The 71,809-nt window shown below is 48.0% G+C and overlaps 1 protein-coding gene across 2 annotated transcripts; it reads right to left on the reverse strand.

The window, feature by feature from the left end:
• Positions 1 to 23,798: 23,798 nt before the first annotated feature.
• Positions 23,799 to 26,528, reverse strand: LOC306816206 (uncharacterized protein). 2 transcript variants are annotated; one of them, XM_079332679.1, is made up of 2 exons: positions 26,206 to 26,528; positions 23,799 to 25,395 (listed from the first exon to the last, which is right to left on the reverse strand). In XM_079332679.1, exons 1-2 carry the CDS (start codon positions 26,395 to 26,397, stop codon positions 24,298 to 24,300), a joined length of 1,290 nt encoding a protein of 429 aa, XP_079188805.1. In that variant the 5' UTR covers positions 26,398 to 26,528; the 3' UTR covers positions 23,799 to 24,297. The 2 variants fall into 2 exon arrangements, with proteins under 2 accessions (XP_079188805.1, XP_079188806.1); XM_079332680.1 differs by having other exon boundaries at positions 23,799 to 25,406.
• Positions 26,529 to 71,809: the final 45,281 nt, after the last annotated feature.

Genomic DNA, 71,809 nt, shown 5'->3' on the forward strand with positions numbered 1-71,809 from the left:
CTACTGGTTGGGGGTCCGCAGTACCTGTTCTGTCTGCAAGTGGACAGCACTACTTGGCGGGGAGGGCTCCAGTACCGGCTTTGTTCACAAGGGGGCAGCACTACTGGAAGTGGGGGGGGCTGCAGTACCGGTTTTATCCACAAGGGGGCAGCATTGATGTGTGTGGGGCTTCAGTACAGGGATTTTTGCACAAGGGGGCAGCAGTATTGAGGAGGGGGAGGCTGCAGTACTGGTTTTGACCACATGAGTACAGCACTACTGGAGGGGGAGCTGCCGTACCTGTTTTGTCCACAAGGATACAGCACTACTGGTGGGCGGGCTGCAATGCCGGTTTTGTCCACAAGTGGGCAGCACTTCTGGGGGGGTGGGCTCCAGTACCTGTTTTGTCCACAACGGGGGAGCACTACAAAGGGGGGCAGGGGGCTACAGTACCTGTTTTGTCCACAAGGGGGAAGACCTTCTGAAAGGGGGGCGTTGCAGTACCCATTTTGTCCACAAAATGTCAGCACTACTGGAAGCAGTCGGCAGTACACGTTTTGTCCACAAAATATCAGCACTGCAGAAGGAAGGGGGTCAGGAGTTCCACTTTTGTCCATAAGGGGGCAGCAGTACTGGGTGGCAGGGGCTGCAGTACCTGTTTTGTCCACAATGGGGCAGCGCTAGTGAAAATTAGGGGGCTACAGTACCGGTTTTGTCGACAAGGGGGCAGCATTACTGTGGGTGGGGCCTGCAGTACCAGTTTTTATCCACAAGCAGACAGCACTACTGGAAGGGAAGGGCTGTAGCACCGGTTTCATCCACAAGGGGGCATCACTACCTGGGGTGGGGCCGGCAATACCAGTTTTGTCCACAAGGGGTCAGCAGTACTGCAGGGGGGTCTGCAGTACCGGGTTTGTCCACAAGGAAGGCAGCACTACTGGTGAGGGCCTGCAGTGCCGTTTTTTTCCACCAGGGGGCAGCACTTCTGAGGCGTGGGCTGCAGTATAGGTTTTGTCCACAAGGGGGCAGCACTACTGAAATGAAGGGTCTGCAATACCGGTTTTGTCCACAGGGGGGCAGAACCACTGGGCTGGGGGCGGCAGTATTGGTTTTGTCCACAACGGGTCAGTACAACTGGAATGGGGGGCTGCAGTACTGGTTTTGTCCACAAAGGATCAGCACTGCTGGGGGTGGGGGCATGCCGTACCACTTTTGTCCACAAGGGGGCAGCACTATTTAAGGGGGAGGGCTTCAGTACATGCTTTGTCCACAAGGGGGAAGACCTACTGAATGGGGAGGGCTGCGGTACCCGTTATGTCCATAGGGAAGCAGCATTACTGGAAGGGGTCAGCAGTGCTGGTTTTGTCCACAAAAGGTCAGCACTACTGAAGGGGGGGGGGGGTGCGGTGGTACCAGTTTTGTACACAAGGATTCAGCACTTCTGGGGGTGGGGCTGCAGTACCTGTTTTACCCACAAGGAGGCGCCCTAGCGAGGAAAGAGGGGCTGCAGTACCAGTTTTGTCCACAAGGGGGCAGCACTACTGAGCAGGGGGCGGGTTGCAGTACCTGTTCTGTCCAAAATGGGGCAGCACTACTGGTGGAGGGGGCTGCAGTATCGGTTTTATCCACAAGGGGGCAGCACTACTGAGTAGGGAGTGGGCTGCAATAATGCTTTTCTCTACAAGGGGGCAGCACTACTGAGGGAGGCAGGGCTGCAGTACTGGTTTTGTCCACAAGGGGTCAGCACTAGTGAGGAGGGGGGCTGCAGTACCGGTTTTGTCCACATAGGGACAGCACTACTGGGGGGAGCTGCAGTGCTGGTTTTGTCCACAAGGGGGCAGCACTACTGAGCAGGGGGCGGGTTGCAGTACCTGTTCTGTCCAAAAGGGGGCAGCACTACTGAAGAGGGGACTGCAGTGCCGGTTTTGTCCACAAGGGGGCAGCACTGCTGAAGAGAGGAGGCTGCAATACCTGTTTTGTCCACAAGGATACAGAACTTGGTCCAAAAGAGGGCAGTACTAATGAAGGGGGGGCTGGCAGTACCAGTTTTGTACAGAGAAAGACAGCACTACTGGCAGGTGGTGGTCAGTACTGGTTTTGTCCACAAGGGGAAACAGCAATACTGAAGAAGGGAGGGCTGTAGGGCCTGTTTTGTCCACGAGGTGGCAGCACTACTGGTGTGGGGGCAGCAGTACCGGTTTTGTCGACAAGGGGACAGCACTACTGAGGGTGGGGGGCACGGCAGTACTGGTTTTCTCCACAAGGGGGCAGTAGTACTTGGGGGTGGGGCTGCAGTACCTATTTTGTCCACAAGGAAGCAGCACTGTTAAGGGGGGGGTGGGGCTGAAGTACCTCTTTTGTCCACAACTGGATGGACATACTGAGTGGGGGGGGGAGGTGCTGTACCGCTTCTGTCCACAAGGAATCTGCACTACTTGGGGGGGGGGAACGCAGTACCAGTTTTGTCCACAAGGGGACAGCACTGCTGAGGGGGCGTGCTGCGGCATCGGTTTTGTCTAAAAGAGGGCAGCACTACTGAAGGGTGGGGAGCGGTGGTAGCAGTTTTGTCCACAAGGGGACAAGACTAGTAGGGGGGTTGGTGCAGTAACAGTTTTGTCCAAAATGAAGCAGCACTACTGGGGTTGGGGCAGCACTGCTGAAGGGGGTGGAACTGCAGTAGTCATTTTGTCCTCAAGAGGACAGCACTAATGATGAGGGGGGGCCAGCAGTACTGGTTTTGTCCACAAGGGGGCAGCACTACTGAGTGGGGTCGGGCTGCAGTACTGTTTTTTTCCACAAAGGAGCAGCACTACTGGTGTAGAGGGGCTGCAGTACTGGTTTTGACCACAAGGGGGCAGCCTTACTGGCGGGGGGACGACGACGCAGTACCTGGTCTGTCCACGAGAAAGCAGCACTATTGGTGGGGGGCCACAGTACCTGTTCTGTCCACAAGGGGACAGCACTGCTGAAGGGGGTGGAGCTGCAGTAGCCATTTTGTCCTCAAGGGGACAGCACAAGTTATGAGGGGGGGGCAGCAGTACTGGTTTTATCCACAAGGGAGCCGCTATAATGGGGGGAGCTAGGGTGCTGGTTTTGTCCACAAGGGGCCAGTATGAGTGAGGAGCGGGGGGCTGCAGTACCTGTTTTGTCCACGAGGATACAGCACTACTGGGGGGAGGACCTGCAGTACCTGTTTTGTCCACAAGGGGACTGCACTACTGGGGTGAGGGGGGGGGCTGCCATACTGCTTTTTTCCAAAAGAGGGGAGCACTACTGAAGGAGGGGGGGCAGCAGTAATGGCTTTTTCCACAAGGAGGCAGCACTACTGAAAACGGGGCTTGCAGTACCAGTTTTCTCCACAAGGGCAGAGCACTGCTGGGGGCGGGGGGAGGGCTGCAGTACCGGTTTTGTCCACAAGGGGACCGCTATAATGGGGGGGAGCTAGGGTGCCGGTTTTGTGCACAAGGGGGCAGCCCCAGTAAGGTGGAAGGGGATGCAGTGCCAGTTTTGTCCACACGTTGACAGCACTACTCGGGGGGGGGGAAGCTGCAGTACTTGTTTTGTCCACAAGGAAGCTGTGCTACTGAGGGGGGAGCTGCAGTGCCGGTTTGTCCACAAGGGGACAGCACTACTGCGGGGGTGAGGTGCCGCAGTACCTGTTCGGTCCACAGGGGGGCAGCCCTGCTGAAGGAGGGGGAACTGCTGTACCCATTTTGCCCACAAGGAGACAGCATTCGTGATGGGGCGGGGGGGCAGCAGTACTGGTTTTGTCCACACCTGGACAGCACTACTGGGTGGGTGAGCTGCAGTGCCTGTTTTTTTCACTACTGAGGGGGGGAGACGCAGTGCCAGGTTTTGCCTACAAGGAGGCAGCACTAGTGAGGAGGGGGTGCTGCAGTACCGGTTTTGTCCACAACGGAACAACAGTACTGGAGGGGGGGGGGCTGCAGTATTTGTTTTGTCCACAAGGGGGCAGCAGTACGGGGGAAGGGGGCTGCAGTAAAGGTTTTGTCCACACAGGGACAGCATTAGTGCGGGGGGGGAGTGATGCAGTGCCTGTTTTGTCCACAAGGAAGCAGCATTACTATGGAGGGGGGGAGGTGCTGCAGTACATGTTTTGTCCACAAGGGGACAGAATTACTGAAGGGGGGAGGCTCCAGTACCGATTCTGTTCACAAGGAATCAGCACTACATGGGGGGGGAGGGGCGCAGTACTGGTTTTGTCCACAAGGGGACAGCACTGCTGAGGGGGGGTGCTGCGGTATCAGTTTTGCCTAAAAGAGGGCAGTACTACTGAAGGGTGGGGGGCGGCGGTACCAGTTTTGTTCAAAAGGGGACAGGACTAGTAGGGGGGTTGGTGCAGTAACGGTTTTGTCCAAAATGAAGCAGCACTACTGGGGTTGGGGCTGCAGTACCTGTTTTGTCCACAAGGGGGCAGCACTAGTGAGGAAGCAGGGGCTGCTGTGCCTGTTTTTTTACACAAAAGAGCAGCACTACTGGTGTGCGGGGGCTGCAGTACCGGTTTTGTCCGCAAGGGGTAGCACTACTGGGGGGGAGGTTACAGTATTGGTTTTGTCCATGAGAACGCAGCACTACTGGTTCGGGCCGCAGTACCTGTTCTGTCCACAAGGAGGCAGCACTACTGGGGGGGGAACGGGACAGTATCTGTTCTGTTCACAAGGGGGCAGCACTGCTGAAGGGGGTGGAACTGCAGTAGCCATTTTGTCCTCAAGAGGACAGCACTAGTGATGAGGGGAGGCCAGCAGTACTGGTTTTGTCCACAAGGGGCAGCTATACTGGGGGGGAAGCTGCAGTACCTTTTTGGTCCACAATGGGGAAGCACCATTGAGGAGGAGGGGACTGTGGCACTGGTTTTGTCCACACGGGGACAGCACTACTGGGGGGGAAAGCTGCAGTACCTGTTTTGTCCACAATGGGACAGCACCATTGAGGAGGGGACTGTGGTACCGGTTTTGTCCACACAGGGACAGAACTACAGGGGCGGAGAGCTGCAGTACCTGTTTTGTCCTCAAGGAAGCCGCATTACTAGGGGGGGAGCTGCAGTGCCGGTTTTGTCCACAAGGGGACAGAACTTCTGGAGGGTATGGGCTGCAGTACCTGTTTTGTCTACAAGGGGACAGCACTACACGGTGGGGGGAGGCTGTAGTACTGGTGGACATGACAGGAAATGGGAGAAGGAGGCTGCGCAATGGACAAAACCTATAGGACAAACAATTGTGGGGATAAGTGAATTTGCAGGAGTAAATTGGTTAAATAATACTCGAGCAAAATTGGGGTCATCTGAGGGAAGTTATATTTGTGTAAATATATGTGGTTGGTATGCAAACTATGGAAAAAGGGAAGTAGTAGGGACAAAAGAGGTAAAAAATAGTAGGGACAACCCATTTAGGACTGGGAGTGAGACCAACACATGGACTATACCAAGCAGAATTAGGAGTTCCGGTAATTTTGGAATGTAAGGTGAGGGCTGGAATTGAATTCACAGAATTCGGATGGTGGTTCAGGAAGGGTAATCTTCCCCAAAGTAGCAAACATCACGCTGAAAGGAGAAAGTTAGGACATTCCCTTACTTTAGTCATACAAGACGTACAAGAAAGTGATGAAGGAATTTATTGGTGCTGGGTAGCAAAAGAGGCTTGGTGGGCTCACTCAAGGACCATGGTGATAATAACACAGGGACGGATTCGGTCACGGAAAATCAGAGAGGCACCCAATAATACAGAAATTGAACTCCCGGAGTTCAAACGAGGTAATGAACAGGAAAATCTAATTGTAGGATTGATTAGAGATTTTGGGATGGTTCAAAATATGTCCAGGATTACAGCATGTTTGCCGCTGCCACAAGCAGCAGGGGAGCCCATTCCATGGGGAATAATCCCCATCACAGATATGCCAAGGACATATAAAAATACTACTCAAATTTGTAAGAACGAGTTGAAAAGGAAGGAAATGGTAGAGTACCATATTAATGTTATGCGACAGAAATGGTCTACTCCCGGAAACAGGAAGGAATGCGATAAACTCCCGAATCCAGTATTTACAAAAATCGGAAGATTTAAGGATGTGGGATGGTGTGAATATGATGTTATACGAAATGTCAGCTCTTTAAAAGTAATACTTCAGAATGAAATAGTGTGTGAGGATCACACACGGGTTACTACCTTGGAAGAATGGGGAACAATTTGGGGACCAAGCTTGTTAGAAACCTATAGTTACATTGATACAGTTAAATGGTGCATCCAGTGGACGGGGAAAGTTAATCAGACACACAAAGGTTTAACTATGCTACATTCTACGCAGAGACAATTCAGACAGCAAAATGAAAATTGGAATTGTACAAAAATATACACTTGTGACACTCCGGAATTAGAAATTGGACTGATGTCTGTAAGGATGCTGTTAAAATCAGGATGTGATTGTAGAGGATATAATCATTTTATGACAGGAACTGCCAGCCAGAAGGACATAAATGGCAAGACTACCACGATAAGGAGTCCAGGGAATTTGGTATGGGTATTAGGACATGGTTTGTGGACAACTCATATGCCAGTAGATGGGCCAGTTACCCAAATCACATTAGGAATCCCAACATTATGTCCCTTCTGGAAACAATCTAAATTAAAACTACAAATGACAAGGCACAAGAGGGAAGCAGAAAATGAGGAAGATCAATGGCATGAACCTGACAGTGGAGTAAAGATTGGTTGGGCGTTAGAATCCTTGTTTGCTCAAATTGCCTTTTACAGGAGTAGAGAAATGATCTATCGATTGATGGGACAAACAGAAAGATTAGCAGCCGCCACCAAGAAGGGTTTTAGGGATTTAAATCTCCAGCTGCAAGCTACAACTCATATGACTATACAGAATAGGATGGCTTTAGATTTGTTGTTGTTAAAGGAACATGGGGTGTGTGGATATTTAAGCAATAAAATAAACCATTGTTGTATCCATATTCCAAATGTGACAGTTGACGTAGAGAAAGATATTTCTCAATTGGAAAGTGTGGAAGGAAAAATTAAAGATTTGGAAAAAGAGGCAGAGCACAATTGGGTTGGTGCTCTGTTTCAGTCATTAGGGCTCCAACTTTCTGGATGGATCTCATCAGTGATACAATATGTAATTATGATTGTAATTGTGGTACATATTGTAGCTCGAGTGTTTAAGTGCATTACAGGTGTAATCACCAAGGAGCGATTGCATACTAGAAGACTGCTCAGCGCTGTCACCCATGCTCCAGTGACACCACCTCCATCATATAAGGACACGGTGCAATTTGTCCGATCTCCAGATGAAGATCGAGTGAATATTTGAGCATCCCTGCAAAGGAGATTGAGTGATGCTCAAAAGGGGGCAGTTGTTGCAGTATGTTTCAGTAAAATAGAAATATAAAATTAGTAGTAGTTATTCTAAGGACTGATCAAGTAGCTTAGGCCCTGAGTTGGCAAGAGTGAGGGGTATTCAGTTAAATAAATTTATGTGTGTACCGAAGTAGAACTTGCTGAAACAGTAGAAATGTTACTCTCTTGATTAGTGCATTGTTTATCTACATGATGTATGTGACTTGTCTAGCCGAGTGTAACAATTTATTACTTAGAGGAATGTAGACAGATTAGGAGAACCTTGAGAAAATCACTTAGGGGGTAGTGAAGTAAGAAAATCAAGGATAAAGAAATTCTCCAAGAAGTGTATTTAAGCTCTGAGAAATTGTAATCTGGCGGGCTCTGACTTTGGACGCTAGTCCTCAGACCCCAGGGCCCTCAATAAAGCACCGCACTAAACAACCTAGTTGTTTCGTGTCTCTCTGTCCTGTCTCTGAGGGTCTCTTCAGGCTTGAGACCTCCCCAGCGAGGGCATGGAGGTGGTAAAAAGTCTGGTTCTCTCGGAGGCGCCGACAAGAAAGCAACTCGAGACGACCTTGAGTTGTTTTGGGGCTGTTTATTTGTCTTATCTTAAAAAAGTTTCTGCCAGCCTGGCACAGGTCCGCTCTGCAGGTCGACCATAGCAAAAAGGTCTCCTGAGAGGGCTGAGCCAAGGTCTTGATACCCTAAACTACATATACAATATTTACAAATTTTCCCCAATGCCATGTAACCTCTTTGCAATGTCCAGTTCTCTCCCATCCAATCTGTGGTTCCCAGGGTGCAACTTCAACATGGATGACATGAAGAAGAAGGAGGAAGAAGCCCACCACACCCAGGATCCTCCATCTTGGCCACATGGTCCTTAATATAAACAATCTAAAAAACTACTTATACTACATTTTAACAATGTAATTTACACTCTACTCATCATTCTTTTCTGTGTCTCTTCTCTCAGCGTGGGCAGATTTTCCCAAGGAGCCAAATCCAGCCCCTGCAGCTCCTGGGCAGCACTCGGGGGTCTCTGAGGGGTCTGCCAGGGGGGTTTTTGCACCCCCAAAGGAGCCAGGGAAAAACCCTGGACTCCCACATCTCTCTGTCGGGCAACACTGTTACATCTAATTCAACTGCAAGTACCATTTTTACCCAAATAATTTTCACCCCTTACACCCTTTCAGTTGTGACGTTTTATTAACTTCTTGGTTTTGTTTATTTGTTTCCCTGCAGCCACAGGTAACAAATGTTAGTTCATGTGAAATATAAACCAGACAGAAACAGTACATCATCTGTGGGGATTCTGGGTTTCTTTTCCTTTTCTGGATAGTTATCAAAGTTAACAGAAATTTCCTTACTTCTCACACATGAAAACCAACACAAGCCTCCCAAAATGCAGTTTTGGAAAAGGCATGCATGTTGGACCATAATTACATGTAGATCAGTGGAATAGCTTCAGTAAAGGGGAAAATTAAAGGAGACTACCTGACCAATAGGTTAGCAAAAGGTGAGCATTAATGGATCAATAGATCAATTTAAGTGCCAAGTGTCCAGAGTAGCTTTCAAGGGTGATAATGGATTTTAGCATCACAGATTTTAATTGTGCACTATAACAGTGCTGTTTGAGCCATTATATGACTGAATTATTATGATTTCTGTATCAGCTTGGATGTAAAAATTGACTCTGGACTGAATTGTGTCACTTAAGCGAATTCAGAAGGAAATTATTTTATACATTCAACGAAATTAAATGTATTCTGCATTCCTGGTGTCACCATCTGCCAACCTAAAACAAATTGTGCACCAAGCTTGCTGTAAAAAACCCATGCACTGGTATAACCCGTGCTGGTGTCTTCCAGAGAAGGAGAATCAGGGAGGTCTAGATCCATGTGCTCAGTAAGAGAGAGCAGAGAACAAATGAATCAAGGAAATAAATAAAGAGAGAGAGAGGCAGGCTGAAATAAACACTTTTGCATTGCTGGAGTTATGCCTCCACAAATCCATATGCAGACATAGTAATTCTATGAACAAATCCCAACTTCTCCCTGCCCCTCCCAAGTGAATGACTAGATCTAAAGTTTAGAACAGTAAGACAAAAATCTCCCAAGGCTTAGTGGCTTCATCTGTCATATGGTGACTATATCCCTGATGCACAAAGTTCCTTAATCAATACTTACTTCTCATATTTATTTTTAAAATTAAAATGCAAGCACCATATCCATAATGCAATATTTTGGAAGCCTAAGACCTAAGACTCTCATCCCAATTAAAATGCAGCAAGCAGACTGGTTTTAACACTCAGTGGCATTCTTTTTCTGGACTCATTCCTTCACAGACCACACAGTTATCAATAATCCATGCACAGAGCAATTAGGCCTTTTTCTTGTTTTATGGGTTACAGACTATGTCTGTGCAAGTGTCATAAAATATTCTAAAGCACTACAATGCAACAGAACACATTTAAATCCCTACATTAAGAGGAATTGAATAATTTTGATATTTAATTGCTCTTCTTCTGTCATATGGTTACAGTCTTTTGAGTGAATCACACAATTTCTGAGTCCAGAACAAAGAATGACTGCTATCCAAAGTCATTTTAGGAAGGGGCATTTTTAGCACCTGCAAATGATTAAATGTGATGATGAAATAGGACATGGACAAATTTGAGGACCTGCAATTTTCACACAACAAATCAGAACTGAAACAACAGAAAGTGACCTCCACACTTTTTATGGTAGAGAAGCAATGGTTTTGACATATTTTGAAAGACTGATTTCATGTGCTTACAGGATCCTGTGAATGACAAGGGACAGTTGGGCAACTGAAACCAGAGAGAAAACTCTGCTTCAGTGGCCTCACACCAAGAATCACATGGTTCTATTCTGTGCAGAACTTGGAATAAAACTGAGGCAGAGGGAAAGTTACAGAACAGAGATGCACACTTGGCTTTGTTTTTATTATTTAAAGCTAAAATTTCTACAGTGCTTTCTCAGCTCTTGCAGAAATGCTCTTTATAACCTTTAAACATGAACCAGGTCACAAGGAATTATGCAGTAGCTGTAGAAATGCTTTAGGAGACTTTGCAGCAACAACTGAAACTGCCCTCCTCTATGCAGAAAAGATTCAATATAGCCTGGGGAATTATATCCAAGGACAGAAATAGAGTGAGAAAATCTTTCTTAATCATTTTCCAAAATAAATTCAGACTGTGAAAGACTAGGAAGAATATTAATCTGTTTGATTCATACACACTCTTTTTTAAGACAAATTAATTATGCAGCAGAAGCATTTAGCATAAAAATACAAGCTTTGAAATGTGAGTGTTAAGTGTAGTACAGGGAAATAAAAAAAAGAAGGAGACTGAAGGAGGCTAATTAGAAAATGTGTGAAAGAGCATAACCATTTGACAACATAAAACATTATGGAGCATGCATTGTTTTTATCACCAAGAATTCCCCAAATAAAAGGCATGGAGAAAACCATCATTCAGAAGTGGGAAAACAGAGGGACTGTAAAAGTGAAATGGAGTTCTGACAAATGATACTGTATAGAATATGGATTCACAGACCAACAAAACAAAACACCCCAGCAGCAGCAAACTAGAATACTGTATATTCCAGCTGAACCACAGGTGTTTCTGCATATTCATCTTGCAAACTGGCACACTTACTTGCCAAGGCTGCTGAACTACTTCTTTTACATCTCAAACCATAAAACCCCCCAGTCTTTCACAGGAATCACTTAATCAAATGAAGACAGACCAAAAAACATTATTTTCATGGTTCACAATACTATCAAGTTACATGCCTAAGACACCATTTTAAATCATAAATAATGAGCTAGAAAGTGTATAAAACTGGTACTTGAAGAAATGATAAAAAGACAGGAAAATAATAAAAATGCAGATAGTCCAGAACATACCTAATTTCCCCACTTTTAGAATAGAATAAGCTTGTATTATTAAAGCAAAAATGATTTCTATCAAAAACTATGTTTCCCAGAATTGAATACCACTTGTGGTGGCTGCTTGTGATCTCTGTATATGTTTTAGGAGTACAGTTGGCATTAGCCTGTTTTTCTAAATACAAGCAGGGAAGAACTACAGTTCCTAATGATATACAGTTCTGTAATTTAATTAGAAACCTTTCGTCTTTCAATATTTTAAATAAAAGCTAGGAATGAAACTCTGTTTTGACACCAGCTCTCCTTAGTAGCAGCATTTCTCAGCACACAATCTGAAAAGGTCAACCTGCCAGACAACAATACAGAAAGTAAAAATTAAAGCGAGGGCAAGGAAAATCATCTTCAGATGAAACTGCTCTTGTGCAAAAAGAAAGTGATATTAAGATTCAGCCTGTGAACACTTACCTCAGTTATGAGAGAAAACATAATTCTTAAAATTCTGTTCAGTACATTAGGGAGAGAAAATCAACTACAAATTAGATGCTAGCTTGGTTAGTACTCAGATACCATATTATTACCGCAATATTAGGATAACAATCCAATAAACACATTCCAGAAAAGCATTTTAATTCATTTACTAGTGTCAGCCATGCTATGCTTTGATTTTATCAATGTATCCTTCTGCAAAAAGGTTAAATTATGTTTTAAACATCATGTAAAATCAGCTCTGACTCACAGCTCACCACAGATTCTAAACAGGAGGCAAAGACCCAGTTTTCCTTTCAGAACTTCTCACATATCTATGACCTTTCTGTGGGCAGCTTCAGAAAATGGGGGAAAAGCCATTCCAAAGAACAGTACCAAGGAAATCACACAGCACTATGGACTTTTTCGAGGCATGAGATTTTTAATAGATTATGAGAAATAACACAGAAGCAACTTCTGTCAACAGAACAGATTTAATAGGTCTTTGTTTGAAGAACAATAAGAGGATGCTTAAAATTTCTCATGCTGAAAGCTACATTAGGTTCTCAACTTTGAGTAATCAATATCCCCACAATCTAAACTGTGGAATGACTATTTCCCCAAAGACAAAATGTGTAGGATTTGCAATTCTTCTCAAAACCTCAGGAAAACAAAATCAGCAGAATTTCCCTAATTCTATGGAACACAATTCCATTCTGTTCTATTACCCTTCAAATATTCATTGAAACAGACTTGTTTCCACTAGAACAGCTGTGACTGAAAATCTGGGGTAAAACCTCTAAGAAATGGCAATATACATGAATGTTCCTTTCCACAGCAGCCACAAGCAAACAACGAGTGGCACTCATTGGCACAGCCTCTTGTCCACATACAGGAGAGTGGCCAAGGCAGTGCCAGCCGTCTCAGAGATGGGCAAGGACAAGAAAGGGTTTGAAGCTGTGCCAAGAGAGGTGTACACTGGACATTAGGAAGAACTGCTGCCCAGAAAGGGGCATGAGATATGGGAATGGTGTGCCCCAGGGGGCACTGGTGCAGTCACCGTTGCAGTAGGTGTTCAAGGTAAGCCTGGCCATAGCACTCCAGGCTCAGATCTGCTTGCCGTGGTAACCATGGATCACAGGCTGGAGTTGATCTCTCAGAACTCTTCCAAGCCAGTGCTTGGATTCTGTGACATCACAGCCTCTGGGGCAGCATGGTGCCTGGCAACTGTCCCCAGCCACCACTGTGCCCCACAGCCTGGGCACACCTTGGCAAGGACAGACGTCCGAGCGGGTGTGCTGGTGGCAGCTTCCCCAGAGCACCATGGCCGACCCTGGCTCGTGAACTTGTATCTGCTGCTGCTCCTGGGCCATCGTCCCGACCCAACCATCCATCCTGGGTCGGGCACGGTCCTGTATGTGCAGGAGCAGAAGCAGCAGAACAGGGACCCTGAGCCAACCACCCTGTGCATGGATATGTCGTGGCAGTCCTGGACGTGCCTGCTGGTGCAGCTGCTGGCCACAGGCACTGTCCTGGCATGGCGCCGCTACCGAGGGCGCTGGAGATGCTGGAGAAGGGTGAGGGATGGGGGGTCAGGCAGGAAGGATGGGCTTGGAGCTCTTGGGCAGCCCTTTGGCCAAGGCCCCATGGCAGAGTGGAGCTGAGCCTCTGGCTGGGAATCAGGCCAGGGCTGAGCTCAGGGACAGCCCCAGGCAGAGGCAGCCAGAGCTCTGCTTGCTGCAGCCTGGCCAGGCCTGGTTCTCTTGCTCAGAGGCCAAAGGCAGCCCAGAGAGGGGCCCTGCTCTGCCCCTCTGCCCCTTCCATCGGGATCCCTGTGCTTTGCCTTGCAGAATCGGCGCCAGAGGCCCCGCAGCAGCAGCCCAGGACAAGGCTGTCCCACAGAGCTGATCCGGCTGCTGAGGAACAACCACACCCTGCTGCAGCAGTGCCTGGAACGCTGCTCCCAGCAGAGGGCCCAGAACAGCAGAGCAGCACAGGGGACCAGCCGCAGCAGGAGGAGCAGGAGAACCCAAATCTCGCCCAGCTCTGACCTCCAGCTCCAGCACGGCGCGCAGAGCACAGCAGGGAATGGGTGACCCGTGCCAGCCCGGGCACGGCGACATTCCCCATCTTAGGCCTTAGAGACCCCCCATCCTTAGCTGTAGCAACCCCCACCACCTTTTCCACCTTCCCCTTAGTGTTCCTGTTCTACGTGTTCAAGTTAGGCATTAGGTTGTTACCCCATAGTCCCCCGTAGTGTAGATTTTTAGAGTAGTAAAGTTAATAAAGTTCATGTTCTCTGCACATCCTGTGTTGTTTGCTTGATATTCCATCCAAGAGGGGACACAGAGGGATGGGCTTGAGCAGGAGCTCCAGACTGCCTGCAATGGAGAGCCTGAGTGCAGCAGCAGCATTTGCAGGAGTGCAAATGGAGGGCAGTTGGAAAGAAGATGGAGGGCAGTATTCTCCTGCCTCCATCTTCCAAGGAAGATTCAAGTCAATCCATGTCTGTGCTCTGCTGGGGGGGTCCCTAAAGGCTCCAGGAGGTGTCTGGGTGGCTCCAAAAGGGGCTTGCAGGACCCTGGGGCACCAGGGAAGGAACAGCATCATCCCAGGAATGCTGTGAGAGATTCCCCAGAGCGGCCCAACCTGGGGCCCGGGCAAGGGATGGATTCAGGCAGGCAAATACATCCAGGGGCTGCCTGGGCTATGGCAGTGAGGCCCAGCCCTGTTTCATATCTTTCTGCTCTTCATTTGTATTTAGTCCTTTGTATTTATCCTCATGACCCTCACAATGGGATTAGATTTCACTTTCTTACAAGGCAAAACCTTAGTTATTTTATTTCCACTAAACAACCATGTGTATTACCAGCTTAAATGACTTCTCTCTGACTTACTCTGCATCTTGCTCCTTTACAGCAAGATGCATCAAGCACCTCTGTTAAAGTACAGATGCCTCCCTGGAAAGAGGACAATCTTGCTATTTTCTGAAGAATCTTAACTTTGATGATGCACCAAATTTTACAAATCCAAGAGGAAAAAAGCCTACAGATCAGTTTTACAATTTCAAAAGCTGATTCCTCAACTCTTGCACACCAGTTTCCTTATTGGCAACGTTCAGCAGTGATACCAAACAAGCACAGAAAACAAATGGGAGAAGAAATGCAGACAGCCAGCAGGGGACCACCTACCAAAATACTGGGAAGAAACAGCACCCAGCAACAATTTCACTACAAAATGGACTGATCTTGTAGTCAGCTTCAATGCAATACATGGACTTGCTTACTTTCAAAGCCTGTCCAATTTTCAATTAAAAATAGAAAAATAACTCCTCTCCACATGCATCATTACTGTTAAGCCTTGTCTATGTCTTCAGCTGTTCTTATTTGACTTGCAGGATAATGAAATGTATTGAGATGGGATTTCAAGGCAGGTGCTGGACAAGGTATGGGAAGTATGTGCTGTTCAAGAATCCTCAGTATCAGCAGACAATTTGCTAAAGTTAAATTCTTTTTTTTCCAAGTAAGAGAACCACCTAGTGTTTTTATCTTCCCTGGTGTTTCCAAGGAAAACACTATTAGCTTTCTAGGCATACAGTTCCTGGCTATTGGAATATATACACTTAGGAAACAATGCAATTTTAAGAACAATCTGCTGAAGCAGTATTTTATTATTAAGATATTTTATTTAACTACTTGCTTTAAGAAGGAAAAGTGTTTCAAATCCCAATTTTGCCCTCCTTTATCCTTATTCAACAGCATGGATCTTTGAGTGCATGGGCAAAGGGTTAAACTCAAGGTGGCACATGTTTCCCCAGTATCAATGTCCCCACAATCTAAACTGTGGAATTACTATTTCCCCAAAGAGAAAATATTTGGGATTTGCAACTCATCTCAAAACCTCAGGAAAACAAAATCAGCAGAATTTCCCTAATTCAATGGAATTCCAATTGTGTTCTATGGCCCTTCAAATACTCATGAAAACAGACTTGTTTTCACTAGAACAGCTGTGACTGAAAATCTGGGGTAAAACCTCTAAGAAATGGCAATATACATGAATGTTCCTTTCCACAGCAGCCACAAGCAAACAAGGAGTGGCACTCGTTGGCACAGCCTCTTGTCCACATACAGGAGAGTGGCCAAGGCAGTGCCAGCCGTCTCAGAGATGGGCAAGGACAAGAAAGGGTTTGAAGCTGTGCCAAGAGAGGTGTACACTGGACATTAGGAAGAACTGCTGCCCAGAAAGGGGCATGAGATATGGGAATGGTGTGCCCCAGGGGGCACTGGTGCAGTCACCGTTGCAGTAGGTGTTCAAGGTAAGCCTGGCCATAGCACTGCAGGCTCAGATCTGCTTGCCGTGGTAACCATGGATCACAGGCTGGAGTTGATCTCCCAGAACTCTTCCCAGCCAGTGCTTGGATTCTGTGACATCACAGCCTCTGGGGCAGCATGGTGCCTGGCAACTGTCCCCAGCCACCGCCGTGCCCCACAGCCTGGGCACACCTTGGCAAGGACAGACGTCCGAGCAGGTGTGCTGGTGGCACTTGAACTGAGCACCATGGCCGACCCTGTTCCATGGCTTGTCAACTTTTACCTGCTGCTGATTCTAGCAGGGGTCTTCATCACACATACATTGGATGTTATCCCAACCAAGCAGGCAGTTCAATTCCCACAAACATGACTATATCAGCTATTTCACTACAGTGTCTAAGTTTAGTTAATAGCATAAATAAAAACTGTATCTGTATAGCAGAGTTACTTTAACACTATACACACAGCATCCATTTTTGTATTTGCAAAAAGCCAATATTGTAAGATGTATTTATATCATGCTGGACATTTTCCAGCCCATTCCCAGCTCAAAGCAGAGGGAAGAAGAAAAGGAGAGAGCAGCCCTGACAGAATCCCAGAACGATGGTGGTGAGAAGGGGCCCAGCAGGGTGAGACACCTTCAGCCCAGTGAAGGTGCAAATGAGACCACAGGAGAACCAACATATGGATTTGATTGAACATGGATTTAATGGAACAAGAAATGTGAGGTAGAGAAATAGGAAAGAGAGAAAAAGAAACAAGGAAGAGCTGAGGCTGGGACTGGGCAGCTGCCAGAGCCGGCACTGAACAATTTACTCAGTAGTGACTACTCAGTGAGTGGCATGAAAAATGAGATTTCTTTTTCATAGATTTAAAAAGGCTTAATAAAAGATAATAAGAGACAAAGAATAAAGAAAAAGCTTATAATGGTTGGGTTTTTGGTTTTTAGCTAAGAGTTCACTTGATTTTTTGGAGATATTTTTAAAATGTTTTAGCTTGTCGTATATTTATAAACTTATTATATATTTATAAACTCTTTTATAAATTATTTTTTTATTTTAGGAAGTGTTTATCTGGCTATTTATTGAGTTTGCATTTTAGAACGTGTTTTTTTTATTGTAGTTTTAATTTTTTTTTATTAGTTTTAAATTGGGCTGCGATTTTTAAGTTTTATAGACTGTTGTTGCTGGTAACTGGTTATTAGCAGTAGGTGTTTTCATTGGGTGTTATTTAATTAAGTAGGTAGTTTATTTATTACAAAGACATATTATTAGCCTATGTTATTTTTAAAAACAACTATATTTTAAAAAAACACTACACATAAAGTATTAATTTGAATATTCAGGAGAAGCCAATCCCACAACATGTGTTTGTAGCAGCGGCAGAGCCGCAGCGCCCAGCGCACCCCACCCCCTCGCCACCCCCACGCCACCCCCTCGCATCCAGCGACCCCCGGGAGCGGAACTGGGGCTCAGGGGGAGGGGGACGGCACGGACAGATCTGCACTGGGGGCCCCGAGCCCCCTGCCCAGCCCTGTGAAGCACGGAAAAACTCTCTATACCGCACAAAATAAGGTGTAAGAGTAGGAATGTATTTATTCAGCGCTCAGGGGGATAGCTCCTCCAAAAACATGCACACCTTTGGTGAACTCTGCCTCTCTTTTAATTCTCTGCAAATTAGGATTGCACAATACACCTAATACATATTCATTGCCTGTCCCGATTCATATTAAAATTAGCTACACAAGAAGTTAGTAGCCACTGGGGCCATGGAGCTCTCTTAACAATGGGTGACAAATTTAACTTTTGGTCCCTAACTCAGCACACTGTTACTTGGGCAGGCAGGCTTAACCCCTTGGAAAGGGAAAACCCTGTAGCTTTAATTGGTAGCCCTGACCAACTCCTAGAAAACATTCAAAAATCTGCCTGCTTGCAAATTATATATGAAATAAAATTCTCTGCTGGCTATAAATCACCTATGCAATTACCTGTAAATGTAAAACAATATCCTCCTCCCTGTTGTGCCAAAATACACATCAAACCGGTTATACAGGACTTGTAAATCTTACCTGTATGGACAATCAAAAAAACCCAATCCTGGCACTCTGGCTGTTTATCCAGATACTGATGATACCCTTATGGGAGGAGATGAAATAGAAGTAGTGAGGGATACTCAACAAAAAATAATCTCCCATTTGGAAAGCCTTAACTTGCAAATTGCCTCAGAGAAAATTCAAAAACCTTCTCAGGAAGTGAAGTTTTTGAAGACAGCCACTACTGGGACTGCCCCCCCTGAAGGGGTGGCCCAGAAATCCTCAGTAACAGAAGGAACTGTAAAAAATCTGGCAATAACAGAAACTGAGAACTTGGGCAGCAGCTACGACAAAACTCCCTCAATAATTGAAGTAGCTTCTGCTTTCTCCCCCAAACAATCTTTGTTCACTAATTCTTCATTCACTAATGCTTCTGCTGAACAAATTATTGCTGGGGGATGGGGTGACTCTTGGGTTGGGGTGCTGATTGTTATTTGGGGTGTTTTCCAGCTTGAAGTGCGGAGTGCCTCCTTTGTTTGCAACTACACTGATTCTTATCCTGTGTTTAAAGGAGGTACAGAGTGGCTTCCTTCTTGGCAGCAAAATGATTGATAAGTTAACAGAATTCCAGTATGCATTACATGCTGGATAGTTCCATCATTTTAACCTCCTGCCTCTTTGTGGCAGATTCTATTGTGTTTACTTTTCACAGAATAATGCCACGGGATTAATTGTTGAATCCCTCATCGAACCTGTATGCAGTCATGGCACAGGACCTTACAGATGTGTTTCATTTTGTGAGATTCAAAATCAAAATTGAACTGTTGCACAATTTTCCTATGAAATTATGTGGTAAAAACAATTAAAAACATGGAGGGGAACTTAATGTTATAACACCTACTACCCAACCACCGGTTATACTGAGCCTGAAAATTTTTGAAATTGGACCTTGAGTAATTCAGAAAACTGGCCAACAACAAAGATTGTTTAATCTGGCATTGTCTTTTAAACAAGTCAAATTGCCAATGCAAAACAATGTCTCAGTAATTCTGCCAGCTTGTTCACCTTTTCTAGGGGTGGACAGCCTGGTTGCAAAAGTAGGAGGATCCTTTCAAGAAACAAACAAGAGACATAACTGCTGTTGTGGGAACAAAATTGGGAATTTTGAATAGTATTGATTTAGAAGTATTAATGAATACATTGGCTAACATCTCTTTAGCTCTCTGCTTTATTCAGGCTCAATTGTGGATGCAGTCAGTTGCTGCCTGAATTGTACAAGAAGTGGAGGAAGCCACTTTTCCTACTGAAATTCGGAGAATAATTTGGGATAATGCCCATGATTTTGAAAAATAATTCCAATCCTGGTGAAATTACTACCCCAGCACAAACACAGCCACAGCCTTTGCACTGACCACATGTAATGCTCCAGTACATTCAATATTCCCTATCACTGCATTGGGGCTGAATCATGATGGAGCTATTCTCTATCCTTTTGATCTTAGAGAATGGGTTGTCAAATTAGTGAAAAGTAACAAACTATTAATTTGGAAACTCACATTGTCTGGGAACAACAAGAGTTTATCTGTGAAAGTAATGCAATCAGAGCTCAAGATATTTGCTTAGACACAGAACAGAATGTCTGTAACTTTGAAAGTTATCCAAAGCAGATTCCTGAAACAATACTGGGGTATATGAGCAATGGGTTTGCATGATTTAGAACTGCTTGTGATAGTGTTTTTGTAGAAGATTTGGTAATGAGTACTAAAAATAATTTAAATCTTTGTGTCTGTAACTTTACTAAAATTGCTGTTTTAAATTTGAAAATTGTTTGTTTTAAAATTACTTATTTTAGTTGTGTTCCATTTTAAAATGAAATCAATTATTTGATTTGTAATTTGAACATTTCTTGCTTCAAAATTGCTTATCTTTGTTGTATTGCATCATGAATATTGATTAAGGTTGATTTTTAGTTATTATTTATGTTGCATTTTCTTTAAGTATTGACTCAAACTGATTATATTTTAACGAAGAAATTATTATTGGATCAAAAATTGAAATTGAAACATTGATTTAAATTGCTTATTTGTCTTTTGTAATCAGAAATTGAAATTGATTGGTAAATTGATTAAAATTGATAAACATTTATTTAAATTGCTTATTCATCTCTTTGTAATCAGAAATTAAAACTGAAAATTGATTGTTAACTGATCATTTTATTTTAATCAAGAAATCAATATTATTAAATCAAAAAATTGAAATTGAAACATTGATTTAAACTGCTTATTTATCTTTTTGTAATCAGAAATTGAAATTGATTATTTGTTTTGTTTTCTCTCTCTTTTACCTTTCCCTTATCTTTTTCCTACTTTCCTATTCTGTCCAACTTTCTGTCTCTGTTTTCTGGGATATGCTCTCAACTCATCTGAGTCCTGAAGACTTCACCACAACACCAGGAATGAAGTGCTGCTGCCGATGATCATGAACCACGGGGTGGTGTAAGAGTCAGTCTCAAGTTTTCTCTGATCTGCCTTATGACCATCAGCAGAGACTGGGACCTGAGATTGCACCACTTGCCCTGAACCAGAGCTCCAGCCTGCCCAAGGTGGATGCTTGCATCAGGCCAGGGATTATTTGTAGCTGTGCCTGGTGCTTTTCATGGTACACTGCAGGGTGTTGGTTATCACACCCTGTCCCCGCACCTGCATCATGGGGCTAAGATCTCCACAGACAATAGTCCATAAATCTTCCTACCTTTTGGCCAGAGGCCACTAGCTTTGGAAAAGGACTATAAAGAGTGACTTTCCCCAAACTGACTTCGAGATCTTTTTCTCCCCAAGGGATTGAAGATGCGTCTCGTCTCATCTCGTCTCGTTGGATGGCCACAAGGGTGCGTCCCGTCTATTGGTAGGTATATCCCATCCTTCTCTCTCTCCCCTTTTATCTCTCTCTCTCTCTATCACAAAACTTGATTGTTAGTATGCAATAAACTGAATTACTGCTTTCTGCTAAACAAACCTGAGTCTCTTGCCTTTTGTCTTTTGCACCCTGGGGTCGACTTAACGATCACGACTCCTGCTTGGGTTGAGCGGATCGTGATAGATGTGCTTCTCACTGTCACCCGATTCCGGGTCACTTGTCGCCAGCTGAACAAGTTCCCCATCCCCCCCGGTAAAATTGGTTGCTGGGACACACTGGCATGGTGAGGGGACAGGGATAATGCCTACGGGGACAGTGGGAACGGGGGTGGAGGCAGCTGCAAAGAAACAATGGGGACAGGGTGGTGGCACCTGTGACGGGACAGAAGGAATGATTGGGGTGGTGGCACTTGGGAGGACAGTGAGGACAGGGTGGTGGCACTTGGGAGTACAGTGAGGATGGGGTGGTGGCACCGGCAAAAGGACAGTGAGGACGAGGTGGTGGCACTTGCAAGGGGACAGTAGGGACAGACACACTTGCCCCCAAGGCTGGCAACCCCTGTGTGGGACCGCCGGAAGGTGAGAGTCCGGCGGCCGCACTCCGACACCGCGCCAGCCACGCGGCCGGACTCTTCCCAGCGGCCTTACAATGCCCGAGACGCCAGGGCAGACGTGTCCCCAAGCTTGTGCATGTCCCCAATGACACACATGTCCCCTGTTGTCCCCAGGGCCAGAGCACAGAGCAGGGCCTGCAGCAGGTGGATGCCTTGGTGGCCCGGTACCGTCGTGGCTGCCTCTGGTGGGGACTTCCCTGGCTGCCCGTCCTGCGCCTCTTCCACCCCAGCACCCTCCGGCCACTCCTCAGTGCCTCAGGTAGGACACGAGACACCAGATGGGTCCCCAGGGCCACCCATGGGTGTCACTGCACCTGGCACAGAGACCTGGCAGTGCCCAGGCAGTGGCCACCAGCCCAACCCCACAGGTCCCCAGAGGTGTCACCATGGCCAGGCCAAACACCACCCCAGAGTGGCCAACAACCTGTCCCTGAGGCTCCCTAAGGCCAGCCAAAGGTGTCACCCTGTTCAGCCTCTGGTTGTCCCACAACGCTCATGCTCGGTTGGCTGTGGGTGCTGGGAGAGGGTCCCCACTGTGGGTTAAGGGGTGCAGACAGGGTGCCTCATCCCAGTGTCCCCACCCAGGGGACCCCAGTGTCCCCACCCCAGTGAATCCCTGCCCACCCCATCCTTGTGTGTTGCAGCTTTCGTGGCCTCCAAGGATAAAACTTTCTAGGCCTTCCTCAAGCCCTGGCTTGGTAAGTGGAGGGGGTTGGGTGGGGACAGCACCTCTGGGTGTCACACGGGTGGGGACAGCACCCCTGGGTGCTCCCGCTGGATCCAGGTGTCACAGGGGAGGACACAGCAAGTTTTGGGGACAGAACCATTTTGCACCCGCAGTGGATCCGGGTGTGTCACAGGGGCAGTAGGTGACCCTGACACACTCTGGGTGCCCCCAGGATGGAATCCAGTGTGTCACAAGGGCAGTGGAGGGCTGGGGGTGCCCCGCTGCCCTTCACCACCATGTGCATCAAGGAGAGCCTGCGGCTGCACCCTCCTGTCACTGCCGTGTCCCGGCGCTGCACCGAGGACGTCCCCCTGCATGACGGCCATGTCATTCCCAAGGGTATGGCGTGGCCAGTGTGTCCCCAGTGTCACCACCCACTGCTGTCACCTGCTGTCCCTAAAGCGGCCACTCCCATCCTACCAGGGGTCATCTGCCTGATGAGCATCTACGGGACCCACCACAACCCAGAGCTCTGGCCCGAGCATGAGCTAGTGCCACCCTACGAGGTGTGCCTGTCACTATGGTGGTGACAGCTGCGTCCTCACAGTGTCACTGTCACCCCAGGTGTTCAATCCCCTGAGGTTCAGCCCAGAGAACAGCAAGGGACGGTCTCCGTCCTCCTTCATCCCCTTCTCTGCTGGCCCCAGGGATGTGGTGGGGTGGGGACAGGAGTGTCCCCAAGTGCCCCCCCCCCCCATCCCTGGCTGGGATCACAGTGGGGTGACAGTGACAATGGGGATGTGGTGGCAGGAACTGCATCGGGTAGAGCTTTGCCATGGCTGAGATGAAGGTTATGGTGGCACTGACACTGTCCCGGTTCGTGCTGCGGAGGGACACAGCGAGGCCACCCCCGCGCCGCAAGCCCGAGCTGATCCTGCGAGCCAAGGACGGGCTCTGGTTGCTGCTGGAGCCACTGGTGGGAGTGGCCTGAGGGACACGGGTCACCAGAACATGGGGACATCCCGCCAGGCAGGTGTCACACCCAGGGGAGGAGCAGTGAATCAACGGTAGTGTGAAGGGGACAACATCGTGGTGGTGGTGGGGATGTGTTCTCCTTGGTCATGGGACACGTCATGGTGTGGATGCGTCCACCCATGGACTTGTCCCCTAGGCCACTTATGACCATCCATGGCCATACCGCCATGTCACCATCTATGTCTGTGACCCCCCTCAAGCCTGATATCTCCATCCACAGCCCTGTCTGTATCTATATCCATATCCATACCCATATCCATGTCCCAGTCCCCACCATGTCCCCACCCACGTCCCACAACATTCCCATCCATGTCTTAGTTCAATCTCTTTATTTTTTACCCCAATGTTGAGTGAAGGGCTGAAGAAAAATGAAAGAAAATCAAGGCCAAAATAAAATTATTTACCTATCCATGCTGACTAAGTATGCATGTGCTTGGGTGGGTAGAAAGAACCTTTTATAGAGGACTTTCCACTCCACTGTGTACATCTTGGTTTTCTGCCCCAGTACATCACCATATGGCTGAGGAAGATGCCTGCAGCCCAGACAGAATTAGAATAATTGAATGGTTCAGGTTGGTAAAGATCTCCAAGACCATCCAGTATTCCTTGATGCCGGCAGATGAAATGATTGGATGCAAAGGTGAAATTTTTTGGGGTGGAAAGTAAAATCTGCTGTCCCAAATGAATTCCTGATGTCAGTCTGCATCCCAATGGATTTTTGGCCTGCTGAATCCAGCGGCCCACGGGGACCCAGGAAGATGTGGAGACCAACAGCCTGGTGTGTTCCCAACAAGGATCACCAGGACCATGGATCACCAAGGCTCTGCCCAACGAGGGTCACTGGAGAGCTTCCAACGGGGTCCAACAGAGGGGATGGAGCTGGAGCAGCGCAGGAACCTCTTCCCACACGCAGGGCACTCACAGAGCTTCCCTTACCAGTGCCCCCATTAGTGCTGGGTCACGGCAGAGTTCTGGGAGAAGCTCTTCCCACACTGGGGACACTGTTAGGGCCTCTCCCTGGTGTGGATCTGCTGGTGGGTGACAAGGGTGGAGGTTTTTTTAAAGCCTTTCCCACAGTCAGGGCAGCAGAAGGGCCTCTCTTGTGTGTGAATCTGCTGATGCCTGAGCAGATGGGATCTCCTCTGAAACCTCTCTTCACACTCAGGACACTCATAGGGCTTATCCCTGGTATGTATCTGCTGGTGAACAACCAGGCTAGAGTTCAGGGTGAAGCTCTTCCCACACTCAGGACACTGATAAGGCTTCTCCCCAGTGTGGATCCTCTGGTGGACAATAAGGTTGCATCTCTGGATGAAGCCCTTCCCACATTCTGAGCACTTGTAGGGGCTTTCCCCAGCGTGCATTGCCTGGTGTATGATCAGGCCAGAGCTGTCATGGAAGCTCTTCCCACATTCCCCACACACATAGGGTCGTACCCCAGTGTGGATCATCTGGTGGTGAGTGAGGTGGGAGCTCTTCCTGAACCGCATCCCACATTCCCCACACTTGTAGGGACGTTCCCCAGTGTGGATCATCTGGTGGCAGATCAAACTGGAGCTCAGTCTGAAGCTCTTCCCACATTCCCCACACTCGTAGGGCCGTGCCCCACTGTGGATCCTCTGGTGGGCGATCAGGTGGGAGCTGACGCTGAAGCCCATCCCACATTCCCCACACTCGTAGGGCCGTTCCCCAGTGTGCACTCTCTGGTGGCGGATCAGGTCAGAGGTATCTCTGAACCCCTTCCCACATTTCCCACACTCATAGGGCCGTTCCCCGGTGTGGATCATCTGGTGGCGGTTCAGGTGGGAGCTTGTGCGGAAACTCTTCCCACATTCCAAGCACTGGAGGGGCTTCTTGCCATCATGAAGCTGCTCATGGACCATCAGCTCAGAGCTCTGGCCAGGTCTCTGGCTCCCTGCCTGGGACAGGCTGGGGCTTTCCACCTGAGAGCATCCTGGGCTGGGTTTGGAGCTCCTCCTCATGTGGGATCTCTGGGGGTTTTCCTCCCCGTTGGATTCCTGCATCGTGCAGCTGCTCCAAACAGCCTCTTCCATTATTTTCTGATGGCGCACCTTCCTCTTCCTCACAGCTTTTTCCTCTATCTGGATAAAACCTGGAAATGGGAAACCAGGGTTTGGGGAAAAACAAGACGTGAGTGCAGTGGCTTTGAAGGTCCCGATGTCCAGGCCTACCTCAAGAAGTCACCTAGTGTCTGGTGTCCATAAAAACCTCCAAATATCAAGAAGGTGTTAAAAAACACTCTCCCAGGAGATCCCTGATTGCACTGTCCTCACTTTGGGGTTATGGGGGTCCCTGTTCTCAGAGCAGTTGGGGGCCCATGGATCCTGGGGATCCCCTCTCTCCCGGCTCCTGCTCAGGCACGCTGAGGGTATTTCGGGGGTCCCAGGGCTCATCCCAGTCTGACTCGGCTCCCCCCACTCCAGTCACTCAGGCCTTACTCCCACTCCCCACCAGCCCTTCCAGGCTCGGGGGGCCCGCACCCCACTCATCTCCCGGCTCCACCTTCCCTCCAGGCTGCCGGGGGTCCCCCAGCTCTGCTGTCGCCCCTCTCCCCACGCCGGGGCTCCCGCCTTTCATCCCCCGCCTCTCCCGGGGATCCCCAAAACCGATGTCCCGCCCCGCCGGGACCGGGCCATCGCCACCTGGGCCCCTCCAAATCCCCACAAGGAGCATTTACTGCTCAGCTTTGGATTCCTGCAAGAGCCAGAAACATCCCCTCCTCACATCAATAAAACAATACCTCTCCCAGGGACACCCAAATATATTTGGGACTCGATTCCTGAATCTGCGAGGCACAAACACCAACCCCCATCCCCCAAGAATCCGAAACCCAACCAGCCGTGCCGGAGCTGCCGCGATAGCCCCGGGCCGAGCTTCCCCTCCGCGCTCACCCGCGGGATGCAGGAATGCGATGCTGCCGGGGCCAGCGGAGCTGCGGGCTCAGCGGGCTCGCCCTGCAGCACCGCGATTCTCCGCCGGCGCCCGCTGATCCTCTCCCTGCTCCTCCTGCTCCTGCTCCTCCCCTTCCTCTCTCCTCCCCTTCCTCTCTCCTCCTCTTCCTCCCGCTGCTCCCCCGCTCGCATCCCGGACTCCCCTTTGCCACCCCCTGTGCCCCGCGGCCGCCGCAGCAGCGGCTGTTGGGGAGGGGGCAGCACCCCCTGAGCCTGCAGGGGAGACAGAGCAGCTGAGAGTTAGGAATCGAGCATCGAGAAATGCTTTCACTAGAAGGGGGCTGACAAAACCCTGTGTTTGCTGGAATTTACGGTGCTTACAAGAACAGGGGAGAGCAAGGCTGCAGGATAAGATAAAGAGCTGGGGTGGGCGAACAGGATGCAAGGACAAAGGCACCACAGGATAAGGGGGATTCTCCAGATCCCTGAACCCAGGAAAAGTGGTACCAAAATCCAGAAGATGGGCAAAGGAGTAAAAAGAATACGTGCAAGGAGACAAGATGAAAAGTTCAACTGAGAAGAAGACTGTTTACTTTTTCCCAAGGAGCAGCGTGGAGCAGAAAGAGGCGTGTAGCTAATTTTAATATGAAGCGGGGCAGGCAATGAATATGTATTAGGTGTAATGTGCAATTCTAGTTCGTAGAGAATTAAAAGAGAGGCGGAGGTCACCAAAGGTGTGCGTAGTTTTGGAGGAGCTATCCCCCTCAGCACTGAATAAATACATACCTACTCTTACACCTTATTTTGTGCGGTATAGAGAGTTTTTCCGTGCTTCACAGGGCTGGGCAGGGGGCTCGGGACCCCCCAGTGCAGATCTGTCCGTGCCGTCTGTTATAAATGAGCACAAAGGGCCATACTCAAAACCAATTTGAAATATTTATTGAGTACAGACGGCAAAAGCAAATTGCAGCGTTGGGTGGCAGGGAGACTCCGCTCCACAAAACTGCCACGCCTGATCGAGTCGCAAGTCCCCCTTTTAAGTTCTTCCCTTCTTGCTGATTCATTTTTCCAGCTCGTTCTGCTTGCTCCTTTTTTCCTAAAAAAATTACTAAGACGTTTGGTTATTGTGCTAGCCTAAGTAATCAGTAATCACATACCCACAGACCAGCCCGCATCCCCGGGCTTCAAGATTACTTATGTTAAGCCTACATGTCAGGGTTTCAAGATAACCTATCTTACAACGAACAAAAAGGTCACCATTCCCTCACACCGTCCCCCTCCCCCCGAGCCCCAGTTCCGCTCCCGGGGGTCGCTGGATGCGAGGGGGTGGCGCAGGTGCGGTGGGAGTGGGGAGCGCTGGGCGCTGCGGCTCTGCCGCTGCTACAAGCACATGTTATGGGATTGGCTTCTCCTGAATATTCAGAGAAATACTGCGCCGCCCCGGCCCCGCTGCCCCCAGAGCCCGGCCCGAAGCGACCGGCCCGGCCCGAGTTCCCCCGCCCGCCGCGGCAGCGCAGGGCCGGGCGCCCTTGGCGGCTTTCGGCTTTGGCTCTGCGCTCTGAGGGGAGGGAATTTTGTGTTTCTGCTGCAGGGCGTTTTATTTTTCGGCGCGGCAGGCGGAGCTGCGGCTATGGGCAGGAGTCTTAGGCGAGAGTGTGGTAGTTGTTAGTCTCCCTTTTCCGCCACCGCCAGGCCGCTTTTTGTTTCTGATTTCTGTTTTTCCTTCTGTTTTCCCCTCTCTGCCCGCGCAGCCCCTCAGGCTCCCTCAGGCTCGGCGGTGGCGCGGGGCAGCACGGGAAGGGCTTTTCCCGCCGGCGGCAGCCGAGCGTGAGGGCCCCGGGCGGCGGCGGGAGAGGAGGAGGCTGCGCTGGGCGAGCAGCGGGGCCGGGCACGGTGCGGCCGGGCACGGGCTGCGGGCGATGGCGGGAGAGGAGGAGGCTGCGCTGGGCGAGCAGCGGGGCCGGGCACGGTGCGGCTTCTTCAGCCCGGGTGAGCAGGAGCGCAGCGGGGCGAGGGAGCGATGCAGAAATGGAGGCGGCAGGCGGGGCAGGGGCGCGGCGGGTTCAGAGTCCCGCACACCGGGTTTAGGGTCTCACGCTGCTGCCCGTGCAGGGACGGGGCAGGAGCTCCGGCGGCTCCTAAAGACTCCCTCCTTCCCTTGCCGGGAGCAGTGGGGCCTGCTGAGGGTGACTGAGAGGGGAGGAAGATTAAAGACCCTTGTGATGTCACCGTTGTTATAATTCCATATTATATTATTGGCTTTTCGCAAGTATTAAAATGAATGCTATGTGTATAATGTTGGAAAACTTTGCTGTATGAATATAGTTTCTTTTAGTTCTGCTCTTACCAAAACTTAGAAATAGTAATGTGATAAATATCTATATTTCATGGTGATGTAAAAAGCTTTTGCTCATGTAACTAACTCGGAGAATGGTAAAAAGGGAAGATATCCAGGAATTTCTACACATTCTTGGATTATTCTGTCTGGATGAGCACAGGGGTGACTAACACCAGAAGTCCAGGGAAGGAATTTATTAATCTTCGTTATCTGGGAATGCGCTGACAAGAAGGAGCATGAGCCCCAAGGAGAAAAAAAAGTTAAAAATAAAAAGTTTTTAAAAGTTGATTTACAGGTTGAATAGTACATGAAGCTCTAGGAATATGCAATACATTGATGCAATTTTTAAATTGTTTTCTGAGTTAGTATATGCTCTGGGCTGTATGTCAAGCACCTGACCTTTACAACCTTTGGCTTTATTGTTTGTCTCTTACTGTCTTTTATTAAACGTTTTGAAATTTACCAGGAAAGTGAATCTTACTTTTCACACCATGAAGTACCTGTGACTGCTCCTGACCTCTCTTTGGCAGCCCAGAGTCTTCTAGGATGTGGCCACGGAGTGCCTCTCACTGCTAGGGACCTCCTGGCTCCTTAGAAGCCCCAGAGAGCCCTGTGATGCCACCGTGGAAGCCCTGTGAGTGCAGGTGAGCTCAGGGCTCTTTAAAAACCTGTCTCCCTCTGGGATGTGAGGATGGAGGCCTTGGGAGGGCTTTTGACCTGAGTGCTCTTTAGTAGTTCATAGAAACCTGGGATGTCACCATGGAGCCCTTGTCAGTGCCAGTGACATCAGAGTTCTTTGGCAGGGTGGAGACACGAGGGATGTCAGCACAGAGCTGCTGTCACTGCCTGTGACCTCCGTGTTCCTTAGGAGCATGGCGACCACTGGCATGTCACAATGGAACCCCTCTGAGTGCCTGTGGCAAAGCACTTCTTTAGCAGCCTGGAGCCCCCTGGGATGTCCCTGTGGAATTCCTGTAACAGTGTGTAACCTCATGGTTCTTTTGCAGCCTTTGACACCCCTGGAATGTCACCCTAGAGTCCCTATGAGTGCCTGTGACATCACAGCTGCTGAGCAGCCTGGAGACACTTGTGATGTTGCCATTGAGACCCTGTGACAGCCTGTGAGGTCAGTGTGGTTTGGCAGATGAGAGACTGCTGCAATGTCACCATGGAGCCCTTGGGATTGCACATGACCTCAGTGTTCTTTAGGATCACAGAGACCACTGGGATGTAAGCATGGAACCTCGGTGAGTGCCTGTGCCAAATGGGCTCCATGGCATGTAGAGACACATCTGTTATCCTCTGGTGAGTGCTTGGGAGCTCACAAGTCTTTGGAGGGTGAAAGAGGTCTGGCATGTCACCATGGAGTCACTGGCCTCATGTGACCTCAGTGCTCTTTAGCAGCCCAGAGAGACTTGAGATGTCACCATGGGCACCCTGTGCCTGTTTGTGATCTGTCTCCTTTTGAACAGGCAGGAGACAGCTCTGATGCCACCATGGACTGCAGTGGGTGCTGGTGGTTCAGGGAGGTGAGGGCAGGAGAAGGAACATGTGGCAGGTGTTGCTGGGAGCCGCTCTGGCACTCAGTCAGCAGGGACAGCACCAGAGCCCAGGCCTGGGAAACTCTTGTGTCCCCCACAGGCCAAGTGTTGTGGGACCGTGGGGTTTCTGGACGGTCACTGGACAGACTCAAGAGATGATTATTTGCTGTTCTTCAGAGTTGTATTTTATTGTAGGGCGTGGGTATATGAGAGAGCTTAGAGAAAAGTTAGAGATTAGAGGTAATAAGAGCGAGGAGGAGGAGAGGAGGAGCGGGGAGAGAAGAGAGGAAGAAGAAGAAGAGACAAAAGCAGAGAGAAGAGAGGAGAAGCAGAGAAGAGAGAGAAGCAGGAGAGAGAGAGAGATTTTCCATTTGCAGTACAATAAGTATTATTCCATAATGAATAATCTAAATTCAAATAACCAATCTAATACAATATACTAATTTCCTAATATTTGCATGCAACCTAGAGGAACAACTAAATTACCATGTTTTATGGCTTTACTCTTGTCTTGAGATCTCTCCTGCCAGGCTTGAGACAGGATATCTGGTGCTTCTTTGGCATGTATGGTATTTGGTTTTATCTAAACAAAGGAAGGGGCCTCAAACCTTAACATAACTAGTTTCAGCACCTGTGTTAAATACTGCTAACATCCCTATTTCATCTATTGCTTCAGAACTACTTGCTAGGCATTCCTAAGTCTTTGCTATTCCTTCACCAATATCTCCCCCATTTCATTGAACAACAAAAATATTAGAAACTATCTTGGCCATTATTTTCCTTATACACTGGAGTATGCAGGGTAAAAACACTAATAACACAACTATTATTAATAGAATAAACAAGCCGATTTTATAGAGTTCCTTTAGCCAAGAGGCAAAGCTCCAACCTTCGAACAACCTGTCTAGCCAGGTTGGATTGCTTGTAGTATTTTGGTTAGCTAAATCCTTTAAATTTTGCAACTGTTCATGAATGGAAACAGAATGATCTGATAAATTCATGCAACACAATCCTTGAAAATCTTCACAGCCATGCCCATGAGCCAGTAAAAGGAAGTCAAGGGCTGCTCTGTTTTGTAGAGTGGCATGTTTCACTGCTTCTTCATCTGTCAACAAGTCACTAATTGCCATGATGTGGCATTTATTTCTTTACTGAGCCAACATCCCAACTGATTTAACTGTCTCAGAGCAAATGAAGTGCTCACCTGAGGTAAAAAAAATGCTTGTGATAATTGTCGTGCCAGAATTCCACGGGCGAAAGTCACTTTCAAAATGATGTCCTGTGGAGGATCTGATTTTTCTATTTTTCTTTTTGACCACCTCTTTAACACTGGGGGCTGGTATGGTAAGTTGTCCAAGTGCACAGGGGTCACCTTTTATATATGAAATTATGCCCTGCCATGCTCTGTCTCCACAAATGTGCCAAATTCCCTTGGGAAATCGTATTGGAAGTTTGCTGAATCGACTTGTGTGTGGCTCAAAATATGTGAGAAGTTTAGTTTGATTACACCAAAAAGTCACATTGCTATAAACTGGGTGATATGGGGTAACATTTAAATGAGGACTGTCTCCTTCCATGAGATGAAAGAAATAACAACTGTTCATAGTTACTGAACCTAAGATTTCCAGCTCTTGGAGATCAAATTGATCAGCTTTGAAATTGTCAATGTAAGTTTGATGTTTTTGGCTGGGAGTTGGAGATGCATGATGATCATCGTGTGGCCAATACCTTTCAAGGGTGACATTGTCGAAATCCTCTGGCAAAGGTTACTCCTACTAAAGAGGTTCAAAAAGGTTTGTCAGGACTTGTGTTAGATAAGCAGATGGTGTCGGAGCCTGCTGACTTGGCTAAGGAAACCCCGATATTTGTCTTGGGTTGATTCACTGGTAACGCTTCACTACAAAAACTAAAACAAAGAAAGAAAAACAACATGCATTCATGCAAACAATGAAACTCCATTCTTTTCTTGAACTGTTTCTCCTGGTCACTTTCTCCTGATGATTCTGCACAGTTCAGGTCTGGGTGTTTGCTTCCTGGCTTCTCGCAGGATCACTGGCTGCTGTGGAGGCTTCAGCAGGTTTTGATGCACAGTGGGGCTTCACATTCTTTGCTGGCACCCACTTGAGGCCTCCATCTGTGGAAACACACGCAAACACTTTCCCCCATGTTATGAGGTTTTATGGTCCCTCTATTTGTCCTATTTTTAACCAAAACTGGGGGTGCTCCTTCAGTTTTGCTTTTATGTTATTTATAAAGTGTCTATAAATAGGAGGATCTGGCTCGTCTGCAGAGCTGTTCAAAAAGTTGTAGACATACAATGCTTTATTTATCCTCCTTTGAGGTGAGGCCTGAGGATCTCCCCCTTTCTGTTGATCTAAAATGCGTTTTAGAGTCTGATGTGCCCTTTCTATTATTCCCTGACCTGTGGGCGAATGAGCAATGCCAAATGTATGGCAAATACCCAAGTCATTTAAAAATGCAGCCAATTCTTGTGAGGTATAAGAAGGACTATTATCAGTTTTGACCTCTTGGGGGAGACCTAGATAAGAAAAGGGTTGTGAAAAATGCTGGGAAACATGCTCAGCTGTTTCCCCTGTATGCACAGAAGCAAAAATTGCATTTGAAAATGTATCCACAGAGATATGGATGTTTTTAAGCTTCCCAAAAGAGGGATAATTAGTAACATCTGTTTGCCATTTCTGCAAGCTCTCCAACCCTCTTGGGTTGGTGGCTCCAGTAGCAGGAAGTGGCAGAACTAGCTGGCAGTCAGGGCAAGCTCGTACAATATTTTCTGCTTGCTCTAAGGTAATGTGAAAATCTCGTTTAATTGCCTGTGCATTTTGGTGAAAGAATGCATGTCTCAATTTTGCTTGTTCAATAGTGTTAGGCAGAGTTATTGCAGCAAGCACTGAGGCATCTTCCTCATCAGAGACAGCTGATGCCAAAGCATCTGCTCAAGCATTTCCCTCTGCCATAAATCCTGGGAGGCCTGAATGGCCCTTATGTGGGAAATAAAATACGGATTAGTTCTGTGAGATAGGATTTGGTAAAGACAGGTAAGCCAAAGACATAACTTATCATTGTTCACATCCTTTAGAACTGATCCCTCAATTCTCTTGACAATATTAGCAACATATGTTGAGTCAGTTATCAAGTTGAGAGGTTCTGGAAAGAGCTGAAAAGCCCTTACAACTGCTGCTGATTCTACAATCTGAGAAGAACCTTCAACCTTTTGAACATCTTGTTCCCAAGCTTTTGTTTCCATATTTTGCCATGTAACTACTGAATTGTGCGTTTGCCCTGATCCATCAGTGAAGACAGTAATTGCTTCTAAAGGTTCTTCACTGATCAGAGGTTTTTCTTTGTAGCATAATTTAGCTTTGATCATTTTGTGTGCTGGATAATGAATGGAGCAAACGCCTGGAAAATCAAGCAAGGCATACAGCAAGTCTTCTGATTCTTGCATTGCCCACTCAAAATAAGTTTTCTTCATGGGCAAATAGATAATTGCAAATTCACAACCTGCTATTGAAACAAGCCTTGCTCTACCTTTGATGATGATCTGAGACATCATTTCTAAAGGTGTGAGGATTGTCTTTGGCGACCTGTAAGAAATGAAAACCCATTCAATCATTAACAAGAATCTTTTTGAGAGGGGTCCCATTGAAAGATGAGACCACACAGTCTCAGCTCTTGTCCTAAAATTGCAAGGAAAAAGGGTTTATCTGGCATACAGCGATGTGCCTGCCTGGTTCGCAGGCCTTCTGTAATCTTTTCTAAGGCTTTGCAAGCTTCAGGTGTGAGAGACCATGGGGATCTAACGTTATTGTCCCCTTTCAACAAGTCAAAAAGTGGAGCAAGTTCATCAGCAGTGATTCCTAACACAGGTGTGACCCAGTTGATCTCTCCTAAAAGCTGTTGTAGATCCTGTAAAGTGTGAACCTCCGCCCGGATTTGTACTTTCTGAGGCACAATAGATTCTTCTGTCAATTTCCAACCCAAATATTTCCAGGGAGCAGTCTCTTGTATTTTTGATTCAGAAATCACCAGTCCTGCTTTTGTGATTTCAGCAACAACACTATCACGGGTTGTCTCCATTTGTTTCTGCGTTGGAGCTGCTATCAATAAATCATCCATATAGTGGATTATGAATGATTCTGGGAATTGCTCACGAACCGGAGATGAGGCACGGGCTACGTAATACTGGCAGATGGTTGGAGAATTTTTCATTCCTTGTGGCAAAATGAGCCAATGGTACCTTTGAAGTGGTTCCTGCAGGTTTGTGCTTGGAACAGAGAAAGCAAAGCAAGGTGCATCGTCTGGGTGTAGTGGTATGTTAAAGAAACAGTACTTTAGATCGATAATGACAAGTGGCCAGTCTCTTGGGATCATGGAAAGGTTGGGCAGGACTGGCTGTAGGGCTCCCATGTCTTCAATCACTGCATTAAGTTTTCTGAGATCGTGTAATAATCGCCAGGTGCCAGAGGCTTTCTTGTGGATTACAAATATAGGTGAGTTCCATGGGCTGGTAGTGGGTGTGATGTGGCCTTTTTGCAGCTGTTCAGCCACTAGGTTCTTAAGAACACTCAGCTTATTGTTTGTTAGGGGCCACTGGGCTTGCCAGACGGGGGTGTCTGTTTTCCAGGTTAATTTTAAAAAGCTGAGTGTCTCAGTGACCCCTACTAAAAATCCAGTTCAATTCTGGCTCCCCATTGAGAAAGCAAATCTCTTCCCCACACTGTGATGTGTCTTTGCACTACATAGGGAAGAACCAATGCCTTTTTCCCGTGTGGTCCTGTAATGCTGACCACAGACTCACTCTGTAGGCATGGAGTTGCACCCCCAATGCCTGTGAAAGCACTTGGGGCAGTTATTAATTTCCATTCTGCTGGCCAGTAAGAGTAAGAAATCACAGTAACATCTGCCCCCGTGTCCACCATACCCTTGATTCTAACTCGAATCCCACCAACAGACTTTTCACAAGTCATCATGGGGCGTTGTGTACTTATGTGTTGAATCCAAAAAACTTCAGGGTTGTCCTGATTAAATGAGGGATCACAAGGTGGCATATGCTCTGTGGTCCCCATAAACAGTGCTATAGCATTAGCTATAGGGGCCTTAGGTGGAATATGCAAGGGAGGATAACAGGCATTAGCTAACACTCGTAGTTCTTCATAGCAGTTGACAGAAAATACACAAGGCAAAACAAGCAGTCCCAGAATACCATTCATCTCTTTGCCAATAACCAAAAAGTCCTGCCTGTATTGAAAAGTCCCAGTAATTCCTGTAGGGATATAGGTATAACTACTGTCCTTTAAAAATGTTATTGGCTTGGAGGCAGCCAAAGTGCACCAGAACCCTGGGGGCAGTAAGCCTGTGGCATAACCTGGGGTTCTGCTGGTGATGGAAGAGTTGGCGTCTGAGCTGGAGTATTTACAAATCCTCCCTCGGGGTTCTGTGGTGCCATAACTTGTTTCACCACGCGGTGGCGCTCCGTGCTCGTCTTCGAGTTTTTTGAATTGTTTTTCTTGCTTACATCAGGTTTGGCTCGGCACTGCCAGGAGATATGACGTCCTTTTTTACAGTTGGAGCAGCGATCCGATGTCTGCATCATTCTTCTAACTTCTGAGCAGTTCTTCATGATATGACCTGGTTTTTTGCAGAAATAACAGGGTCCTGATGTGACAGCAGTAGGCATCACAGTCATACTGGTATTGTTTTGTTGAGAATTGAGGTGCAGAGCAGCCAGTATTTCTGTGAGTTTCTGATCACGTGCTTCTGCTTGTGCCGCTAATGCAGCAGTTTGTGATGTCTGAGCTGTGGGAACTCTTTCAAGTTGTTCTCCCAGGGTTTTACCAAGTTCGTTTGCTTGAATAGATGCCACCTGCTGCAAACTTCCTATTTTGTTGCAGGCATCTATCATTTCAGGCACTGTTGGCTTTTCCTTTGCTATTGCTTTAATAGCTTTTTTGCAGTCTGCATTGGCATTATTTTCAACAGTGTCTCGTACCATTATTGGATGGGCTATGTCATCAGAGCACTGTCTCTCAGCTGCCTGTATTACTCTATCCACAAATGTGGTAAATGGTTCAGATTGTTCCTGGGTTATGAGGTTATGTGCTTTTTCAAAGACTCCTGCAGATTGAATCTGTAAGAAAGCTCTGTGTGCCATTTTTTTAATGTCCTCTAGGGCTGTTCTAGGTAAATTCATTTGCTCCTCGTTCCTGTCATTGGGATGATCACCAGTCAGTTTGGTTAAGGTCAGGGCACGTAGTTCTATATCTGGACTGTCTCTGTATGCTGCTAGTGTCTCTGTGAGCACACGTTTCCATTTCAGTTCCCACAGTAGATAATGTGAGTCAGTAAGTGTTACTGTAGCCAGATTCTTGCAATCATTGGGTGTAAGTGTATGTCCGTCTAACGTGCTCTTTAACGGCTGTTTGAAATAGGGGGATGAGATGCCATTGTCCCTCAAAGCTTTTCTTAATTTTTAAATTTCATGTGATGGGATGGGGGACCATCTTCTGGGACCCCCGGGCTGTGCATTAAATATGACCGGCATTGCTAACATATTAAGGCTTTCGTCTTTGCAGATATCGCGTCTGATTTCCTGCCAGTCAGTGGAAAGGAAATCATCATAATATTTCGGGAGGTTTATGTCTGGCGGATTTTTAGAATACAGTGTCTCGGTGTAAAGGGGAGATGCCTTTTGCAGAAACAGCAAAGCATTTGCGGGTGTAAAATAGTTCCTTGTTTGCTCCATTATTAACGGGGTGCTGTGACATCACCTCCCCCTCTGTCTTTTATAGCGAGTGTTCCAGGGTGTGATAATAAGGCTGAGCTGGAAAATTCTGGTCCCGGCTTGGGTTGCGGTGCTGTAGGCGAGAGCGTGGCTGGAGCGCGGCGGGCCGGAGGCGGGGCTGCGGTGAAGGCGGCACGGCCGGATCCGGGACCGCGGCGGCGATGAGCAGCGGCGCGGGGAACGCGGGCTGCTCGGGAGGGTCGGGGACGGGGCACCGCGACGGCAGCGCCGGCACCGGACAGCAGCTGTGCAGCGACGGCTCGGGTGGAGGGGCGAGAGAAGGCAGGCGGGCCGGCGACGCGGCTGCAGCCGCGCTCTGGGCGGGAGGGCGGGTCGGGGACGGGAGCTCCCCGCGGAGCGCTGCTGGCCGGGGCTGGGGAGCCGAGCCGAGGCATCGCCGGAAAAGGTTCCGGCGGTGGCATAAGCGGAGGGGGGGGCACGGGCAGCGGGGGGGATTCAGGGTGAGACCCCCCCGCCTCGCGGCTGGGTACGGGGCTCGCCGCTGCTGGCTGGGATAGCAAGGCCGGTTGGAAAACGCGCGGGATGGCGGCAGCGCCGTGCCTTGGGGGAGGGGCCGCGAGGCTTCCAGGAGCGAGGGAGGGAGGCGGGGTCGGCGTGACGGGAGGGTCACTCTCCATTTCATCACTCTTCCTTTCCACCCTCCGCCCATAAAGGGGGGTTGGATGGTCCCCGTCTCCTTCCTCCCATCAAGGGGTCACCTCCTGAGAATCCCCCAGCATGACAGCAACAGACACACCCCCATCCCCAAACCCCAGAAGCATCCACCCTCGTCCTGTGTGGGAATGAGGAGTCAGGTCATCCCCATCCTCCTCCCATTACAGGGAGGGGCTGGGTGGTCTCTGCTCATGCTTACCTTGCTGTGGGTGGGGTGGTCTCCGTGAGCGGAGCAGTCTCCCGTCGTTGCGGCTCCTCAACTACTAGAGGGTCCGGAGCGTTCTGTAGGGATGAGGGTCAGGTCATCTTCATCCTCCTCACTTTACTGGGAGGGGGCCGGGCCGTCTCCGTTCGTGGTTCGTGCTTACCTCGGTGTGGGTGGGGGGGTCTCCGTGGAGGGGAGCAGTCTCTGCTGGGGTCTCCATGCCCTTCATTGCTACGAGGGGGCAGCGGGTTCATCTCCGTCCTCGCCCACTGCCAGGAATGAGGGGTCAGGACATCTCCGCCCACTTCTCATTACTGGGAGGGGGCTGGGCTGTCTCCGTTCGTGGTTCGTGCTTACCTTGGCGTGGGTGGGGGGGTCTCCATGGAGCGGAGCAGTCTCTGGTGGGGTCTCCGCGTCCTTCGTTGCGGCTCCTCCGCTAAGCGGGGGCTGGATCATCTCCGCCCTCACCCACTGTGGGGATTAAGGCAACAGGGTCATCACTGCCCACTTCCCATTACTGGGAGAGGGCCGGGTGGTCTCTGTTTGTGCTTACCTTGCTGTGGGCTTGGGGGTCTCCATGGAGCAGAGTCACTGGTGGGGTCTCCGCGCCCGTCGTTGCCGCTCCTCCGCTATTGGGGGGGCGGGATCGTCTCCGTCCTCACCCACTATGGGAATGAGGGGGTCAGGTCATGTCCGTCCTTCTCTGCCATGGAGGGGGCTGGGTGGTCTCTGTGCTTACCTCGGTGTGGGTGGGGTGCTCTCCGTGGAGCGGAGGAGCCTCTGCTGGGGTCTCCGTGCCCTTCGTTGCTGATTCCCCACTACAAGGGGGCAGCGAGTTCATCTCTGTCCTCGCCCACTGTGGGAATAAGGGGTCAGGACATCTCCGCCCGCTTCCCATTACTGGGAGGGGGCGGGCTGGTCTCTGTGGTTCATGCTTACCTTGGTGTGGGTGGGGGGGTCTCCATGGAGCGGAGCAGTCTCTGGTGGGGTCTCCACGCCCTTTGTTGAGGCTCCAATACTAAGTGGAAGTTCGGCCATCTCTGTCCTCGTCCTGTGTGGGAATGGGAAGAGGGGTCAGGACACCTCCACCCGCTTCCCCTTACTGGGAGAGGGCCTGGGGGGGTCTCTGTTCATGAGCACTTTGGTGTGGGCTGGGGGGTCCCCATGGAGCAGCATCATCGGTGGGGTCTTCCGCGCCCGTCGTTGCCACTCCTCCACTACTGGGGAGCGGGATCGTCTCTGTCTTCGCCCACTGTGGGGATGAGGGGTCAGGTCATGTCCATCCTCCTCCGCCACAGAGGGGTCCGGGTGGTCTCCGTGCTTACCTTGGTGTGGGTGGGGGTGCGCCCCGTGGAGGGGAGGAGTCTCTGCTGGGGTCTCCGCGCCCTTTGTTGCCCTTTCGCTGCTCTGCGGTGGGGCCGGCCATCGCCGTCCTCCACCTAATATTGAGAAGAGCTGGGGTGTCTCTGTGCGTACCTTGGGGTGGGCTGGGGGCGGGGAGAAGGGGGTGGTCTCCGTGGAGCGGAGTCACGAGTGGGGTCTCCGTGCCCTTTCTTGCTGGACAGATGGCGCAGAACGGATCTGTGCCCGCCCCGTGGGTCTTTTCCTGGCGCTGCTCGGGGATTCTCTCCCGGGGTCTCCTCCTCCCACCGCTGCCACTGCTCCCGACCCGAGCCACCGCGGCTCTTTATATACCCACAACAAGCCCTGCCCTTTTTAGGAACAGCCAATAGACATCGAGGAACAAGCGTGGGGGCGGAGCAGCCAACGTTCCACATTGTGAAGAAACAGAGAGGAGGCGTGGCCACAGTGTGACCGAGCAATATGATTGGTCAGGAGGAGGAGGATTCCAAAAGGGGCGTGGCTTGTGCCCAAGGTAGGGTAGGGCAGAGAGGTGTGAGGGCAGGGTGGGGGAGGGGCCGGGGTCACACCGGGATTTTGGGAGCAGCTCCGGGCGCTCCCGGTGCCTCCGCAGCTCTCCTGGAGCCCCGTCAGGCCCTGCAAGAAGCCGAGGAAGGGGTCTCTAGGGGTGGCCTGGCCAATAGGAGGAGTTTCTGGGGGCCCCAGTCCCATTTCTAGAGTGCCCCAAGCCAATGGGAGGGGTCTCTGGGGGTCCCAGCCAGGAGACAGGACTTCCAGTTGCTTTTCAAAGTGCAGTTGATTTTTCCTATCTTCTACAAAAAAAGGGAGTTCTAGTTATAAGTGTCAACAGCATGGCTGGAAGTTGCAAAACTTCTGCCTACAAGGTCTTTTAAGGATTTATTCACCAATAAAACACTGCCAACACAGATATTTATGTTTAATTCAAAACTAAGAAATTTAGTCTAATTGAAGTGTGACCTTTCTTAGCGATTCCAGTTCTGGCACACAGACCTAGTCTAAGACTTTTTGTCTCTTCTGCAACTACTTTTACTTTTTCTATATCTTAAACTCTATAGCTAAACTTTTCTCATCTAAATACATCTCTGCTTTGAGTATTAAATCTACATTTTCGCTTCTAGCACCTAAGTTGGAAGATTATCCCAAGGCCTCAGGTCAAATGCTGGGTTGTTTTCTAGACTTTGATTGACAGGCCCAATGTTGTGAGAATTCCTTGCATTTTGAATTCCAACAGAATTTCACAAACACGAGGCCCCATCGTGACACAACAGGGCCTGGTGGAACCCAGGACAGTGTTGACACCACAGAACCACACGGAAACGAGCCCCGTGCATCTCCCCGTGTGACACGGTCAGAGACCCCCCAGCCCTGAGCATCCCCTGGTGCCTCACCCTGGCTAGAGGCAGGACCCCTCTAAGCCTGTTTCTCCTTCTTTTCTGGGGCATACATCTTAGAGGTTCCCTCAAGGGTGTCAGACATGTCATTATCAGTATCATGTTCAGCACTTTGGCTGCGAGAAACAGGAGTGGCTTTCCTTTTGGTGGAACTTCCTCTTTCAATCTTTCCTTCCTTCAAATCCCGCACTCGTTTTGCCAGAGCAGCCGTAGGCTTCCCATCCCATCTTCTCATGTTCTCTCCAGAATCCCGCAAGAAAAACCACAATTCAGCTCGGGGAGTGTACCTCCTCTCCCAACTGGGGTAACGTCCGTGTTGGGTACCAGGGTTTCTAATCTGTATAGCTGAAATTTGGAGGAGGTCCTCCTTAATCTCCTCCCTGAGTCTCCGATGATTTTTTTCTATTTTATCTTCTAAGTCTCGCAGGCGTGTTTCCACAGCTGCAATCCTAGCATGAGTCGGGCCATGTACTGCATCCGCATATGCACAAAGCTTCTTTGCCATATCGAGTACTGTCTCATACACCTCATCTCTCTTCATTATCGCTAGGGCAGACGCATACTCAGGTGGCCCAAGCCGCACAAGTTTTCTCCACATCAGCGGTGTACATGGTACCTGGTCTGGATTTCTAGTTGTTACATCATCCGAAAAAATAATTTCTGCTACTGCCATTTCCCTGAGGCGTTGGACCCCCTGCTCTATGGTTTTCCATCGGGTCTGCTGCACATACAGATCATCTGCACACAGATATCTTTGTGCCACACTATCCAGGACCCGTGCCCAGAGGCTTTGAGGGTTAGCTCCCCTCATCACACCTTGGTCGATAACAGGATCATGAGACAGAGACCCCAAATGTCTCGCTTCAGAGCCATCCAAAACTGTGGCCTCAACTGCTGCATCCCAGAGACGAACCAGCCAGCTGATAATAGATTCATCAGGTCTCCGGGTGTAATCTTTTCTTAAACCATGAAGATCCTTTAGGGAAAGGGATTCATTATTAGTCTCTGCTCTTCCATTAGTTGTTTTAACTCCTGATTTTACATCAGGAGGTGTTGAAGGTCCCTCTCCAGCATCATCATCATCATCATCTTCCACTAGCCTATCAGTCTTCTTGGTGCACTTTCCACTTCTTGTACTAGTAGCCACAGCCATTGGTTGGGGCTTGTTCTCCAGTTTAGCTGCTGGGTTTAGGCCTAGGGGTTTGGCTGCAACTTGAGTCACTGGGATAGGGGATAATTTATCTCCCTGTTCCCTCTCCTCTGTCTCCTGCTCTATGGTGCCTAGCAGGGTGCGATATGCATGTGCCAGGGCCCAGCTCACTGCAATAATCCTTTTCTCTTTAGAACCATCCTGACACTTCCCCTTTAAGTACCTTGCAACCTCAATCGGATTTTAAATCTGTTCTGATGGGAATTCCCAAATTATGGGGTCAGAAAACTCCTTTAAAATCTAGCCCATTTTCTCCCATTTGCCATTCCACTCAAGGTTCCTCCTGCCCAGCTTGACTCCCAAATCAGGATCCTCCCAGCCCCTTTAGAAATCTCGGCCTTAATTTTGTATAAACTGCAAATGGTGCAACAAAGACTTAACAAATTAACTGCCAAAAAGATAATGTCCTTAATATTCAGGGAGGTCTGAATATTTTCTAATACAGATGTAACTAATTCAGAGGAGAGGAAAGGAAATAAAGGCAGAAAATCCTCTTTTCCTGCTTCTCCTCTAAGAAATAACACAAGCCATGATTTATATATTCCTGAAGCCGATGCTAACATTCTTATAAATCTCTTATATGCCATTATCACCAAGCCTAGCCCTGATGAGTATTTTGGTTAATACCCCCTTTAATACAAAAACTTCGTATTAAAGAGAGCACCGGAGCTATCTCTGGATAAGTAAACAAGCCCAACGACCATAACGGTATTAACACTTCAAAGAAACTTAATAACCACCCATACAGGCAGGCTCCCACAACAAAAGACATTCTGGATTCAATAGACATACCAATACCAACAGTTGAAAACAAAATATTATTAGAATAAAGTTTTTTCCACTTTTCTGGCTTCCCCGTACGGGCCACTAAAATAATTTGTCCAAGTTTGGGACAAATTTTAGGAAAAAAGACCTCCAAAGGGTCCCCTCCCCCCTTACAATTCCTTCCTTCACTAAGCTCGGAAAGAATTTTCTCAGGGGAAAGTGGAAAAAACTTTTTATTACCAAAATACAAAAGAAACACTTCCCAGCACAGACCCAAATTGAGATGAACTCGGCAGATCTTCGCTGGGAAGGGCAGGAGAGCTTCTTTGGCAGACTTCCAGAGGTGGTCTCCGAAGTTCAGATCCATGTCCTCTGGAGCCGGTGCAAATCTTAGGGATGGGGGGGGGAAAGGGAGAGGGGCAGTTTAGGCAGCCGGGGGGGGGAAAGCAGCTGAGGCAGCTGAGGGGGAGGGGGCAGGGGGGGCAGCAGAAGGCACGGCAAAGCAGGCAGCCAAAGCACGAGCAGCGGAAGCAGCGGCAAAAGCCCCAAAAGCCGAAAAACACCCGGCTAGATAAAACAGCCCGGGGGGAGGGGCCGGCAGCTCCATGGTGGGGGGTAGGGAGAGGAGCTAGTCAAAACATAACCCATAACACTAGGCATACAGTTCCTGGCTATTGGAATATATACACTTAGGAAACATGTATTTTAAGAACAATCTGCTGAAGCAGTATTTTATTTTTTAAGATATTTTAATTAATACTTGCTTTAAGAAAGAAAAGTGTTTCAATTCCCAATTTGGCCCTCATTTATCCTTATCAACAGCATGGATCTTTGAGTTCATGGGCAAATGGGTTAAAAGGTGGCACATGTTCCCCAGTATCAATATCCCCACAATCTAAACTGTGGAATTACTATTTCCCCAAAGAGAAACTTTTTGGGATTTGCAACTTCATCTCAAAACCTCAGGAAAACGAAATCAGCAGAATTTCCCTAATTCAATGGAAATTCCATTGTGTTCTATTACCCTTCAAATACTCATGAAAACAGACTTGTTTTCACTAGAACAGCTGTGACTGAAAATCTGGGGTAAAACCTCTAAGAAATGGCAATATACATGAATGTTCCTTTCCACAGCAGCCACAAGCAAACAAGGAGTGGCACTCGTTGGCACAGCCTCTTCTCCACATACAGGAGAGTGGCCAAGGCAGTGCCAGCCGTCTCAGAGATGGGCAAGGACAAGAAAGGGTTTGAAGCTGTGCCAAGAGAGGTGTACACTGGACATTAGGAAGAACTGCTGCCCAGAAAGGGGCATGAGATATGGGAATGGTGTGCCCCAGGGGGCACTGGTGCAGTCACCGTTGCAGTAGGTGTTCAAGGTAAGCCTGGCCATAGCACTCCAGGCTCAGATCTGCTTGCCGTGGTAACCATGGATCACAGGCTGGAGTTGATCTCCCAGAACTCTTCCAAGCCAGTGCTTGGATTCTGTGACATCACAGCCTCTGGGGCAGCATGGTGCCTGGCAACTGTCCCCAGCCACCGCCGTGCCCCACAGCCTGGGCACACCTCGGCAAGGACAGACGTCCAGAGCGTGTGTGGTGGTGGCAGCTTCCCCAGAGCACCATGGCCGACCCTGTCCCATGGCTGCTGAACCTTTATCTGCTGCTGCTCCTGGGCCATCGTCCCGACCCAACCATCCATCCTGGGTCGGGCACGGTCCTGTATGTGCAGGAGCCGGAGCAGCAGAACAGGGACCCTGAGCCAACCACCCCCTGCATGGATATATCGTGGCAGTCCTGGACGTGCCTGTTGGTGCAGCTGCTGGCCACAGGCACTGTCCTGGGATGGCATCGCTACCGAGGGCGCTGGAGAGGCTGGAGAAGGGTGAGGGATGGGGGTCAGGCAGGAAGGATGGGCTTGGACCTCTTGGGCAGCCCTTTGGCCAAGGCCCCATGGCAGAGTGGAGCTGAGCCTCTGGCTGGGAATCAGGCCAGGGCTGAGCTCAGGGACAGCCCCAGGCAGAGGCAGCCAGAGCTCTGCTTGCTGCAGCCTGGCCAGGCCTGGCTCTCTTGCTCAGAGGCCCAAAGGCAGCCCAGAGAGGGGCCCTGCTCTGCCCCTCTGCCCCTTCCATCGGGATCCCTGTGCTTTGCCTTGCAGAATCGGCGCCAGAGGCCCCGCAGCAGCAGCCCAGGACAAGGTTGTTCCTCAGAGCTGATCCAGCTGCTGAGGAACAACCACACCCTGCTGCAGCAGTGCCTGGAACGCTGCTCCCAGCAGAGGGCCCAGAGCAGCAGAGCAGCGCAGGGGGCCAGCTGCAGCAGGAGGAGCAGGAGAACCCAAATCTCGCCCAGCGCTGACCTCCAGCTCCAGCACGGCGCACAGGGCACAGCAGGGAATGGGTGACCCGTGCCAGCCCGGGCACGGCGACATTCCCCATCGTAGGCTTTAGAGACCCCCCATCCTTACCTGTAGCAACCCCCACCACCTTTTCCACCTTCCCCTTAGTGTTCCTGTTCTACATGTTCAAGTTAGGCATTAGGTTGTTACCCCATAGTCCCCCGTAGTGTAGATTTTTAGAGTAGTAAAGTTAATAAGTTCATGTTCTCTGCACATCCTGTGTTGTTTGCTTGATATTCCATCCAAGAGGGGACACAGAGGGATGGGTTTGAGCAGGAGCTCCAGACTGCCTGCAATGGAGAGCCTGAGTGCAGCAGCAGCATTTGCAGGAGTGCAAATGGAGGGCAGCTGGAAAGAAGATGGTGGGCAGTATTCTCCTGCCTCCATCTTCCAAGGAAGAGTCAAGTCAATCCCTGTCTGTGCTCTGCTGGGAAGGGTCCCTAAAGGCTCCAGGAGGTGTCTGGGTGGCTCCAAAAGGGGCTTGCAGGACCCTGGGGCACCAGGGAAGGAACAGCATCATCCCAGGAATGCTGTGAGAGATTCCCCAGAGCGGCCCCACCTGGGGCCCGGGCAAGGGATGGATTCAGGCAGGCAAATACATCCAGGGGCTGCCTGGGCTATGGCAGTGAGGCCCAGCCCTGTTTCATATCTTTCTGCTCTTCATTTGTATTTAGTCCTTTGTATTTATCCTCATGACCTTCACAATGGGATTAGATTTCACTCTCTTACAAGGCAAAACCTTAGTTATTTTATTTCCACTAAACAACCATGTGTATTACCAGCTTAAATGACTTCTCTCTGACTTACTCTGCATCTTGCTCCTTTACAGCAAGATGCATCAAGCACCTCTGTTAAAGTACAGATGCCTCCCTGGAAAGAGGACAATCTTGCTATTTTCTGAAGAATCTTAACTTTGATGATGCACCAAATTTTACAAATCCAAGAGGAAAAAAGCCTACAGATCAGTTTTACAATTTCAAAAGCTGATTCCTCAACTCTTGCACACCAGTTTCCTTATTGGCAACGTTCAGCAGTGATACCAAACAAGCACAGAAAACAAATGGGAGAAGAAATGCAGACAGCCAGCAGGGGACCACCTACCAAAATACTGGGAAGAAACAGCACCCAGCAACAATTTCACTACAAGATGGACTGATCTTGTAGTTAGCTTCAAAGCAATACATGGACTTGCTTACTTTCAAAGCCTGTCCAATTTTCAATTAAAAATAGAAAAATAACTCCTCTCCACATGCATCATTACTGTTAAGCCTTGTCTATGTCTTCAGCTGTTCTTATTTGACTTACAGGATAATGAAATGTATTGAGATGGGATTTCAAGGCAGGTGCTGGACAAGGTATGGGAAGTATGTGCTGTTTTAGAATCCTCAATATCAGCAGACAATTTGCTAAAGTTGAATTCTCTTTTTTCCAAGCAAAAGAACCACCTAGTGTTTTTATCTTCCCTGGTGTTTCCAAGGAAAACACTATTAGCTTTCTAGGCATACAGTTCCTGGCTATTGGAATATATACACTTAGGAAACAATGTAATTTTAAGAACAATCTGCTGAAGCAGTATTTTATTTTTAAGATATTTTATTTAACTACTTGCTTTAAGAAGGAAAAGTGTTTCAAATCCCAATTTTGCCCTCCTTTATCCTTATTCAACAGCATGGATCTTTGAGTGCATGGGCAAATGGTTAAACTGAATGTGGCACATGTTTGCTGTTACTGCTGAATATATCTTCTGCTGTACTGCCAATTTTCAGAGAAAAAGTTAGAATCAAAAGATGTTGTTAAGAAAAATAACAAACATTATTTCTTCTTGACTCCCTGAGCACTCAGGTTACTCTTCATCTCATCTATTATTCCTCAGTCTCAGAACAGAACAAGCCTAGTCCTGTTACATCTAATTCAACTCCAAGTACCATTTTTACCCAAATAATTTTCACCATTTTCACCCCTTATGCCCTTTCAGTTGTGACGTTTTATTAATTTCTTGGTTTTGTTTATTTGTTTCCCTGCAGCCATAGGTAACAAATGTTAGTTCATGTGAAATATAAATCAGACAGAAACAGTACATCACCTATGGGGATTCTGGGTTTCTTTTCCTTTTCTGGATAGTTATCAAAGTTAACAGAAATTTCCTTACTTCTCACACACAAAAACCAGCACGAGCTTCCCAAAATGCAGTTTTGGAAAAGGCATGCATGTTGGACCATAATTACATGTAGGTCAGTGGAATAGCTTCAGTAAAGGGGAAAATTAAAGGAGACTACCTGACCAATAGGTTAGCAAAAGGTGAGCATTAATGGATCAATAGATCAATTTAAGTGCCAAGTGTCCAGAGTAGCTTTCAAGGGTGATAATGGATTTTAGCATCACAGATTTTAATTGTGCACTATAACAGTGCTGTTTGAGCCATTATATGACTGAATTATTATGATTTCTGTATCAGCTTGGATGTAAAACTTGACTCTGGACTGAATTGTGTCACTTAAGGGAATTCAGAAGGAAATTATTTTATACATTCAACGAAATTAAATGTATTCTGCATTCCTGGTGTCACCATTTGCCAACCTAAAACAAATTGTGCACCAAGCTTGCTGTAAAAAACCCATGCACTGGTATAACCCGTGCTGGTATCTTCCAGAGAAGGAGAATCAGGGAGGTCTAGATCCATGTGTTCAGTAAGAGAGAGCAGAGAACAAATGAACCAAGGAAATAAATAAGGAGAGAGAGAGGCAGGCTGAAATAAACACTTTTGCATTGCTGGAGTTATGCCTCCACAAATCCATATGCAGACATAGTAATTCTATGAACAAATCCCAACTTCTCCCTGCCCCTCCCAAGTGAATGACTAGATCTAAAGTTTAGAACAATAAGACAAAAATCTCCCAAGGCTTAGTGGCTTCATCTGTCATATGGTGACTATACCCCTGATGCACAAAGTTCCTTAATCAATACTTACTTCTCATATTTCTTTTTAAAATTAGAATGCAAGCACCATATCCATAATGCAATATTTCTGAAGCCCAAGACCTAAGACTCTCATCCCAATTAAAATGCAGCAAGCAGATTGGTTTTAACACTCAGTGGCATTCTTTTTCTGGACTCATTCCTTCACAGACCACACAGTTATCAATAATCCATGCACAGAGCAATTAGGCCTTTTTCTTGTTTTATGGGTTACAGACTATGTCTGTGCAAGTGTCATAAAATATTCTAAAGCACTACAATGCAACAGAACACATTTAAATCCCTACATTAAGAGGAATTGAATAATTTTGATATTTAATTGCTCTTCTTCTGTCATATGGTTACAGTCTTTTGAGTGAATCACACAATTTCTGAGTCCAGACCAAAGAATGACTGCTATCCAAAGTCATTTTAGGAAGGGGCATTTTTAGCACCTGCAAATGATTAAATGTGATGATGAAATAGGACATGGACAAATTTGAGGACCTGCAATTTTCACACAACAAATCAGAACTGAAACAACAGAAAGTGACCTCCACACTTTTTATGGTAGAGAAGCAATGGTTTTGACATATTTTGAAAGACTGATTTCATGTGCTTACAGGATCCTGTGAATGACAAGGGACAGTTGGGCAACTGAAACCAGAGAGAAAACTCTGCTTCAGTGGCCTCACACCAAGACTCACATGGTTCTATTCTGTGCAGAACTTGGAATAAAACTGAGGCAGAGGGAAAGCTACAGAACAGAGATGCACACTTGGCTTTGCTTTTATTATTTAAAGCTAAAATTTCTACAGTGCTTTCTCAGCTCTTGCAGAAATGCTCTTTATAACCTTTAAACATGGACCAGGTCACAAGGAATTATGCAGTAGCTGTAGAGATGCTTTAGGAGACTTTGCAGCAACAACTGAAACTTTGCCCTCCTCTATGCAGAAAAGATTCAATATAGCCTGGGGAATTATATCCAAGGACAGAAATAGAGTGAGAAAATCTTTCTTAATCATTTTCCCAAATAAATTTAGACTGTGAAAGACTGGGAAGAATATTAATCTGTTTGATTCATACACACTCTTTTTTAAGACAATTATGCAGCAGAAGCATTTAGCATAAAAATACAAGCTTTGAAATGTGAGTGTAAAGTGTAGTACAGGGAAATAAAACTGATAGAAGGAGACTGAAGGAGGCTAATTAGAAAATGTGTGGAAGAGCATAACCATTTGACAACACAAAACATTATGGACCATGTATTGTTTTTATCACCAAGAATTCCCCAAATAAAAGGCATGGAGAAAACCATAATTCAGAAGTGGGAAAACAGAGGGACTGTAAAAGTGAAATGGAGTTCTGACAAATGATACTGTATAGAATATGGATTCACAGACCAACAAAACAAAACACCCCAGCAGCAGCAAACTAGAATACTGTATATTCCAGCTGAACCACAGGTGTTTCTGCATATTCATCTTGCAAACTGGCACACTTACTTGCCAAGGCTGCTGAACTACTTCTTTTACATCTCAAACCATAAAACCCCCCAGTCCTTTCACAGGAATCACTTAATCAAATGAAGACAGACCAAAAACCATTATTTTCATGGTTCACAATAGTATCAAGTTACATGCCTAAGAGACACCATTTTAAATCATAAATAATGAGCTAGCAAGTGTATAAAACTGGTACTTGAAGAAATGATAAAAAGACAGGAAACTAATAAAAATGCAGATAGTCCAGAACATACCTAATTTCCCCAATTTTAGAATAGAATAAGCTTGTATTATTAAAGCAAAAATGATTTCTATCAAAAACTATGTTTCCCAGAATTGAATACCACTTGTGGTGGCTGCTTGTGATCTCTGTATATGTTTTAGGAGTTCAGTTGGCATTAGCCTGTTTTTCTAAATACAAGCAGGGAAGAACTATAGTTCCTAATGATATGCAGTTCTGTAATTTAATTAGAAACCTTTCGTCTTTCAGTATTTTAAATAAAGCTAGGAAAGAAACTCTGTTTTGACACCAGCTCTCCTTAGTAGCAGCATTTCTCAGCACACAATCTGAAAAGGTCAACCTGCCAGACAACAATACAGAAAGTAAAAATTAAAGTGAGGGCAAGGAAAATCATCTTCAGATGAAACTGCTCTTGTGCAAAAAGAAAGTGATATTAAGATTCAGCCTGTGAACACATTCCTCAGTTATGAGAGAAAACATAATTCTTAAAATTCTGTTCACTACATTAGGGACAGAAAATCAACTACAAATTAGATGTTAGCTTGGTTAGTACTCAGATACCATAATTATTACCACAATATTAGGATAACAATCAAATAAACACATTCCAGAAAAGCATTTTAATTCATTTACTAGTGTCAGCCATGCTATGCTTTGATTTTATCAATGTATCCTTCAGCAAAAAGGTTAAATTATATTTTCAACATCATGTAAAATCAGCTCTGACTCACAGCTCACCACAGATTCTAAACAGGAGGCAAAGACCCAGTTTTCCTTTCAGAACTTCTCACATATCTATGACCTTTCTGTGGGCAGCTTCAGAAAATGGGGGGAAAGCCATTCCAAAGAACAGTACCAAGGAAATCACACAGCACTATGGATTTTTTCATGGCATGAGATTCTTAATCAATTATGAGAAATAACACAGAAGCAATTTCTGTCCACAGAACAGATTTAAAAGGTTTTTGTTTCAAGAACAATAAGAGGATGCTTAAAATTTCTTGTGCCGAAAGCTACATTAGGTTCTCAACTTTGAGTAATCAATATCCACACAATCTAAACTGTGGAATGACTATTTCCCCAAAGAGAAAACTTTTGGGATTTGCAACTCATCTCAAAACCTCAGGAAAACAAAATCAGCAGAATTTCCCTAATTCTATGGAACACAATTCCATTGTGTTCTATTACCCTTCAAATACTCACGTAAAAACAGACTTGTTTTCACTAGAACAGCTGTGACTGAAAATCTGGGGTAAAACCTATAAGAAATGGCAATATACATGAATGTTCCTTTCCACAGCAGCCACAAGCAAACAAGGAGTGGCACTCGTTGGCACAGCCTCTTGTCCACATACAGGAGAGTGGCCAAGGCAGTGCCAGCCGTCTCAGAGATGGGCAAGGACAAGAAAGGGTTTGAAGCTGTGCCAAGAGAGGTGTACACTGGACATTAGGAAGAACTGCTGCCCAGAAAGGGGCATGAGATATGGGAATGGTGTGCCCCAGGGGGCACTGGTGCAGTCACCGTTGCAGTAGGTGTTCAAGGTAAGCCTGGCCATAGCACTCCAGGCTCAGATCTGCTTGCCGTGGTAACCATGGATCACAGGCTGGAGTTGATCTCCCAGAACTCTTCCAAGCCAGTGCTTGGATTCTGTGACATCACAGCCTCTGGGGCAGCATGGTGCCTGGCAACTGTCCCCAGCCACCGCCGTGCCCCACAGCCTGGGCACACCTCGGCGAGGACAGACGTCCAGAGCGTGTGTGCTGGTGGCAGCTTCCCCAGAGCACCATGGCCGACCCTGTCCCATGGCTCTTCAACTTTTACCTGCTGCTGCTCCTGGGCCATTGTCCTGACCCAACCATCCATCCTGGGTCGGGCACGGTCCTGTATGTGCAGGAGCCGGAGCAGCAGGACAGGGACCCTGAGCCGACCACCCCATGCATGGATATATCGTGGCAGTCCTGGACGTGCCTGTTGGTGCAGCTGCTGGCCACAGGCACTGTCCTGGGATGGCGCCGCTACCGAGGGCGCTGGAGACGCTGGAGAAGGGTGAGGGATGGGGGGTCAGGCAGGAAGGATGGGCTTGGACCTCTTGGGCAGCCCTTTGGCCAAGGCCCCATGGCAGAGTGGAGCTGAGCCTCTGGCTGGGAATCAGGCCAGGGCTGAGCTCAGGGACAGCCCCAGGCAGAGGCAGCCAGAGCTCTGCTTGCTGCAGCCTGGCCAGGCCTGGCTCTCTTGCTCAGAGGCCAAAGGCAGCCCAGAGAGGAGCCCTGCTCTGCCCCTCTGCCCCTTCCATCGGGATCCCTGTGCTTTGCCTTGCAGAATCGGCGCCAGAGGCCCCGCAGCAGCAGCCCAGGACAAGGCTGTCCCACAGAGCTGATCCAGCTGCTGAGGAACAACCACACCCTGCTGCAGCAGTGCCTGGAACGCTGCTCCCAGCAGAGGGCCCAGAACAGCAGAGCAGCACAGGGGGCCAGCCGCAGGAGGAGGAGGAGCAGGAGATCCCAAATCTCGCCCAGCGCTGACCTCCAGCTCCAGCACGGCGCACAGAGCACAGCAGGGAATGGGTGACCCGTGCCAGCCCGGGCACAGGCGACATTCCCCATTGTAGGCTTTAGAGACACCCCATCCTTACCTGTAGCAACCCCCCACCTTTTCCACCTTCCCCTTAGTGTTCCTGTTCTACATGTTCAAGTTAGGCATTAGGTTGTTACCCCATAGTCCCCCGTAGTGTAGATTTTTAGAGTAGTAAAGTTAATAAAGTTCATGTTCTCTGCACATCCTGTGTTGTTTGCTTGATATTCCATCCAAGAGGGGACACAGAGGGATGGGTTTGAGCAGGAGCTCCAGACTGCCTGCAATGGAGAGCCTGAGTGCAGCAGCAGCATTTGCAGGAGTGCAAATGGAGGGCAGCTGGAAAGAAGATGGTGGGCAGTATTCTCCTGCCTCCATCTTCCAAGGAAGAGTCAAGTCAATCCCTGTCTGCGCTCTGCTGGGAGGGTCCCTAAAGGCTCCAGGAGGTGTCTGGGTGGCTCCAAAAGGGGCTTGCAGGACCCTGGGGCACCAGGGAAGGAACAGCATCATCCCAGGAATGCTGTGAGAGATTCCCCAGAGCGGCCCCACCTGGGGCCCGGGCAAGGGATGGATTCAGGCAGGCAAATACATCCAGGGGCTGCCTGGGCTATGGCAGTGAGGCCCAGCCCTGTTTCATATCTTTCTGCTCTTCATTTGTATTTAGTCCTTTGTATTTATCCTCATGACCCTCACAATGGGATTAGATTTCACTTTCTTACAAGGCAAAACCTTAGTTATTTTATTTCCACTAAACAACCATGTGTATTACCAGCTTAAATGACTTCTCTCTGACTTACTCTGCATCTTGCTCCTTTACAGCAAGATGCATCAAGCACCTCTGTTAAAGTACAGATGCCTCCCTGGAAAGAGGACAATCTTGCTATTTTCTGAAGAATCTTAACTTTGATGATGCACCAAATTTTACAAATCCAAGAGGAAAAAAGCCTACAGATCAGTTTTACAATTTCAAAAGCTGATTCCTCAACTCTTGCACACCAGTTTCCTTATTGGCAACGTTCAGCAGTGATACCAAACAAGCACAGAAAACAAATGGGAGAAGAAATGCAGACAGCCAGCAGGGGACCACCTACCAAAATACTGGGAAGAAACAGCACCCAGCAACAATTTCACTACAAAATGGACTGATCTTGTAGTCAGCTTCAATGCAATACATGGACTTGCTTACTTTCAAAGCCTGTCCAATTTTCAATTAAAAATAGAAAAATAACTCCTCTCCACATGCATCATTACTGTTAAGCCTTGTCTATGTCTTCAGCTGTTCTTATTTGACTTGCAGGATAATGAAATGTATTGAGATGGGATTTCAAGGCAGGTGCTGGACAAGGTATGGGAAGTATGTGCTGTTCAAGAATCCTCAGTATCAGCAGACAATTTGCTAAAGTTAAATTCTTTTTTTTCCAAGTAAGAGAACCACCTAGTGTTTTTATCTTCCCTGGTGTTTCCAAGGAAAACACTATTAGCTTTCTAGGCATACAGTTCCTGGCTATTGGAATATATACACTTAGGAAACAATGCAATTTTAAGAACAATCTGCTGAAGCAGTATTTTATTATTAAGATATTTTATTTAACTACTTGCTTTAAGAAGGAAAAGTGTTTCAAATCCCAATTTTGCCCTCCTTTATCCTTATTCAACAGCATGGATCTTTGAGTGCATGGGCAAATGGTTAAACTCAAGGTGGCACATGTTTCCCCAGTATCAATGTCCCCACAATCTAAACTGTGGAATTACTATTTCCCCAAAGAGAAACTTTTTGGGATTTGCAACTCATCTCAAAACCTCAGGAAAACAAAATCAGCAGAATTTCCCTAATTCAATGGAATTCCAATTGTGTTCTATGGCCCTTCAAATACTCATGAAAACAGACTTGTTTTCACTAGAACAGCTGTGACTGAAAATCTGGGGTAAAACCTATAAGAAATGGCAATATACATGAATGTTCCTTTCCACAGCAGCCACAAGCAAACAAGGAGTGGCACTCGTTGGCACAGCCTCTTGTCCACATACAGGAGAGTGGCCAAGGCAGTGCCAGCCGTCTCAGAGATGGGCAAGGACAAGAAAGGGTTTGAAGCTGTGCCAAGAGAGGTGTACACTGGACATTAGGAAGAACTGCTGCCCAGAAAGGGGCATGAGATATGGGAATGGTGTGCCCCAGGGGGCACTGGTGCAGTCACCGTTGCAGTAGGTGTTCAAGGTAAGCCTGGCCATAGCACTCCAGGCTCAGATCTGCTTGCCGTGGTAACCATGGATCACAGGCTGGAGTTGATCTCCCAGAACTCTTCCCAGCCAGTGCTTGGATTCTGTGACATCACAGCCTCTGGGGCAGCATGGTGCCTGGCAACTGTCCCCAGCCACCGCCGTGCCCCACAGCCTGGGCACACCTCGGCGAGGACAGACGTCCAGAGCGGGTGTGCTGGTGGCACTTGAACTGAGCACCATGGCCGACCCTGTTCCATGGCTTGTCAACTTTTACCTGCTGCTGATTCTAGCAGGGGTCTTCATCACACATACATTGGATGTTATCCCAACCAAGCAGGCAGTTCAATTCCCACAAACATGACTATATCAGCTATTTCACTACAGTGTCTAAGTTTAGTTAATAGCATAAATAAAAACTGTATCTGTATAGCAGAGTTACTTTAACACTATACACACAGCATCCATTTTTGTATTTGCAAAAAGCCAATATTGTAAGATGTATTTATATCATGCTGGACATTTTCCAGCCCATTCCCAGCTCAAAGCAGAGGGAAGAAGAAAAGGAGAGAGCAGCCCTGACAGAATCCCAGAACGATGGTGGTGAGAAGGGGCCCAGCAGGGTGAGACACCTTCAGCCCAGTGAAGGTGCAAATGAGACCACAGGAGAACCAACATATGGATTTGATTGAACATGGATTTAATGGAACAAGAAATGTGAGGTAGAGAAATAGGAAAGAGAGAAAAAGAAACAAGGAAGAGCTGAGGCTGGGACTGGGCAGCTGCCAGAGCCGGCACTGAACAATTTACTCAGTAGTGACTACTCAGTGAGTGGCATGAAAAATGAGATTTCTTTTTCATAGATTTAAAAAGGCTTAATAAAAGATAATAAGAGACAAAGAATAAAGAAAAAGCTTATAATGGTTGGGTTTTTGGTTTTTAGCTAAGAGTTCACTTGATTTTTTGGAGATATTTTTAAAATGTTTTAGCTTGTCGTATATTTATAAACTTATTATATATTTATAAACTCTTTTATAAATTATTTTTTTATTTTAGGAAGTGTTTATCTGGCTATTTATTGAGTTTGCATTTTAGAACGTGTTTTTTTTATTGTAGTTTTAATTTTTTTTATTAGTTTTAAATTGGGCTGCGATTTTTAAGTTTTATAGACTGTTGTTGCTGGTAACTGGTTATTAGCAGTAGGTGTTTTCATTGGGTGTTATTTAATTAAGTAGGTAGTTTATTTATTACAAAGACATATTATTAGCCTATGTTATTTTTAAAAACAACTATATTTTAAAAAAACACTACACATAAAGTATTAATTTGAATATTCAGGAGAAGCCAATCCCACAACATGTGTTTGTAGCAGCGGCAGAGCCGCAGCGCCCAGCGCTCCCCACTCCCACCCCACCTGCGCCACCCCCTCGCATCCAGCGACCCCCGGGAGCGGAACTGGGGCTCGGGGGGAGGGGGACGGCACGGACGGATCTGCACTGGGGGCCCCGAGCCCCCTGCCCAGCCCTGTGAAGCGCGGAAAAACTCTCTATACCACACAAAATAAGGTATAAGAGTAGGAATGTATTTATTCAGCGCTCAGGGGGATAGCTCCTCCAAAAACACGCACACCTTTGGTGAACTCTGCCTCTCTTTTAATTCTCTGCAAATTAGGATTGCACAATACACCTAATACATATTCATTGCCTGTCCTGATTCATATTAAAATTAGCTACACAAGAAGTTAGTAGCCACTGGGGCCATGGAGCTCTCTTAACAATGGGTGACAAATTTAACTTTTGGTCCCTAACTCAGCACACTGTTACTTGGGCAGGCAGGCTTAACCCCTTGGAAAGGGAAAACCCTGTAGCTTTAATTGGTACCCCTGACCAACTCCTAGACAACATTCAAAAATCTGCCTGCTTGCAAATTATACATGAAATAAAATTCTCCACTGGCCATAAATCACCTATGCAATTACCTGTAAATGTAAAACAATATCCTCTTCCCTGTGGTGCCAAAGTAGACATCAAACCGGTTATACAGGACTTGTAAATCTTACCTGTATGGACAATCAAAAAACCCAAACCTGGCACTCTGGCTGTTTATCAATATACTGATGATACCCTTATGGGAGGAGATGAAATAGAAGTAGTGAGGGATACTCAACAAAAAATAATCTCCCATTTGGAAAGCCCTAACTCGCAAATTGCCTCAGAGAAAATTCAAAAACCTTCTCAGGAAGTGAAGTTTTTGAAGACAGCCACTACTGGGACTGCCCCCCCTGAAGGGGTGGCCCAGAAATCCTCAGTAACAGAAGGAACTGTAAAAAATCTGGCAATAACAGAAACTGAGAACTTGGGCAGCAGCTACGACAAAACTCCCTCAATAATTGAAGTAGCTTCTGCTTTCTCCCCCAAACAATCTTTGTTCACTAATTCTTCATTCACTAATGCTTCTGCTGAACAAATTATTGCTGGGGGATGGGGTGACTCTTGGGTTGGGGTGCTGATGGTTATTGGGGTGTTTTCCAGCTTGAAGTGCGGAGTGCCTCCTTTGTTTGCAACTACACTGATTCTTATCCTGTGTTTAAAGGAGGTACAGAGTGGCTTCCTTCTTGGCAGCAAAATGATTGATAAGTTAACAGAATTCCAGTACGCATTACATGCTGGATAGTTCCATCATTTTAACCTCCTGCCTCTTTGTGGCAGATTCTATTGTGTTTACTTTTCACAGAATAATGCCACGGGATTAATTGTTGAATCCCTCATCGAACCTGTATGCAGTCATGGCACAGGACCTTACAGATGTGTTTCATTTTGTGAGATTCAAAATCAAAATTGAACTGTTGCACAATTTTCCTATGAAATTATGTGGTAAAAACAATTAAAAACATGGAGGGGAACTTAATGTTATAACACCTACTACCCAACCACCGGTTATACTGAGCCTGAAAATTTTTGAAATTGGACCTTGAGTAATTCAGAAAACTGGCCAACAACAAAGATTGTTTAATCTGGCATTGTCTTTTAAACAAGTCAAATTGCCAATGCAAAACAATGTCTCAGTAATTCTGCCAGCTTGTTCACCTTTTCTAGGGGTGGACAGCCTGGTTGCAAAAGTAGGAGGATCCTTTCAAGAAACAAACAAGAGACATAACTGCTGTTGTGGGAACAAAATTGGGAATTTTGAATAGTATTGATTTAGAAGTATTAATGAATACATTGGCTAACATCTCTTTAGCTCTCTGCTTTATTCAGGCTCAATTGTGGATGCAGTCAGTTGCTGCCTGAATTGTACAAGAAGTGGAGGAAGCCACTTTTCCTACTGAAATTCGGAGAATAATTTGGGATAATGCCCATGATTTTGAAAAATAATTCCAATCCTGGTGAAATTACTACCCCAGCACAAACACAGCCACAGCCTTTGCACTGACCACATGTAATGCTCCAGTACATTCAATATTCCCTATCACTGCATTGGGGCTGAATCATGATGGAGCTATTTTCTATCCTTTTGATCTTAGAGAATGGGTTGTCAAATTAGTGAAAAGTAACAAACTATTAATTTGGAAACTCACATTGTCTGGGAACAACAAGAGTTTATCTGTGAAAGTAATGCAATCAGAGCTCAAGATATTTGCTTAGACACAGAACAGAATGTCTGTAACTTTGAAAGTTATCCAAAGCAGATTCCTGAAACAATACTGGGGTATATGAGCAATGGGTTTGCATGATTTAGAACTGCTTGTGATAGTGTTTTTGTAGAAGATTTGGTAATGAGTACTAAAAATAATTTAAATCTTTGTGTCTGTAACTTTACTAAAATTGCTGTTTTAAATTTGAAAATTGTTTGTTTTAAAATTCCTTATTTTAGTTGTGTTCCATTTTAAAATGAAATCAATTATTTGATTTGTAATTTGAACATTTCTTGCTTCAAAATTGCTTATCTTTGTTGTATTGCATCATGAATATTGATTAAGGTTGATTTTTAGTTATTATTTATGTTGCATTTTCTTTAAAAATTGACTCAAACTGATTATATTTTAACGAAGAAATTATTATTGAATCAAAAATTGAAATTGAAACATTGATTTAAATTGTTTATTTGTCTTCTGTAATCAGAAATTGAAATTGATTGGTAAATTGATTAAAATTTATAAACATTTATTTAAATTGCTTATTCATCTCTTTGTAATCAGAAATTAAAACTGAAAATTGATTGTTAACTGATCATTTTATTTTAATCAAGAAATCATTATTATTAAATCAAAAAATTGAAATTGAAACATTGATTTAAACTGCTTATTTATCTTTTTGTAATCAGAAATTGAAATTGATTATTTGTTTTGTTTTCTCTCTCTTTTACCTTTCCCTTATCTTTTTCCTACTTTCCTATTCTGTCCAACTTTCTGTCTCTGTTTTCTGGGATATGCTCTCAACTCATCTGAGTCCTGAAGACTTCACCACAACACCAGGAATGAAGTGCTGCTGCCGATGATTGTGAACCATGGGGTGGTGTAAGAGTCAGTCTCAAGTTTTCTCTGATCTGCCTTATGACCATCAGCAGAGACTGGGCCCTGAGATTGCACCACTTGCCCTGAACCAGAGCTCCAGCCTGCCCAAGGTGGATGCTTGCATCAGGCCAGGGATTATTTGTAGCTGTGCCTGGTGCTTTTCATGGTACACTGCAGGGTGTTGGTTATCACACCCTGTCCCCGCACCTGCATCATGGGGCTAAGATCTCCACAGACAATAGTCCATAAATCTTCCTACCTTTTGGCCAGAGGCCACTAGCTTTGGAAAAGGACTATAAAAAGTGACTTTCCCCAAACTGACTTTGAGATCTTTTTCTCCCCAATGGATTGAAGATGCGTCTCGTCTCATCTCGTCTCGTTGGATGGCCACAAGGGTGCGTCCCATCAATTGGTAGGTATATCCCATCCTTTTCTCTCTCCCCTTTTATCTCTCTCTCTCTCTCTATCACAAAACTTGATTGTTAGTACGCAATAAACTGAATTACTGCTTTCTGCTAAACAAACCTGAGTCTCTTGCCTTTTGTCTTTTGCACCCTGGGGTCGACTTAACCATCACGACTCGGGCTTGGGTTGAGCGGATCGTGATAGATGTGCTGCTGACTGTCACCCGATTCTGGGTCACTTGTCGCCAGCTGAACAAGTTCCCCATCCCCCCCGGTAAAATTGGCTGCTGGGACACACTGGCATGGTGAGGGGACAGGGATAATGCCTGCGGGGACAGTGGGAATGGGGGGGGAGGCACCTGCAAAGAAACAATGGGGACAGGGTGGTGGCACCTGTGACGGGACAGAAGGAATGATTGGGGTGGTGGCACTTGGGAGGACAGTGAGGACAGGGTGGTGGCACTTGGGAGTACAGTGAGGATGGGGTGGTGGCACCGGCAAAAGGACAGTGAGGACGAGGTGGTGGCACTTGCGAGGGGACAGTAGGGACAGACACACTTGCCCCCAAGGCTGGCAACCCCTGCGCGGGACCGCCGGAAGGTGAGAGTCCGGCGGCCGCACTCCGACACCGCGCCAGCCACGCGACCGGACTCTTCCCAGAAGCCTTACAACGCCCGAGATGCCAGGGCAGACATGTCCCCAAGCTTGTGCATGCCCCCAATGACACACATGTCCCCTGTTGTCCCCAGGGCCAGAGCACAGAGCAGGGCCTGCAGCAGGTGGATGCCTTGGTGGCCCGGTACCGTCGTGGCTGCCTCTGGTGGGGACTTCCCTGGCTGCCCGTCCTGCGCCTCTTCCACCCCAGCACCCTCCGGCCACTCCTCAGTGCCTCAGGTAGGACACGAGACACCAGATGGGTCCCCAGAGCCACCCATGGGTGTCACTGCACCTGGCACAGAGACCTGGCAGTGCCCAGGCAGTGGCCACCAGCCCAACCCCACAGGTCCCCAGAGGTGTCACCACGGCCAGGTCAAACACCACCCCAGAGTGGCCAACAACCTGTCCCTGAGGCTCCCTAAGGCCAGCCAAAGGTGTCACCCTATCCAGCCTCTGGTTGTCCCACAACCCTCATGCTCGGTTGGCTGTGGGTGCTGGGAGAGGGTCCCCACTGTGGGTTAAGGGGTGCAGACAGGGTGCCTCATCCCAGTGTCCCCACCCAGGGGACCCCAGTGTCCCCACCCCAGTGAATCCCTGCCCACCCCATCCTTGTGTGTTGCAGCTTTCGTGGCCTCCAAGGATAAAACTTTCTAGGCCTTCCTCAAGCCCTGGCTTAGTAAGTGGAGGGGGTTGGGTGGGGACAGCAGCCCTGGCTGCCCCTGCTGGATCCAGGTGTCACAGGGGAGGACACAGCAAGTTTTGGGGACAGAACCATTTTGCACCCGCAGTGGATCCGGGTGTGTCACAGGGGCAGTAGGTGACCCTGACACACTCTGGGTGCCCCCAGGATGGAATCGGGTGTGTCACAAGGGCAGTGAAGGGCTGGGGGTGCCCCGCTGCCCTTCACCACCATGTGCATCAAGGAGAGCCTGTGGCTGCACCCTCCTGTCACTGCCGTGTCCCGGCGCTGCACCGAGGACGTCCCCCTGCATGACGGCCGTGTCATCCCCAAGGGTATGGCGTGGCCAGTGTGTCCCCAGTGTCACCACCCACTGCTGTCACCTGCTGTCCCTAAAGTGGCCATTCCCATCCTACCAGGGGTCATCTGCCTGATGAGCATCTACGGGACCCACCACAACCCAGAGCTCTGGCCTGAGCATGAGCTAGTGCCACCCTACGAGGTGTCCCTGTCACCATGGTGGTGACAGCTGCGTCCTCACAGTGTCACTGTCACCCCAGGTGTTCAATCCCCTGAGGTTCAGCCCAGAGAACAGCAAGGGATGGTCTCCGTCCTCCTTCATCCCCTTCTCTGCTGGCCCCAGGGATGTGGTGGGGTGGGGACAGGAGTGTCCCCAAGTGCCCCCCCCCATCCCTGGCTGGGATCACAGTGGGGTGACAGTGACGATGGGGATGTGGTGGCAGGAACTGCATCGGGCAGAGCTTTGCCATGGCTGAGATGAAGGTGGTGGTGGCACTGACACTGTCCCGGTTCGTGCTGCGGAGGGACACAGCGAGGCCACCCCCGCGCCGCAAGCCCGAGCTGATCCTGCGAGCCAAGGACGGGCTCTGGTTGCTGCTGGAGCCACTGGTGGGAGTGGCCTGAGGGACACGGGTCACCAGAACATGGGGACATCTCGCCAGGCAGGTGTCACACCCAGGGGAGGAGCAGTGAATCAACGGTAGCGTGAAGGGGACGACATCATGGTGGTGGTGGGGATGTGTTCTCCTTGGTCATGGGACACGTCATGGTGTGGATGTGTCCACCCATGGACTTGTCCCCTAGGCCACTTGTGACCATCCATGGCCATACCGCCATGTCACCATCCATGACCACATTCCCCCATGTCACCATCTATGTCTGTGACCCCCCTCAAGCCTGATATCTCCATCCACAGCCCTGTCTGTATCTATATCCATATCCATACCCATATCCATGTCCCAGTCCCCACCATGTCCCCACCCACGTCCCACAACATCCCCATCCATGTCTTAGTTCAATCTCTTTATTTTTTACCCCAATGTTGAGTGAAGGGCTGAAGAAAAATGAAAGAAAATCAAGGGCAAAATAAAATTATTTACCTATCCATGCTGACTGAGTATGCATGTGCTTGGGTGGGTAGAAAGAACCTTTTTAGAGGACTTTCCACTCCACTGTGTACATGCCCCAGTACATCACCATATGGCTGAGGAAGATGCCTGCAGCCCAGACAGAATTAGAATAATTGAATGGTTCAGGTTGGTAAAGATCTCCAAGACCATCCAGTATTCCTTGATGCCGGCAGATGAAATGATTGGATGCAAAGGTGAAATTTTTTGGGGTGGAAAGTAAAATCTGCTGTCCCAAATGAATTCCTGATGTCAGTCTGCATCCCAATGGATTTTTGGCCTGCTGAATCCAGCGGCCCACGGGGACCCAGGAAGATGTGGAGACCAACAGCCTGGTGTGTTCCCAACAAGGATCACCAGGACCATGGATCACCAAGGCTCTGCCCAACGAGGGTCACTGGAGAGCTTCCAACGGGGTCCAACAGAGGGGATGGAGCTGGAGCAGCGCAGGAACCTCTTCCCACACGCGGGGCACTCACAGAGCTTCCCTTACCAGTGCCCCCATTAGTGCTGGGTCACGGCAGAGTTCTGGGAGAAGCTCTTCCCACACTGGGGACACTGTTAGGGCCTCTCCCTGGTGTGGATCTGCTGGTGGGTGACAAGGGTGGAGGTTTTTTTAAAGCCTTCCCACAGTCAGGGCAGCAGAAGGGCCTCTCTTGTGTGTGAATCTGCTGATGCCTGAGCAGATGGGATCTCCTCTGAAACCTCTCTTCACACTCAGGACACTCATAGGGCTTATCCCTGGTATGTATCTGCTGGTGAACAACCAGGCTAGAGTTCAGGGTGAAGCTCTTCCCACACTCAGGACACTGATAAGGCTTCTCCCCAGTGTGGATCCTCTGGTGGACAATAAGGTTGCATCTCTGGATGAAGCCCTTCCCACATTCTGAGCACTTGTAGGGGCTTTCCCCAGCGTGCATTGCCTGGTGTATGATCAGGCCAGAGCTGTCATGGAAGCTCTTCCCACATTCCCCACACACATAGGGTCGTACCCCAGTGTGGATCATCTGGTGGTGAGTGAGGTGGGAGCTCTTCCTGAACCCCATCCCACATTCCCCACACTTGTAGGGACGTTCCCCAGTGTGGATCATCTGGTGGCGGATCAAACTGGAGCTCAGTCTGAAGCTCTTCCCACATTCCCCACACTCATAGGGCTGTGCCCCACTGTGGATCCTCTGGTGGGCAATCAGGTGGGAGCTGACGCTGAAGCCCATCCCACATTCCCCACACTCGTAGGGCCGTTCCCCAGTGTGCACTCTCTGGTGGCAGATCAGGTCAGAGGTATCTCTGAACCCCTTCCCACATTTCCCACACTCATAGGGCCGTTCCCCGGCGTGGATCATCTGGTGACGGTTCAGGTGGGAGCTTGTGCGGAAACTCTTCCCACATTCCAAGCACTGGAGGGGCTTCTTGCCATCATAAAGCTGCTCATGGACCATCAGCTCAGAGCTCTGGCCAGGTCTCTGGCTCCCTGCCTGGGACAGGCTGGGGCTTTCCACCTGAGAGCATCCTGGGCTGGGTTTGGAGCTCCTCCTCATGTGGGATCTCTGGGGGTTTTCCTCCCCGTTGGATTCCTGCACCGTGCAGCTGCTCCAAACAGCCTCTTCCATTATTTTCTGATGGCGCACCTTCCTCTTCCTCACAGCTTTCTCCTCTATCTGGATAAAACCTGGAAATGGGAAACCAGGGTTTGGGGAAAAACAATACGTGAGTGCAGTGGCTTTGAAGGTCCCGATATCCAGGCCTACCTCAAGATGTCACCGAGTGTCTGGTGTCCATAAAAACCTCCAAATATCAAGAAGGTGTTAAAAAACACTCTCCCAGGAGATCCCTGATTGCACTGTCCTCACTTTGGGGTTATGGAGGTTCCTGTTCTCAGAGCAGTTGGGGGCCCATGGATCCTGGGGATCCCCTCTCTCCCGGCTCCTGCTCAGGCACGCTGAGGGTATTTCGGGGGTCCCAGGGCTCATCCCAGTCTGACTCGGCTCCCCCCACTCCAGTCACTCTGGCCTTACTCTCACTCCACACCAGCACTTCCAGGCTCGGGGGGCCCGCACCCCACTCATCTCCCGGCTCCACCTCCCCTCCACGCTGCCGGGGGTCCCCCAGCTCTGCTGTCGCCCCTCTCCCCACGCCGGGGCTCCCGCCTTTCATCCCCCGCCTCTCCCGGGGATCCCCAAAACCGATGTCCCGCCCCGCCGGGACCGGGCCATCGCCACGTGGGCCCCTCCAAATCCCCCCAAGGAGCATTTACTGCTCAGCTTTGGATTCCTGCAAGAGCCAGAAACATCCCCTCCTCACATCAATAAAACAATACCTCTCCCAGGGACACCCAAATATATTTGGGACTCGATTCCTGAATCTGCGAGGCACAAACACCAACCCCCATCCCCCAAGAATCCAAAACCCAACCAGCCGTGCCGGAGCTGCCGCGATAGCCCCGGGCCGAGCTTCCCCTCCGCGCTCACCCGCGGGATGCAGGAATGCGATGCTGCCGGGGCCAGCGGAGCTGCGGGCTCAGCGGGCTCGCCCTGCAGCACCGCGATTCTCCGCCTGTGCCCGCTGATCCTCTCCTGCTCCTCCTGCTCCTGCTCCTCCCCTTCCTCTCTTTTCCCCTTCCCCTCTCCTCCTCTTCCTCCCGCTGCTGCCCCGCTCGCATCCCGGACCCCCCTTTGCCACCCCCTGTGCCCCGCGGCCGCCGCAGCAGCGGCTGTTGGGGAGGGGGCAGCACCCCCTGAGCCTGCAGGGGAGACAGAGCAACTGAGAGTTAGGAATCGAGCATCGAGAAATGCTTGGACTAGAAGGGGGCTGACAAAACCCTATGTTTGCTGGAATTTACGGTGCTTACAAGAACAGGGGAGAGCAAGGCTGCAGGATAAGATAAAGAGCTGGGGTGGGCGAACAGGATGCAAGGACAAAGGCACCACAGGATAAGGGGGATTCTCCAGATCCCTGAACCCAGGAAAACTGGTATCAAAGTCCAGAAGATGAGCAAAGGAGTAAAAAGAATATGTGCAAGGAGACAAGATGAAATGTTCAACTGAGAGGAACACTGTTTCCTTTTTCCCAAGGAGCCGTGTGGAGCAGAAAGAGGCGTGTAGCTAATTGTAGTATGAAGCAGAGCAGGCAATGAATATGTATTAGGTGTATTGTGCAATTGTAGTTTGTAGAGAATAAAAAGAGAGGTGCAGGTCGCCAAAGGTGTGCGTGGTTTTGGAGGAGTTATCCCCCTGAGCGCTGAATAAATACATACCTACTCTTATACCTTATTTTGTGCGGTATAGAGAGTTTTTCCGCGCTTCACAGGGCTGGGCAGGGGGCTCGGGGCCCCCAGTGCAGATCCGTCCGTGCCGTCCCCTCCCCCCGAGCCCCAGTTCCGCTCCCGGGGGTCGCTGGATGCGAGGGGGTGGCGCAGGTGGGGTGGGAGTGGGGAGCGCTGGGCGCTGCAGCTCTGCCGCTGCTACAAACACATATTGTGGGATTGGCTTCTCCTGAATATTCAGAGAAATACTGCGCCGCCCCGGCCCCGCTGCCCCCAGAGCCCGGCCCGAAGCGACCGGCCCGGCCCGAGTTCCCCCGCCCGCCGCGGCAGCGCAGGGCCGGGCGCCCTTGGCGGCTTTCGGCTTTGGCTCTGCGCTCTGAGGGGAGGGAATTTTGTGTTTCTGCTGCGGGGCGTTTTATTTTTCGGCGCGGCAGGCGGAGCTGCGGCTATGGGCAGGAGTCTTAGGCGAGAGTGTGGTAGTTGTTAGTCTCCCTTTTCCGCCACCGCCAGGCCGCTTTTTGTTTCTGATTTCTGTTTTTCCTTCTGTTTTCTCCTCTCTGCCCGCGCAGCCCCTCAGGCTCCCTCAGGCTCGGCGGTGGCGCGGGGCAGCACGGGAAGGGCTTTTCCCGCCGGCGGCAGCCGAGCGTGAGGGGCCCGGGCGGCGGCGGGAGAGGAGGAGGCTGCGCTGGGCGAGCAGCGGGGCCGGGCACGGTGCGGCCGGGCACGGGCTGCGGGCGATGGCGGGAGAGGAGGAGGCTGCGCTGGGCGAGCAGCGGGGCCGGGCACGGTGCGGCCGGGCACGGGCTGCGGGCGATGGCGGGGCCCTGCCCGGTGTCTCTCTGCCAAGGAGATTTCTGTGCGGGTCGCTTGGAGTTTTGTTTGATGGCGCTTTTCCCACGCCTCCCCCGCTGCTTCTCCAGCCCGGGCGAGCGGGAGCGCAGCGGGGCGAGGGAGCGATGCAGAAATGGAGGCGGCAGGCGGGGCAGGGGCACGGCGGGTTCAGAGTCCCGCACACCGGGTTTAGGGTCTCACGCTGCTGCCCGTGCAGGGACGGGGCAGGAGCTCCGGCGGCTCCTAAAGACTCCCTCCTTCCCTTGCCGGGAGCAGTGGGGCGTGCTGAGGGTGACTGAGAGGGGAGGAAGATTAAAGACCCTTGTGATGTCACCGTTGTTATAATTACATATTATATTATTGGCTTTTCGCAAGTATTAAAATGAATGCTATGTGTATAATGTTGGAAAACTTTGCTGTATGAATATAGTTTCTTTTAGTTCTGCTCTTACCAAAACTTAGAAATAGTAATGTGATAAATATCTATATTTCATGGTGATGTAAAAAGCTTTTGCTCATGTAACTAACTCGGAGAATGGTAAAAAGGGAAGATATCCAGGAATTTCTACACATTCTTGGATTGTTCTGTCTGGATGAGCACAGGGGTGACTAACACCAGAAGTCCAGGGAAGGAATTTATTGATCTTCGTTATCTGGGAATGCGATGACAAGAAGGAGCATGAGCCCCAAGGAGAAAAAAAAGTTAAAAATAAAAAGTTTTTAAAAGTTGATTTACAGGTTGAATAGTACATGAAGCTCTAGGAATATGCAATACATTGATGCAATTTCTAAATTGTTTTCTGAGTTAGTATATGCTCTGGGCTGTATGTCAAGCACCTGACCTTTATAACCTTTGGCTTTATTGTTTGTCTCTTACTGTCTTTTATTAAACGTTTTGAAATTTACCAGGAAAGTGAATCTTACTTTTCACACCATGGAGTACCTGTGACTGCTCCTGACCTCTCTTTGGCAGCCCAGATTCTTCTAGGATGTGACCACGGAGTGCCTCTCACTGCCAGGGACCTCCTGGCTCCTTAGAAGCCCCAGAGAGCCCTGTGATGCCACTGTGGAAGCCCTGTGAGTGCAGGTGAGCTCAGGGCTCTTTAAAAACCTGTCTCCCTCTGGGATGTGAGGATGGAGGCCTTGGGAGGGCTTTTGACCTGAGTGCTCTTTAGTAGTTCATAGAAACCTGGGATGTCACCATGGAGCCCTTGTCAGTGCCAGTGACATCAGAGTTCTTTGGCAGGGTGGAGATACGAGGGATGTCAGCACAGAGCTGCTTTCACTGCCTGTGACCTCCGTGTTCCTTAGGAGCGTGGTGGCCGCTGGCATGTCACAATGGAACCCCTCTGAGTGCCTGTGGCAAAGCACTTCTTTAGCAGCCTGGAGCCCCCTGGGATGTCCCTGTGGAATTCCTGTAACAGTGTGTGACCTCATGGTTCTTTTGCAGCCTTTGACACCCCTGGAATGTCACCCTAGAGTCCCTATGAGTGCCTGTGACATCACAGCTGCTGAGCAGCCTGGAGACACTTGTGATGTTGCCATTGAGACCCTGTGACAGCCTGTGAGGTCAGTGTGGTTTGGCAGATGAGAGACTGCTGCAATGTCACCATGGAGCCCTTGGGATTGCACATGACCTCAGTGTTCTTTAGGATCACAGAGACCACTGGGATGTAAGCATGGAACCTCGGTGAGTGCCTGTGCCAAATGGGCTCCATGGCATGTAGAGACACATCTGTTATCCTCTGGTGAGTGCTTGGGAGCTCACAAGTCTTTGGAGGGTGAAAGAGGTCTGGCATGTCACCATGGAGTCACTGGCCTCATGTGACCTCAGTGCTCTTTAGCAGCCCAGAGAGACTTGAGATGTCACCATGGGCACCCTGTGCCTGTTTGTGATCTGTCTCCTTTTGAACAGGCTGGAGACAGCTCTGATGCCACCATGGACTGCAGTGGGTGCTGGTGGTTCAGGGAGGTGAGGGCAGGGGAAGGAACATGGGGCAGGTGTCGCTGGGAGCCGCTCTGGCACTCAGTCAGCAGGGACAGCACCAGAGCCCAGGCCTGGGAAACTCTTGTGTCCCCCACAGGCCAAGTCTTGTGGGACCGGGGGGTTTCTGGACGGTCGCGGGACAGACTCAGGAGATGATTATTTGCTGTTCTTCAGGGTTGTATTTTATTATAGGGCGTGGGTATATGAGAGAGCTTAGAGAAAAGTTAGAGATTAGAGGTAATAAGAGCAAGGAGGAGGAGAGGAGGAGCGGGGAGAGAAGAGAGGAAGAAGAAGAAGAGACAAAAGCAGAGAGAAGAGAGGAGAAGCAGAGAAGAGAGAGAAGCAGGAGAGAGAGAGAGATTTTCCATTTGCAGTACAATAAGTATTATTCCATAATGAATAATCTAAATTCAAATAACCAATCTAATACAATATACTAATTTCCTAATATTTGCATGCAACCTAGAGGAACAACTAAATTACCATGTTTTATGGCTTTACCCTTATCTTGAGATCTTTCCTGCCAGGCTTGGGACAGGATATCTGGTGCTTCTTTGGCATGTATGGTATTTGGTTTTATCTAAACAAAGGAAGGGGCCTCAAACCTTAACATAACTAGTTTCAGCACCTGTGTTAAATACTGCTAACATCCCTATTTCATCTATTGCTTCAGAACTACTTGCTAGGCATTCCTAAGTCTTTGCTATTCCTTCACCAATATCTCCCCCATTTCATTGAACAACAAAAATATTAGAAACTATCTTGGCCATTATTTTCCTTATACACTGGAGTATGCAGGGTAAAAACACTAATAACACAACTATTATTAATAGAATAAACAAGCCTATTTTATAGAGTTCCTTTAGCCAAGAGGCAAAGATCCAACCTTCGAACAACCTGTCTAGCCAGGTTGGATTGCTTGTAGTATTTTGGTTAGCTAAATCCTTTAAATTTTGCAACTGTTCATGAATGGAAACAGAATGATCTGATAAATTCATGCAACACAATCCTTGAAAATCTTCACAGCCATGCCCATGAGCCAGTAAAAGGAAGTCAAGGGCTGCTCTGTTTTGTAGAGTGGCATGTTTCACTGCTTCTTCATCTGTCAACAAGTCACTAATTGCCATGATGTGGCATTTATTTCTTTACTGAGCCAACATCCCAACTGATTTAACTGTCTCAGAGCAAATGAGGTGCTCACCTGAGGTAAAAAAAATGCTTGTGATAATTGTCGTGCCAGAGTTCCACGGGCGAAAGTCACTTTCAAAATGATGTCCTGTGGAGGATCTGATTTTTCTATTTTTCTTTTTGACCACCTCTTTAACACTGGGGGCTGGTATGGTAAGTTGTCCAAGTGCACAGGGGTCACCTTTTATATATGAAATTATGCCCTGCCATGCTCTGTCTCCACAAATGTTCCAAATTCCCTTGGGAAGTCGTATTGGAAGTTTGCTAAATCGACTTGCGTGTGACTCAAAATATGTGAGAAGTTTAGTTTGATTACACCAAAAAGTCACATTGCTATAAACTGGGTGATATGGGGTAACATTTAAATGAGGACCGTCTCCTTCCATGAGATGAAAGAAATAACAACTGTTCATAGTTACTGAACCTAAGATTTCAAGCTCTTGGAGATCAAATTGATCAGCTTTAAAATTGTCAATGTAAGTTTGATGTCTTTGGCTGGTAGTTGGAGATACATGATGATCATGATATGGCCAATACCTTTCAAGGGTGACATTGTCGAAACCCTCTGGCAAAGGTTACTCCTACTAAACAGGTTGAAAAAGGTTTGTCAGGACTTGTGTTAGATAAGCAGATGGTGTCGGAGCCTGCTGACTTGGCTAAGGAAACCCAGATATTTGTCTTGGATTGATTCACTGGTAACGCTTCACTACAAAAGCTAAAACAAAGGAAGAAAAACAACATGCATTCATGCAAACAATGAAACTCCATTCTTTTCATGAACTGTTTCTCTTGGTCACTTTCTCCTGATGATTCTGCACAGTTCAGGTCTGGGTGCTTGCTTCCTGGCTTCTCGCAGGATCACTGGCTGCTGTGGAGGCTTCAGCAGGTTTTGATGCACAGTGGGGCTTCACATTCTTTGCTGGCACCCACTTGAGGCCTCCATCTGTGGAAACACACGCAAACCCTTTTCCCCATGTTATGAGGTTGTATGGTCCCTCTATTTGTCCTGTTTCTAAGTTTTTAACCAAAACTAGGGGTGCTCCTTCAGTTTTGCTTTTCTGTTATTTAAAAAGTGTCTATAAATAGGAGGATCTGGCTCGTCTGCAGAGCTGTTCAAAAAATTGTAGACATACAATGCTTTATTTAGCCTCCTTTGAGGTGAGGCCTGAGGATCTCCCCCTTTCTGTTGATCTAAAATGCATTTTAGAGTCTGATGTGTCCTTTCTATTATTCCCTGACCTGTGGGCGAATGAGCAATGCCAAATGTATGGCAAATGCCCCAGTCATTTAAAAATGCAGCCAATTCATGTGAGGTATAAGAAGGACCATTATCAGTTTTGACCTCTTGGGGGATACCTAGATAAGAAAAGACTTGTGAAAAATGCTGGGAAACATGCTCAGCTGTTTCCCCTGTATGCACAGAAGCAAAAATTGCATTTGAAAATGTATCCACAGAGACATGGATGTTTTTTTAAGCTTCCCAAAAGAGGGATACTTAGTAACATCTGTTTGCCATTTCTGCAAGCTCTCCAACCCTCTTGGGTTGGTGGCTCCTGTAGCAGGAAGTGGCAGAACTAGCTGGCAGTCAGGGCAAGCTCGTACAATATTTTCTGCTTGCTCTAAGGTAATGTGAAAATCTCGTTTAATTGCCTGTGCATTTTGGTGAAAGAATGCATGGCTCAATTTTGCTTGTTCAATAGTGTTAGGCAGAGTTATTGCAGCAAGCACTGAGGCATCTTCCTCATCAGAGACAGCTGATGCCAATGCATCTGCTCGAGCATTTCCCTCTGCCATAAATCTTGGGAGGCATGAATGGGCCCTTATGTGGGAAATAAAATAAGGATTAGTTCTGTGAGATAGGATTTGGTAAAGACAGGTAAGCCAAAGACATAACTTATCATTGTTCACATCCTTTAGAACTGATCCCTCAATTCTCTTGACAATATTAGCAACATATGCTGAGTCAGTTATCAAGTTGAGAGGTTCTGGAAAGAGCTGAAAAGCCCTTACAACTGCTGCTAACTCTACAATCTGAGGAGAACCTTCAACCTTTTGAACATCTTGTTCCCAAGCTTTTGTTTCCATATTTTGCCATGTAACTACTGAATTGTGCGTTTGCCCTGATCCATCAGTAAAGACAGTAATTGCTTCTAAAGGTTCTTCACTGATCAGAGGTTTTTCTTTGTAGCATAATTTAGCTTTGATCATTTTGTGTGCCGGATAATGAATGGAGCAAACGCCTGGAAAATCAAGCAAGGCATACAGCAAGTCTTCTGATTTTTGCATTGCCCACTCAAAATAAGTTTTCTTCAGGGGCAAATAGATAATTGCAAATTCACAACCTGCTATTGAAAGAAGCCTTGCTCTACCTTTGATGATGATCTGAGACATCATTTGTAAAGGTGTGAGGATTGTCTTTGGCAACCTGTAAGAAATGAAAACCCATTCAATCATTAACAAGG

Source organism: Erithacus rubecula, assembly GCF_903797595.1.
Source record: "Erithacus rubecula genome assembly, contig: scaffold_442_arrow_ctg1, whole genome shotgun sequence".
Taxonomy (NCBI): Eukaryota; Metazoa; Chordata; class Aves; order Passeriformes; family Muscicapidae; genus Erithacus; species Erithacus rubecula.

Bases quoted from the DNA above. Each gene is read 5' to 3' on its own strand.
- LOC306816206 (XM_079332679.1), bottom strand. From the start codon at position 26,397: ATGCGAGCGGGGGAGCAGCGGGAGGAAGAGGAGGAGAGAGGAAGGGGA. The intron at 25,396-26,205 runs GTGAGCGCGGAG...GGTTTTATCCAG, and splicing joins CGCATTCCTGCATCCCGCGG to ATAGAGGAAAAAGCTGTGAG.